At 43.3% G+C, this 72,089-nt stretch overlaps 1 protein-coding gene across 2 annotated transcripts; it reads right to left on the reverse strand.

Annotated features, from left to right (window-relative positions):
* Positions 1 to 5,210: 5,210 nt before the first annotated feature.
* Positions 5,211 to 58,849, reverse strand: LOC147462154 (uncharacterized). Of its 2 annotated transcripts, none has more exons than XM_086509570.1 (8): positions 58,676 to 58,849; positions 57,887 to 58,421; positions 57,693 to 57,769; positions 6,258 to 6,356; positions 6,078 to 6,176; positions 5,922 to 5,972; positions 5,686 to 5,784; positions 5,211 to 5,598 (listed from the first exon to the last, which is right to left on the reverse strand). In XM_086509570.1, the coding sequence occupies exons 1-8, from the start codon at positions 58,739 to 58,741 to the stop codon at positions 5,434 to 5,436; spliced, it is 1,191 nt and encodes a 396-aa protein (XP_086365696.1). In that variant the 5' UTR covers positions 58,742 to 58,849; the 3' UTR covers positions 5,211 to 5,433. The 2 variants fall into 2 exon arrangements, with proteins under 2 accessions (XP_086365696.1, XP_086365695.1); XM_086509569.1 differs by having other exon boundaries at positions 5,874 to 5,972; positions 58,676 to 58,847.
* Positions 58,850 to 72,089: the final 13,240 nt, after the last annotated feature.

Below are 72,089 nucleotides of genomic sequence, written 5' to 3' on the forward strand. Positions count from 1 at the left end.
ATGCATTTGCCCAAAAGAGAGCTCAATCACATGGCTCACAGTTAGAGCATACTACACATTGCTAGTCCAAGCATGATGATTAACACGTTCATAGTCTACTATTAGATTATAACATTGAAGAGATGTTTGGATCAGGTTAATGCATAATCTCTTTTGATCACATTATTTTTCATTTTGCACAAATTAGTAAATCTGATTTTGACAGATCGCCATGTGGCTATTTTTTATTCTAGATGGTACAAATGAGGAGATTGATCCACTAAACTTTGGATTATATTGCAGCATCAACTACATGTGATTGGAGTTGTGGAACAAGAGGTCATAGACCAGGTAAATTCCAACTTTGAATCCAAGTAACATAAGCATATTTCAATTCCTACAGATTTCATATGTCAATTGCATGCTACAAAAAACGAGTGCAATACAACAATTTTGGGCTCCTTGAAATCCACTAAAAAATGGATGCTAGTGCTCACATTGGGATGTGTGATTGGTGTGGGCATATTTTTCAGCTCATTGAACACTATCTCCACTACATTTGATAGTATGGAACTTTTTCTCTAGGGATCTAATAGAGTCGACTTTTACTTAAGCGACAAAGTATCTTCGACCACACAACACTTTGCATGAAGCATTTGGGCATGGTATAAGTAGATGCAGATCAATGTGGATTCAAGCTTTGTCACACACTATGCTTGGACTTACCATAATATTATAAATTGATGCGCAACGATGAACGTGAGCAGGTACTTTGATTTTATGTTTGTACTTTGAGTTTTTTTTTGTATGCTATATATGCATTTGTATAAGCAAAGAGTTCATTGATTATTGCAGTCCTTTCTCATCGTGGTCATGTTTACTCGAGTTGATAGCGATAGCTATGTGCGTCCTCACTATGATCGAGAAGCTTGCAACATTGATGTCAATGCCAAGGGATTTTAAGTAGAGGAGGACATGTTCAAGGATTCAAATCCTTTTGTTCAAACACAACCATACAATATAAACAGTGAGGGAAATTCGAACCTTCTTGTGGTCAAGTGTAGTGAGATTTTTACGATGTATTTTTGGCTAACACAACCACTCACTTTGAGGACACAAAAAAATGTTATATTTCCTATTATGGCATGTATTATGTAGATAAATATGATGGTGGATTCTTGGAACTTTCACCCGAGAGAGAGAGAGAGAGAGAGAGAGAGAGAGAGAGAGAGAGAGAGAGAGAGAGAGAGATGTAGCACTTGATTGTTTCGTTGGGACAAGTACTATGGGGATGGCATGTAAAACTCTCAACCGGTATTGCATTAGCATAGAGATGTAATAGAGATTCTTCCAAAAATGCATTGCTCCTATCATGCATTGCCCTAATTTTTAGGAGAAATCTCATATTGGCGAGGTTTCACACTCCACATCACGTCATCCACAATTGGATTCTACACCTCCTTCATGTTTCCTATACTAGCAATCCTATTATGATTCCCATACACTCCACATCCACAATGCCATGTGATGTTCCATTGGAGTCTGCACTTGCATCTTAGCACCATATGGATGGATGTTTCCTCTACCTCCATCCATGGGTGTTCCCTCCCATTTTCGCATGGATACAAAGGTTTTTTCCCATACGAACTACCATAGGGCACTCCATTGTAGATGTTGCCACTAGTGCTTTACCCCCGTCCACCTCACCACTGAGGCCATTGTACAAATCCTTTGAATGTAATTAAAATTTTCTTGTACTCATCATTTCTCTTCATGGTCAATAGCGGATGTCTTTGTGGGGAGAGAGAGAGAGAGAGAGAGAGAGAGAGAGAGAGAGAGAGAGAGAGAGAGAGAGAGAGTATTGTTATCTTGTATTTTTTGTCAACCAAAATCCTTGATATTGTAATGGTAGACCACATGAAACTGTATCATTAAATCTCCATGATAGTTAATCTCTTCAATATTGTAGCATGAAATATTCATGATAGTTAATCCTTTTCATTGGTTCATGATGATAATCAATGTACACAAGATATATTTTTTTAGAAGAGATAGTATTTCGCTTAAAAATTCTTGCTATTCCTTGTTATTGTTTGATACGCTGACATTAGCTATACAAAAGAATAAAATTGAAATATTAGTCCACGAAAAGGGTTCTATGTCCATGTTATTTATTAAGGTTTTGTTGGTAATGTAAGAAGGGAGGGGGATCCCAAAGATAGAGAGATAGAGAGAGATCCCAAAGAAAGCATCTTAATTTTTGATTCACTCACCATTAATGAAGGAATTGTGTGTGTGTGTGTGTGTGTGTGTGTGTGTGTGTGTGTGTGAGAGAGAGAGAGAGAGAGAGAGAGAGAGAGAGAGAGAGAGATTGCGAAGACTTAACAAATGACAGAGGGAACTGGCTTGCATTTTATTAAATACTCAGGAGAAAGAGAGGGAGGGAGAGAGATAACTTCCATAAGGGCCAATGACAAATGAGAGAGGAAAAGGAAGACAAAAAAAGAAGGACAAATTAATATCTTTCATACACAATCACGTTGCCACATGGAATTAGAGAGAAAGGAAGGAAGAGACATAGAGCAAGAGAGGGAGAGGAAAATGGCTTGCATGGGCAATGTTGGTGGTACATAACATGCAAAGGGAAGAGAGAGAGGGGGGGAAGGGAGAGAGAGATAAGAAACTTGTTAATGACATCAAAGAGAAAGCATCTATATTTTGTTAATACCTCAAAATCATTCTCACACACACACGCGTGCACGCGTGCGCGTGTGTGTGTGTATATATATATATATATATATATATATATATATATATATAGAGAGAGAGAGAGAGAGAGAGAGAGAGAGAGAGAGAGAGAGAGAGAGAGAGAGAGAGAGAGTGATGGTGCCAAGGGAATGAGGGAGGAAGAGAGCAAGAGATCAATCAAAGTTTGCATAAGCAATGTTGGTGCCACCCAACATGAGATAGGAGAAGAGAATCTTCTTTGGAGTCTGCTCGTGTGATTCCAAAAATCTCTCACTAAAAAATTATTGCCAAAAGAAATCCTCCTTTTGAGATTTACAAACTCACAGAAGCCTAGCTTTTGCAAATTCCTCAAGGTTTAAGAGATATGATGATATGATTGCAAGTTGCTTTAATTTCACTACATCTACCATGATCATTGTTGTCCGGTTTGGCATTGATAGCAACATGCTTTTTCACAAAGAATCAGACTCGACACAAGTGGATCAGACAACACTTATACATAAGCATACAAATATAGTCGCTCACGCAAAAGTGAAGTTTTTTGTGTACTAAGAGTGATTTGTAGCCATATGTGCTTTGGTTTATGTATGTCATTTGTGGGTTTAAATTTGATCACTACGACTTGTATCCATAGCCAGCTTGGCTTGTCAATTCTACAGAATTACAAGTGTTTGGATACAAGTTTCATTGATTACAAGCTCAATATATTACAATCAGTAGCATTCTGCCATGTCTTGAGTCATTTGTTTAACGTTTGAAGGGTTGTGGTGAGGTTTTATTGAGTTGGTGGATTCTCAAATGTTGAGATCTTTTGAGTGATACAAGTTGGTGGAGTACCTTTATATGAGGCTTCATCATAGGACATGCATAGAGAGGACTAGGTGCTATTGACGTCATGTTGGTAGTCGTTTATGATCAGGGATCGATCAATTATATGCGTTTCTGATCAATGATTCCCTTTATGCTTAGTTTTAGTGTTTTGATCACTTTTATGGTCATTTCCATTTGAGATTTTTCTTTTTAACTTAAAAAACCTCGCCAATCGTTTTCCAAGATTTTGCCATAGTTTTCATACTTGACAGTCATGGCTTCTAGTTGTGAGAAGTACATTTATAACATCCAAAAGTTTGATGGTACAAACTTCAATATTTGGAAGGAGCAGATTCAAGCTATCCCTATTTTAATAGGTCAATTGGAGCCATTGTTTGAACACCAAGAGGGTAATAGGTACATGGATGCCCAATGAAAATCCCTTTATGCTAAAGTTAGATCCACTTTTTGTTCACAGCTTATAGAGTTAGTGTGTTTCACTATTGTTGGTGATGCTACTTATCATACCTTATGGGAGACTTTATGTGACATATATTAGTGCAAGAGTGCAAGTAATAAAGCTTACTTGTTGTTGAAGAAGCTATTTGAGATTTGTATGAAAGAAGGTAGCACAATTTCTTGACACTTGAATGAATTCAATGTTAGCTTCAATCAATTGACATCATAGGGTCTCAATTTCGGCAAAGAGGTTCAATCTATCTTTGTTGTTTGCTTTTTACCTTCCTCATGGGATACTTTGTGCACAACCATAAGTAACTCTACGGGTAAAGGCAAGTTAGTTTACATTAATGTATTTGATAGTTTGTGCAATGAAGAGATTTGTAGTAAATCTATTGAACCTGCCAAACCTAGTGATGCTTGCATTGCACAATCATGTAGAGAGAGGTCACACTTAAGATCATGTGGAGTCCAAAGATCATAAGGACTGTCATAGTAAGTCATGATTCTATGCATAATGTTGAGTGCTACTATTGCCATAGGGTATATAAAGGACTGTCATGTTACAAAAAGAGACAAGAAGTCTCAAGAGACTAAGAAGTCTGGCGATGATGCAAAAAGCAAAGCTAAGGTTGAGGAAATCACTGTTGTAGAGTCTCTTAGGACTCACGATGTTTTAGAGACTACCAATACCTCAAACATCTTGATTCTCACATCATATTTCAATGAAAATGCCCTTGCCATGCAATTTGACAGTTCTGCACAGAAGCAGATGATGAATTCTAGTGCAAGCTTCCGTGTTACGATACACACAGATTGATTTAAAGGACTATCAGGGTAAGGTCAAATTTGGTAATTCTCATGCAATTGAAATCGTTAATATTAGAAACATAAAGCTAATATTCAGGTGGTATGAAATTTATGCTAAAGAATAGCTAAGAGTTAATCTTTGTTGATCTGTTGGACAACTAAATGACTTGAGATATACAACTATAATAAGAGATAGTTCATGAGACAATGGGAGCAAGTTATGCAATTACTTTAAGGCTCGATTGTTAATGATGAGCCAATGAATGCAGGAGAGCACATCACATTCAAAATTCAGCAGCGATGCAGTTTAATGGACAAGAGGCCACTACAGTTTCAGACTTGTGGGCTCTAGCCTGATGGACAAGGCATTGCTGACATGTACCTTAGAGCCAGACCTAACCTCATTTACTTCCAAAATGGCCCTTCTATATAACATGGCTCACATTACGATATGAAAAGTGATGTATATGTATGAGCTGATACAACTGCATTATCGTTTAATGCAACAGATAAACAAAATGCCGTTCGACTCTTGCTTCTGTCAATGCATGTCAAGATGTATCTCAAGACAAAACTTCTGTCAAATAAGGTTTTGTTGCTGCCAATAAATGCATCAAGCATTGTTTCTCAAATTGCACCATATTGCTCTTCTGATGTTGGCTCTTCTGGGAAATCCAGCTCCATATTGAAGGAGCTCCCTGTTTCGCGAAGCTTCCTCAGACTTTTTGCTACAGAAAAGGTTCTGTATCCTTTCCCTACTGCAAGACAAAGGTCAAAAGGAGTGCGCCCATCCTGCAACAAAATTTATAGCACAAACCATTACACACGACAAAAATTAAGAACGTGTCGTCCAGTTACATGGCAGTATACATTTCTAACCTTATCTTTCAGGTGTCTGTCTGCACCATTGAGCAGCAAATGTCGTGCTATGTCATCTCTAGCTGTTAAGACAGCAACATGGAGAGCGGTCCATCCATCCTGCAAATCCATACCGTCGATCAGATACAAAGCAGCCTCCACAGAAAAACTAGTTAATGAACTGCCAAAAAGTAAAATTAAAGCTAAACCTGGTCAGAATGATTAATGTCCACTCCATACTTGACAAAAAGCCTCACCAGATTCAACGACCCTGTCTGCGCACTGTAGTGTAAAAAGGTAGCACCATCCTAGAGCACAAAAATGACAATCATTTGTACTGATTTATGTCATTGCAGCCAATTCCAGCAAGTACTGATTCCTATGCGGGCTTTTCCAGCAACTAAGTTACTTACCTTATCAAGTACATGTGGATCTGCTCCAACTCTGAGAAGCTGACTGACAGCAGTCTCCTTCCTTCCTAGAATAGCTCTGTGTATTGGAGTATAGCCGTCCTATAGCTTACCATTTCCAAATTTAATAAATAACCCTCAAAAGCTACCTTTTGATCCTCAAACAACCAACCAAAACCTCACCTCATCTACAGCATTGAGATCTAGTTCTGACTTGAGATACTCCTCTAAGAAGAAAAACTGGCCCGCAGCAACGAGGACTTGCAAAGGTGGCCACTTTTTCTGCTCATCAGCAGGTCAACAGTTAGCACAAATGCTGTACAAATATTACGGTTAGCTTAAACCTAAACCTAACAAATGCTGGAAGGCTGTGTGGGCTGCCATGTATGAATTAAAAATCCTATTAAACAATCACGCAAATAAGCTAAAAAAGTTCTAATTAGAAACGAACACACCAATACCAAAAAAGCTCGACTTTTCAATTTTGATAAGCTTCGGATCAAACAACTAAACAAATGCCTACAGACACAGATCAAGAAACCTTGACTTCAACAATTCAGACTGTCAGTAATTGTATGCTAGTTCTCTTTAACAATTATCTTTGCGAATGAAGATGATGCATTTCACAGATGAGCAACAATAATTGGAGAAAGCTTACTATCTTTCATGCTTAGAACCTTAGGTAAGAACTAGAAATAGCCTATCTCGCAGGATATACAGAGCTGAGAAATACCAAGGGTGGATATGGAAGAATCCACCAAATGCAACTCCTCAAGGTGAGGTATGGGAGGAGTGCAAGACGAACCACCATCGTGGGGAGTAATGCCACTGCATAAGATCTCTGACGAAACTGAAAAACATGTGGGAGTCAAAACGAAACCTGCACTCCTCGGCTGCCCTTGAGGATGAATCCCATTGGCTACGTAGTGTGGATAATATCTACCCAAATGTCGACAATGCCACGTGGAAGCCTATACGGAATTTTAGGATTTACATTGCTAGTTGATGACGTGGCATGCTGTACGGATTTCCCTTATTTTGCGCTGGTTGCTTTTGGAAGGCCAGATGCTTTTGGAACTTGAATGCTTGTCATGTAAACTGCTTTTAGAGGCCAAGGGCCTTGACATATGACCCATGGGCTCTCACTTTGGTAGTCTACTCGCAAGGGATGCAGAGTAGAGCCATGGGAGTTGTACTCAACTGAAGCAATATAAAGAAATACGGAAAGGGGCGCCAAGGTTTGGGGCCAGTGCTCCCCGTCTCGTGTGTCGTGCATCTCTTTCAGTTCAATTGTTATTTGAAGTGCCTAAAGTTCTTCAGTCCGTTCTTTTCCGTTGGCAGGTGGTGCCCGTCCCCGTGACAGTTGCTATGGATTTCATCTTTGATCTTGCAAGAATGCTACAAAGAATGATGGTATATGGACCATCATTTGTAAGTTCAACAAGCATGCTCATTTTATCCCTGTCACAAAGAAGATTAAATTTGATCAGATAGCACAATTGTTTATGTACAATGTGTTCAAGCACCATGGTATACCATAGTCTATTGTCAATGATCGTGATCCTCATATGACGAGAATGGACACTACGATCAAGTTTTCCTCCTCATTTCATCCACAAACTAATGGACAGTCAAAAGAGGCTAATTCTATTGTCTTAGATTTGTTTAAATGCTATGTGTCAGATACTAAGGGCAAGTGGGACCAATATTTGCATATGCATACAACAATACAGTGCATTTGTCACAAGCAGATGGCGTGGCATGACCGCCCGCAAATAGACTGATGACGTGGCAACCTGTACGAACAGAATGCCACGTAGCAGCAATACGTAGTTCCGCAAAAAGCGCTAGCAAGTTGACGTGGCAAATTTTACGGATTTTCGCGTTTCAAGCTGGCTGCTTATGTGGCAGGGCAGTACGGAATTCGGTATTTTTTGTTGGCTGCTTTTTGGCAGTTTTTGGAGCTGGTTGCTTTTGGGATCCCTTCACTTTAACTGCTTTTGGGACTCTGCTTTTGGCATCCCTTTGTAAGAATAAAAGGAACCCAAGGGCCTCACTCTTCAGAGCATCTCGACACAGCCTGAGAGTCAAGGACCCACGGGAGTTGTACTTTGCAGTGATTAATGAAAAAGAAATACCAAAAGGGGCGCCAATCTTTGGGGCCAATCTCTCTGGGCACGAAACTACGCCGGGCCGTGTCGACTCTCTCCCTATTAAAGTTCAGCGATTATGAAGTTTTTGTTCGTGTGTTGCTATTGATTTCTCGCTTGGAGTGTCCAAGCCTGTTACAGTGGTATTAGAGCACATAAGATTCTTCTTCTAAGGAGGTCCGATCCTTTTTTCTAGCACACGCAATTTTTTTTTGAAAGAATCTTCGTGTCCTAACACCGGGCCTACTAGCCACTCCCACCCTTCGTACATCGCGCATCAGGCGCACTCCCGTCTTCATCGCTCTGTCTTACACGGCATAAGCCATAGAGAATTCCAAATTACTCATGGGTTCTCTCGGAGAATCTGTCAAAGATAACACCTTTAGGTGGGCAGGAAAAAGAAAAGTTGAAATCCGACACAAGAACTAAAGAAAAGAATGAAGATTTTGGTAGATTCTTGGTGAAAAATTTTGCCAAAGCGGAGTAAAAACATCAATTGCAGGTTGACACGTGTGAAAAGATTGATCGAGTACTCCAAAGACCCGAGACTTGCAAAACACCCAAAGAATTACCCGATTGATGACATTTACTCAACATGGAGTGAGGCCATTGCTTCTCCTCTCAGGTTGGGAGGAAACTTGAAAGGACAGACAAGTGCAGAAAAGCGGAACATGTGCTCACACAAAGAGCCGAGCAAAACTCTTGAATAGAAGGCGAACCACACCACCACCAGAAGATAAGCCAAAAAGTTACAGGGCAGCAATTGAACACAAAAAAGGAAAGACGAAAGCATGACTAGTACCACATTGCGTGGGGATCCACCCGAATCAGATGAACAAAAGCACAAAACTTTGCCGCGCATGGGACGAAGTGAAAGATCAAAAAGCCCTCATTTTCTTTGATGGAGGAGCCAAGGCCAACTTCATTGGCAGCTTGACTTGGAATTACGCTCGATAGGCTAACTTCTAAGGCCACATGCGGAGGCAGTTCTAGCGGCACCCGGACGGGATGTTGCCATTACACCTGTCATTGGCAAATTTCGTTTGCATTGTCAAGGGTATTTAGGGCATGAGGAATTTTATATCATGCCTTTGGAAGGGTGTGATGTCCTCCTAGGAATTCCTTGGTACCACAAGAACAACACCGTGGTTAACTATTGGGCTAAGAAAGCGACTTTGACGAATAAGAAGGGCAAAGAGATTGTACTTGATGGAAAAAAACTGAAAGGTCGAATATGTTTGACCTCAAAATAGAATGGCAAGATTTTCTGCAATAGAGTCTGACTGTTTCTCTAAGGGCGTACCAGGCAGGTTGCCTCCTTCACGTCCTGAAGATCACATAATTGATTCATGGTAGTACACCACTGAACCGGCCACCTTACAGAGTTAGCCAAGGACAAAATAAAAAAACAATGAACCAGAACAGATTTCCACATTACGAGGATCAATAATATACTCGACAGACTTCAGGGTTCTACGTGCCAAATTGATGTGAAGAGTGGTTTACATCAGATCTGAATTGCTCCTGTCTACAAGACAGCTTTCAAGACGACTTTTGGGATTTGCAGAGAGTTTTACAGGCACTGTGGAAGTATAAATTGGTTATGAGAGTAGGATTTTTTAACGTCCCGAAATGGTTGCACAGATTTATGAAAAAGAGTTATTGACAGTGATCTATACTCTTACTCAATGGCGACATTATTTACTCAAAGCTAATTATACAGTCTTTACAAATCATTAGAGTTTATGCTACTTCTTGTCACAGAAGCAGTTTTCGGAAAAGCGGATACGATGGGCTACCCTCCTGCCACAGTTTCACTTCCAGACTGTCCGTGTTCAAGGACAAAAGAATTTAGTGGCAGATGCATTGTCTCGAAAGCCGTAGTTCTGGCTATTTCCGCGATTCATAACAGAAGCTTCGAGGATATGGTTGATCAGCGACCATAGCATAGATACCACCTTCAAGGGTGTGAAGCATTACTTCTATTGCCCGAGACTTAAAAAGGATGTGGATGACTTTGTTCGCAGTTGTTTAGTATGCTAAAAGGTCAAGTTTTGACAGCATAAGACACAGGGACTCTTTCAACCTTTACTCATTCCCACCCGCCCCTAGGAAAGCATTGCGATGGATTCATCTTTGATCTCCCCAAGACTCAAAGTGGGCATGATGGCATTTGGACAATCATCGATAGATTCGCTAACCACTTCATTCCGGTAAAGAAGACACCAAGTTTTTATGTCCCTCAACATGGACAATCTGGAAGTGAAACTGTGACAAGATGTAAGCCCACAGCATCTTCTTTTCTGAAAGCTGCTTCTGTGACAAGATGTAGCATAAAATCTTGATGATCAATTAAGACCGTAAAATCGGCTCCGAGTAGGTAATGTCGCCACTGAGTAAGAGCATGCATCACTACCAAAAGCTCTTTCTTATAAATCTGTGTTGTCAATTCTGGCCTTGAAAACAATCGGCTTTCATAGGCAATCACATGGCCTTCTTGCATTAAGACCATTCCCAAACTACGACCACAAGCATCACAATAAACTTCAAATGACTTTTGCAAGTCCGGCAAAGTCAACATTGGTCCAGTAGTCAGTTTTTCTTTAAGTGTCTGAAAGGCAGCCACCTCTGTCAATCCCCACGAGAAAGCGACTCCTTTCTGAGTCAAAATGTGCAAAGGGGAAGCCACCTCTGAAAACTTTCGAATGAACCACCAGTAGTAAGAACACAAGCCCAAAAAGCTTCTAACTTCATGAACATTCTTCAAGTCAAGCCAATCGCGAACAGTGTCATTTTTTGCCAAATCTATCTGTACTCTTTCTGTTTAGACGATGTGTCCCAAGAAATGTGGTAATGGGTAAAGGCTGTAGTAATCCTTGTGCCTGATGCCGGTCGAACTTGACTTCTGGCATACTAAACAACTGCGAACAAATTTGTCCAATTTTTCTTGAGTCTCGGCCAAAAAAAGTAACGCTCCACACCTTTGAAGGTGGTGTCGATGCCACGGTGACCCGTAAAAGTTGGACGATGGCACTCAATCAAAACCTTTTCCCTCAACGGCTGTGTAACGCACAACATCGTTTTCTTTATCAAGTAGCAATCCCGTAAAATACATCGAAAAAATCTGAATCTGTGGCGTACTGATCGACCATGTCCTCGAAGCTTCTATGATGAACCGTGGAAATAGCCAAGACTAATTGCTTCCGAGATAAAGCATCTGCCACCAAGTTTTTATGTCCCTGAACATGGACAATCTGGAAGTGAAACTGTAACAAGATGTTAGCCCACCGCATCTTCTTGCATTAAGACCGTTCCCAAACTACAACCACAAGCATCACAATAAACTTCAAATAACTTTTGCAAGTCCGGCAAAGTCAACATTGGTCGAGTAGTCAATTTTTCTTTAAGTGTTTGAAAGGCAGCCACCTCTGTCGATCCCCATGAGAAAGCGACTCCTTTCTGCGTCAAAATGTGCAAAGGGGAAGCCACCTCTGCAAAATTTTGAATGAACCAAGGTAGTAAGAACACAAGCCCAAAAAGCTTCAAACTTCGTGAACATTCTTCAAGTCAAGCCAATCGCGGACAGTGTCATTTTTGGCCAAATCTATCTGTACTCTTTCTGTTTAGACGATGTGTCCCAAGAAATGTATCTCAGGCAAGAAAAACTCGCTCTTTTTCACATGTATAAGCAATCTATGCTTCCTCAGTGTCTGAAAAACCCACAAATGATCGGTATTCTCTGAAAATGCAAAAAGTCATCCTGAAAGCTATCTTGTAGACGTCTCCAAGGGCAATACAAATCTGATGATAATCACTTCTTCATATCAATTTGGCAAGTAGAATTTTGAAGTCCGTCGAGTATATCATCGATCCTTGTAATGTGGAAATCTGTTCTGGTTCATTGTTTCTTTACCTTGGCCCCGGCTAACGCTGTAAGGTGGCCAGTTCGGTGGTGTACTACCATGAATCAATCATGCGATCTTCACGACGTAAAGGAGGTAACTCGCTTTGTACGCCTTCTGAGAAACAATCAACCTCTATTGCAAAAAAATCTTGTTGTTTCTCTTCGAGGTCAAAGATATTCGACCTTCAATCATCATTCAGTTCTCTAAAGAAAAATTGAGTAAAGAAAGTGAATTTCATCAAGTACAATCTCTTTGCCCTTCATTTGTCAAAGTCGCTTTCTCAACTCGATACTAAACGACGGCGTTGTTCTTGTGGTACCAAGGGATTTTGAGAAGGACATCACAACCTTCCTAAAAGCATTACATAGAAGTCCTCATGCCCTAAATACCTCTGACATTGCAAACGAAGTTTGCCAATGATCGGTGTAATGGCAACATCCCATCCGGGTGCCGCTAGAACTGTCTCCGTCTGTGGCCTCAACCTGTCGGGCGTAATTTCAAGTTGAGCCACCAAATTCAAGAAGTGGACCTTGGCTCCTCCATCAAAGAAAAATGAGGGCTACCTGATCTTTCACTTTGCCCCAAGAGTGGAAAAACTTTGTACTTTCGTTGGTCTGATTCAGTTCGGGCCCCACTCAATGTGGTACCAGTTATGCTTTCATCTTCTTTTTCTTCCGTACTCGGTTGCTGCTCTATAACTCTCAAATTTATCTTTTGGTGGTCCTGTGAGTTCTGGTCTATCTCTTTCTGCGTGTACAGGTTCCACTTTTCTGCACTCGTCTGTCCTTGCGGCTTTCCTCCTTGCCTCAAAGGAGAAGCAATTTGCCTCATGCCATCTCGAGTAAATCTTATTAGTCGGGTAATTCTTCAGGTGTCTCGCCAATCTCGAGTCCCTGGAGTACTAAATCAATTTGTTCACACATATGTCAATTTGCAGTTGACGTTAGTACTCTGTTTTTGGCAAACTTGTTTGTTGAAAAAAAAAAATTGCCCAAATCTTCATTCTTTTCTTCAGTTCCCACGCTAGATTTTCAACTTTTCTTTGCCTTTCCACTAAGAGGTGTCATCTCTGTCAGATTCTTCACGAGAACCCATGTGTAATCTGGGATTCTTTATGGCTTTATGTCCTATAGGACACAACGATGAAGACGGGAGCGCGCCCGATGCGCGATGTAGGGTGGGAATGACTAATAAGTCCGGGGTCGGGACACGAAGATTCTTTCACAAAAGCTGTGTGCGCTGCAAAAAGGATCGGATCCTCCATAGAAGAAGAATCTTTTTGTGCTCTGGTACCACTGTAACAAACTTGATCTAGATTCTACCGTGACACAGCAGAGATTCACTTTAAAACAGTTTACAAAAGACGACACGGCTCGGCGTAGTTCCGTGCCCAAAAATATTGGCCCCAAAGACTTGCGTCCCTTTTGGTATTTCTTTTTATATTAACTTGTGTGCAAAGTACAAGGGAGTCTGCAGGGACTCACACTCAAACTCCGCGTCCAGATACTCCCAGTAATGAGGCCCAACAAGCTTCTCAAAAATTAAAGCATATTGCCCAAAAGCTGGCCAGCGTAATTTCCGAAAATCCGTACGGACTGTCAATGCAAAAAGCGGAGCGTTCGTACTGATGTTCGTACGGCTTTGCCATGTAAGCATGTCAACGTGTTCTGTGGTGGGATTTGCGGTGCATTTTCCGCAGCTGCCACGTCAGCAGGGTTGTGTATGTATCCGAGAGCACTACCACGTCACCTAGTTTGTGACATAGCTCCTCTCCCTTTTGTTCGCCCATCCTATTAGTGCAAAAGAAAGACGGCACATATCGTATGTGTATTGACTATAGAGCACTAATCCGGATCACTATCAAAAAAAAATATTCTCCGTACCACGGGTAGAAGATCTGTTTGATAAGCTACAAGGCTCTACATACTTCAGCAGGATTGACCTGAAAAGTGGCTATCATCAAATAAGGATATTGAGCTTTTCGCACAACTTTTGGTCTTTATGAATATCTTGTCATGCCTTTTGGCTTGACAAATACTGCAGCTACATTTAATCGCTTAATGGAGAAAAATTCTATGCCCTACCGCAAATTTTCAGTTCTCTCGAGGAGCATAAGCAACATCGCCAGGTAATCTTTCAAGCATTGAGGGAGAATAAACTTTTCCTTAACCAAAAGAAGAGTGAATTTTTCCTTCAAGAGACTACTTTAGGTTACATTATCTCTCAAGATGGTATCCGTATGGATCCCACAAAGTTAGAGATATTAAAAAGATGGCCTAATCCAAGGAATCTACATGAGCTACGAAACTTTATCGGTATGTGTGTATACTATAGACGCTTCATAGAAAAATTCTCACAAATAATAGGACCATTACATGACTTGATAAAGAAGAATGTTAAGTACATATGGACTGCCAAAGAGCAAAATGCTTTTGACAAGCTCAAAGAAAAACTTATGTCTCAACCTGTACTTACACTACCGAATCTCTCAAAACCATTTGAGGTCCAGTGTGATGCTTGTGGAGATTGTCTTGGAGCAGCCTTGCTCCAAGAGAGGCATGCAATAGCATATAGAACAAGTGTTGGGCATATATATGAGAAAGAGCTACTAGCTGTTCTACATGTCCTAGACGCATGGAAGCACTATCTTTTGGGAACTCCATTCATCTTACGAACGGACCACCAAAGCAATGTAACAGGGAACGGGGGGAACACAGCCTAAACGTTTCCAAATGGCGTTCCGCACGAGTCCCATTCCCGAAATGGAGATGGGAACGGAACGCCGTTCCAAAACGGGGTGTAACCGGAACGGTGTTCCGATATGGGGGAAACGAGGTGGAAAATGAGACGGAACGGCAAAATGCGGGGCGGAACGGAAAATAGTAGGCATTTGGGGGCCAAAAAGTGGGCTTTTGGGGGCAGATTTGGGGATGTTTGGGGATTATATTTGGTGCACTTCGAGGGCACGTTAGGGGGCAGTTTTGGGATTGTTTAGGAGTTTATTTGGGACTAAGCTGAATGGAGGTAAATCAAGCCTTACTTTAGTGGACCGTTCCCCCCCCCTCCCCGTTCCCCTCCCGTTCCGGGTAACCATGCACCAAAGTCTCAAGTACTTGATGACGCAAACCAAGCTTTCCGACAAACAAATGAGGTGGGCAAATTTTCTTTCACAATTCAATTTTCATATTGTTCATATTATTGGTAAGCATAATCAAGTGGCCGATGCATTATCACGACGACCAAGACTAAATGCAGTGTCTATAGTACCTCACAATGATCTATCTTCTATGATAGATGAGTAGTATGCTACTGACCTTGATTTTAAGGACATAATATCAACCCTTGCCTTAGGAAAGAAACAAGAACCATTCACCTTGCACGATGGTTATCTTCTTCATGGAAACAGGCCATGTGTTACTCACTCTCTTTGTAAGAAAGTGATGTATGAATCCCATGCTTCTTCCTATGTGGGGCATAGAGAGATTCAACCTACTCTTCGAGGAGTAGAGACGTATTTTTGGCCCACCATGAAAGTGGACATACAACAGTATTTTTCAAGATGTGTGGTATGCCAAAAGACAAAGTATGATAGAAGCAACTTGGATTACTCCAGCCATTGCCTATAGTCAACAGGTTTAGCAAACAAGCACACTTTATTCATGTCAAAAACACTATTAAGGCACACCAAATGGCAACCCTCTTCATATCCCAGATTTTCAAACACCATGGATTGCCAACATCCATTGTGTCAGATAGAGTTCCTAAAATGACCATTAATTTCTAGAAAGGTCTCTCTGAAAATCTAGGTACAAGGTTGAATTTCTCTTCGACCTATCACCCACAAACAGATGGCCAAAGTGAGATAGCTAACCTTACGATTCTCGATCTACTAAAGACTTATGCTACAGAAGTAGATCAATGCTCACAATGGGAGAAGTATCTATCACTTGTAGAGTATGTGTACATTAACACTATCCATACTACTACATGAAAGGCACCTTTTGAAATTGTTGAGGGAAGACCAAAAAGTCCCTTGCTACTTAAGGTACATGGGAAGATCTTCGCTGCCGATGAGTATAGCCGAGACCCTATGGTCCTTTTAAAACCTTAAAACCAATAAATGAGATGGCCTATCAACTCAAGTTGCCCAACCATCGGCTCATACACAATGCTTTTCATGAAGCTATCCTTCGACATGAGGACAAGGTACTACGGCATGGTAAGATTATCCGACAATATCTTATTAAAATCCAAAAATTATCCTTTTGAAGATGCTAGGTGGATGCAAGGAACACAGCTTAAGGATAGTATGAACCTTGTCAATGCTTACAATGCTACACTAGAGTAAGCAAATGTAAATATTTCTTTTAAATGAGCAATGTTTTTGCTTATAAGACTAGATCTCTCTTTTTATTGTGCACAAATTTGAGTAGTATGCATGCTTAGTATCATGTTTGTGATGACGACATCTCCCAAACACCAAATAGAATTTGACACTCTACTTTGGAAAGTACGATATGGACTAAAGAGCACACATACTTGCAACAGCTAAGTCTCCCAAGCACCAAACGGATTAGTCATCCATTTTGGAATGATGTCGTAGGATAAAAAGGGATCCTCTACTCGATAGGAAACATAGACTAATGACTAAGGCTTTATCTTCTCTACCTCATAGTCGAGGATGACTATGATTTCAAGAGAGAGGTAATGTCATAAAATCTAATATCTAACTAGCCCAAATGATTTTCTCATATTGAACTGAAGATTTAATGTGGAAAAATAAACAGGAACAAGAGTTAGAATATAGACATATGCTTTTAGATCTATCTCAGCACGAGACCAAAGGGAGAGAAGGCAACGGGTCCAAAAGGGAGATGGTCTATCAAAGAGCAATGACCACATGATGGAGCTTAAAAGACCTTAGGGTTAGCTTCATTAAAGACCTCCAAGGGTTAATGTTAAAAGTCCCTATACCTAGGACCTTAAGCAAGTTGGAGCTGACCTTGAGGTGGGAACCTTGCCCAAGCTTGAGGTGCTTGTCGCTTGAGGTGCTTGTCATGTTTGCCGACTAAGGTGCTTGTCATGCTTGATGATTAAGGTGCTTGAGGTGCTTGTCATGCTTGAGGGCTAAGGTGCTTGAGGTGCTTAAAAGTCAATGGGATCCCTACATAAGAGGGGGCGAGCCTTGAAGCTAGGGGATGAGAGAGAGCACACTCACACTCTCAAGGCAAGCCAAGACTTGAGAGGCAACAAGGACACATGTCAAGCCCCTACCCATGTTGCCCTCATGGTGTTCTTAGGTCCTATTGGATAGCCCTTCAAGAGGTTCAATGAAAATTTAGTTCAATTAAATAACTATCCAAGCAATATTCAAGTCCTCTCTCCTAAAGAGACAGGGAGGACACTTGTCCAAAGGCTACCCTTGTTGCTTGATATGACTAAAGGTTAGGTCCAATCATGTGAGAGCTTCAGCTTGGTAGGAGGGTCGACCAACGCAAGAGAGGGCTCTCCCTTTTTCTCACTCTCTCCCACACACTCACACACATTCTCTCCTTGTGTGAAGAGCAAGAGCTTCATCTCCTTCTCCAAGCTTGAGAAGTTGAGAGCCTGCACCAACAACTCTTGGCTATGGGATGCAAATCCAACCAAGAGCCATGCTTCAAAGCAAAAGCTTGTCATCCTCTTCATCTCCATTACTATGTTACTATGCTACACTAAGCTACAAGAGTAATGACAAGTGAGGAAACTATTTCTTCCTCATATGCTACTTCTTCTTCCTCTTCCCTACCCTCACTCCCTACTAGCTCTCTCCACCTTCGAAGGTGTTTGAGGTCTTGGGATTGAGACCGGGGACAAGTTAATGCTTTGGTAAGATAGTTAAGCGCATAATCTTGGTGCATGAAGCTTACCATCTTCATTGCACCAACAAGGTCTCAAGAAACACAAATCTTGTATTGTACCAAGTCTCTCTTCATGCGAGAATCTATAATCAAAAGCCTTTTGGAGGGGGGACTGGCTCCAAGTAAATCCGGTCCTCAACTGTTGTCAATTTCTATAATTCTCTCTCTCTCTTTTACAAGTACTGTTCATGCCAAGCTAATTAGGTGTAATGTTCATTTTGCTAACCTTTTATCAAGTTTTATTAGAATTCTCTTAAAGCAAATGCACACTATTGTTATTTCGATTCCGCCACAATCAATGCCATAGCCATATTCCATTACAAGCAGTTTTGTTGTGGTTTGCCAAAAGAGATTCGAGACTATTGTCTGAACCAAAAGTCTACTTCTATTCAGAGACTTATGCAACATGCTAAGCAACGATTTGGAACGCATGCCGGCTCATTGACTTATCTTATGGACAAGACAGTATCCACCTCAACAAGGCAAGAGTCTGCCAAATTGAAAAGAATAAATCAAGGGAACCAGATGCAAGTTCATCAAAGGATTCCGGAGAAATGGGATCAGATGATAATGCGTTTTAGGATTCCAATGATTGAGACTGACGTGCCAATGAACAAGGAACGTGAAAGACGCTACCCACAGGTCCCAAGGCACAAGGAAAGAAAGGAAAAAGCGAATCAGCTGGGAGATCAGTGAATTTTATGGATCCAGGATAAGATTTTTGGATACTTCTTTTGCCAAGGTGCACAAGGCTCTTGAGAAGTTTCAAGCACAGCATAAGAGGGCAGCCGACAAGATTCGGCGCGACTTGCAGCTGAAGGAAGATGATTGGGTGCTCTTACGGTTTGAGAAGGCACGCCTAAGGAAACGAAAAGATTCAAGAGAAGAATGTATCCTTCAAACTAAAAACTTGGAAAATTCACAATGCTTTTCATGTGAGTGTTGAAAAATTTCAAGGGTGAGGTGCCAGTCGACAAGGAGCCTGAGGAGCAACCTGAAGGGAAAGAGAGCGAGGAGATACTCGTTCTAGAATAGATACTTGCTCACCAGGAAAGGAAAGAGAAAAGTAGAGTGAACGGCAGTTCTTAGTCAAGAACTATCCAGCATCGAATGCGAAGTGGATGGAGGAGGAGGACCTAGCAGATATCCCTCAGATTTGGAACTTTACCTTGACGCTTTTGGTCTAGCTTTGGCTATTCCAAGAGTTTCCGGAGATAGCAGATTGAATCTACTGCAGGCGGGACTGCACAAGAGAGTAGTTACTCCGCTCCTTTGTCACAGATTACCTAAAAAGGATAAAGTCATTGTGGGCCGACAGTTTTCTGTTGGATGACTTTATGAAAGAAGTACTTCGACATGGGAATTCCCAGAACTGATTTTGATTGATGAACACTCTCAACATGTGGCAGTGTTTGAGTGCAAGACTAAGAGACGAAATGACTACAACATTTTGGTCTTGAAAATCTCTATAGACATGATCGCAATAAGGATTAGTGAGGTCCGAGATGGATCTAGATACGATTACTAAATACGTTGCTTGCAGTCATGATCTGAGATTTGGAATGAAATTTTATTTGATTGATTTGATATGTCATGTGCATTGTGCTGTCATGTAAAGTGATGTGACTGTCGTCTTTCTACAAGGGCTAGATGTGTCGTGTCTAGTGTATCGATACTTAGAGTCGGTGTCCAGTGAATTGGTTTATAGCCTCTGTCCATTTTGCAAGCATAATCGAGGGCGATTACAATTCTTTCAAGAGGGGGGTATGTCACAAACTCATGACGTGGCAACCTGTACGAACAGCTTACCACGCGGCAACAGTATGTAATCCCGCAAAACACACTGGCAAGCTGACGTGGTAAAGTGTACAGATTTTCGCGTGGCTATTTATGTGGCAGGGCTTCTTTCAAGAGGGGGGTATGTCACAAACTCATGACGTGGCAACTTGTACGAACACCTTACCACGCGTCAGCAGTATGTAATCCCGCAAAACGCACTGGCAAGCTGAGGTGGTAAAGTGTACAGATTTTCGCGTGGCTATTTATGTGGTAGGGCTGTATGGAATTTCGTATTTTGCGTTGGCTGGTTTTTGGCAGTTTTTGGAGCCAGTTGCTTTTGGGATCCCTTAATTTTGAGTTTAATTGCTTTTGGGGCTTTGCTTTTGGCATCCCTTTGTAAGAATAAAGGAACCCAAGGACCTCACTCTTCAGGGCATCTGGATGCAGAGCCTGAGAGCCGAGGGCCCGTAGATGTTGTACTTTGCAATGATTAATGAAAAAGAAATACCGAAAGGGACGCCAATCTTTGGGGCCAATCTCTCTCTCGGCACGGAACTACATCGGGCCGTGTCGACTCTCCCCCTATTAAAGTTCAATGATTATGAAGTTTTTGTTCGTGTGTTGCTATTGATTTCTCGCTTGGAGTGTCCAAGCCTGTTACAGCATTCATCAGCAGGCAAGGCACCTTTTGAAATTATTGAGGGTGGCAAAAAGGTTCCTCCCATTTCACACAAAGGATAAGATTTTCGAAGCACATCGATATGTAGAGAACATGGATGAAATGTATAAGTAAATCAAGCTTTCCCTAGAGAAGACTAGGGCAAAGCAAAAAAGGGCTGCTGACCGTCGTGAACTGTTGTTTTCACTTGGTGATTGGGTTCTTTTGCGGTTTGAGAAGGCCAAATTAAGGAAGATTAAGGGCAAGGAAAGGAGGTTTCCGAAGCTCAGTATGCGTTACTATGGGCCTTTTCAAGTACTTGATAAGATCAGCAATGTTGCTTATACGTTAAAATTGTCTGACACTTGGAAATTCATTCCACATGAGTCTTCTAAGACCCTTCGTGGGTGAAGTGCTAGAAGATATGCCCGATAAAGATCAACCTGAGGTCAAGGAACTCGATAAGATCTTGGTACCTGAGCAGATTTTGGTACATAAAGAAAGAAAAGTTAAGGGAAAAGTTACACAACGGTATTTGGTGAAGCTCAGGAACTATCCACCTATGGATGCAAAGTGGATAAAAGAGAACCAACTACGAGAGTCACCGAATGTACTGCAACTTTATCTTGAAGCCTTTGGGTTACAACCCACCTATGCCCCAACTAAACGTGCTCAAAAGAGGGGTAATGATGGAGCTAGCACATCATATGTTCGTATGGATTCAGTGCAATAGAAGTGTACATTGCTCAACAAATGTTAAAGGTATAATGCTCAGTTCTATCGTAGACAGAAATGACAAAAGTATGAGGTTTCATTTAGTCATTTGTATGTCCTTGCAAATACATGTAATGATTAAAGGGTGCTAATCACACTAAATCATCTATGGCATGTATATTTGACATGCAATCGCGGACGTTAGCGATTTCAAGAGGGGGTATGTCACGAGTTTCACTTTTCTTTCCAAGTGAGCCAGAATCTGTTTTGGAACGAGAATCTCCTCGGTCTCTTCCACTCCTGGACTCCCTGTCCACCGGCACCTCACCTAGATCTGGGAAATTCTCTAATCTACCAATCGATTACCTTTTCCTTTCTTTCCTTGTGCCCTGGGACCTGTGGGTGGCTTCACTAGTCTCCCCTGTCCATTGGCACGTCACTCTCAATCATCGGAACCTTGAGACATACTATCATCTAACCCCCTTTCCTCTCTCTGATGAACTTGCATATGGTTCCCTTCGTTCGTCAGAACCCTCGGATGTGCTACCATCTAATTCTCTTATTGCTCCAAAACCCTGTGATGAGCTGTCATCTGGTTTCCCTAATTCATTCTCTTCACTTGAAGACTCTTGCCCTGTTGAGGTGGATACTATCCTGTCCGTAGGATAAGTCAATGAGCCGGCATGTATTCCAAATCCTTGCTTAGCATGTCCCATAAGTCTCTGAACAGAGTCAAACTTCTGGTTTAGACAATACTCTCGAATCTCTTTTGGCAAACCGCAGCAAAACTGCTCAATCTCGTCTCTCAAAGTAACCTTCCGAGACAAAGGCATGGGCAAATAAGCATCCCAAAACCTCTGGTAGTAGTTGTCCAGTGTATCTTTCTTAGCCATTCTCAAGTGATGCCAAGTTGTGATGACATCTCTTCATATTTTTCTGATAGCCAAGTTGACGTGAAAATTTTCTTGAATTTTAACCGCGTCGCAGGTGCTTCTCTGAGTAACAACAGGGTAGATCACTATGTGTGCAGTTTCTTTCAAGATGCCGCCCTCCAGAGAAGGCGACGTCAAACTGTTGTGCAAACTCAAGGGCTCGATGGGTGTCCTCGTAGGTTGAAAACGTCTCAAACCTGATGGCCTAATCCCTTCCTTGAACTCCTTAGTCTTCTTGCTCATCTAGTTACTGTCAAAAGAAGACGAGCTCTCCTCCTCTGAACAACTAGATGGCCTTCCATGCCTTCTAGACTCTTTGCTTTTTCTCCCCTTCCGCCGTTTTTCATCCTCTCTGAAACTAGAGGACAACAAACTATCGGAACTATCTGAAGACATCCTCCAAAAGAGTACGCTTCTTAGATCTGCTTGCCACCTCGAAACTGGACTTCCGGCCCAAATAACCAGGGAAATCCACCGATTTTCTCTTCTTCCAAGGGTGCTTCAAGCCTTTTAATATTTGGTTTATCTTCTGCTCAAGAGCTTTGTCCTCTTTCTGCGAGTACAGCTTCCGCTTTTTTGCACTCGTCTGTCCTTTCAGCTTTCCTCCCGACCTGAGAGGTAAATCAATGGCCTCACGCCATGTCACGTGACACATCCAACCCTATGTGTCCGTGGACAAGATACAGCATGATCAGGGTTCAGTCAGTCTAGATTAGCAGTGATCTGGCACTTTTGTGAGTCTATTTGTAGACCGTGCATGCCCAATCACTTAGCATACATGCATATCCTCCGGTTGCACACAGCATGATCATCAGTATTCCCTTCAGGATCCATCAGATTCAGTCAGGGGAATTTTCCAGTGCATTTAGCCTATTTTCCCTATTTTTGGTATTTTCACTTATTTTTTTTAAGTGACTTTCCAACAATAGTAGGTAGGGCAATTTTGGTAAATTAATATACAAGCAAACCCAAGTTAGCACTTTCTGGCAGAAGAGGCAGCAGGAGCACATGCTCAACAGGCACCTTCTCAACAGGACCCAGCAAGAACCTTGGCATTTTCCATTGTCGTCACTGCCAACACCCTCAAGCACCTAGCATTTTCTATTCTAGCAGTTCCTGCGTCATCAGCAACTCCAGACCCCAACGATTTACATCCCTTGCATCATCGCCATCAGCAGGCAGCCCTAGCGTTTCCTAATCCCAGCCAAGCTTCCCCATCTGCCAACGTTTTTACTAACGCTCAGCCCACAGTCCAGCGTTTTTGGTTTTCAGAAGCAGATACACAGCGTTTCAGCAAGCCTTAGCAGCAGACAGTTCATCCCTAGTTGGTTGCAGAAGAACCCCCATTTTCAGCCATAAAAACGCAGCCAAAACAGTCAATTTCAGCCACCCAAAACAGCCCAAAGATTTGCAGAATTTCAGCAGTTAAAAGACCACAGATTTCAGCCCTAAAGTTGTCGTCGTCATCGGCATAGTCCAAGTTGCATCAGTCCATTGCATACGAATTGTACCACTTTGTGTAATCAAAAGTAGACCACTCTCGCCGACGAGAGTGGGGCCTTCGGAGGAGGGTTTTACAACATCTCTGGTGTCGTATCTCTCTTCTCTCTCTATCTCTCAGTCTCATTCACTTGCACGCACAGTGTCCATTCACTTTGTTCGTGATCATAGCACTTTCCACTAAGAACGGAAGGCTCTCCCTTCCATAAGAACTAAAAGGAACCTTGAGCACAGCTCGGAGCACTCATCTTGCGCAAAGCGCAAACAATCATTCTGCTGCACCTAACATTGGTATCAAAGCTTTGGCAGTGTTCAGTATCACTCAAGGAAAGAACCACAAGAATTTTTTTTGCTTGTTGAGGTCGCACGAACCCAAGTTTACTTGGGCGTGTCGATTGCTAATCGTGTTTTCTTGAAGAGTGACAGGAATCCCAAGAAAGAAGGGCTTGTCCAGCCTCCCCTTGTGTCTCTTTTCACTCATTGAGAGCGGACCGTACACTTAGCGGCCGGCCAATCGACGTGAGGTGGGGAAACGCAACCTTGGTGTGAGCGCAAGGCCACCAAGGGGTGCGCTCGCGGAAAAGAGTAGAACTCGGGTGAAGAAGACCTTTTTCAAACGCGGTTTGCAAGCGAAAGAAACCCTCAAGAACCTCAAGAACCAAGACCCCCAAGAACCCAAGTTCCTCGTTGACTTAAGAACCAAGACGCCCAAGAACCTAAGTTCCTCGAGAACTTAAGAACCCAAGACCACAAGAACCCACAAGACCCCACGACTACAGAATGGTCATCACTCAAAGAGGAATGGATACTTCGCTTGGAGGTGATGAGTATGAGAGAGGCGAAGAAGAATTTTCCCACCATGAGGTTTTTCTGACCCTCCCCTTTTTCCATCTACTACGACAAGGATTGCACTAACTTCTATGGAGGCTTTCGACAAGAGGATGACAGACAAAAATATGGAAGACAAAGCAAGAGATGCCGAACGAGAAGCAGAAAGAAAAGCCTACGAAGAAGACATGGCAGCCATAGAGCGCCAGTACCAAGAAAGAATTGCAACCATCGCGCGTGAGAGCGAGCAAGCACGCTTGGAAGCCAAAGCAAGACAAGCAGAATATGACCGCGAGACCACAGCAAGAATGCAAGCGATGTTAAGACCCTTTTCTCAAATGCAAGCACAGATTCAACAAGATCGGGAAAAGGAGACTCTCTCAATCTCTTCTTCTCCAAAGCATGACACACAGGATTTGCATGATTGTGTGAAGCATGATGATGATTTGATTGAGAATGATTTGCATGATGATAAGCATGATGATTTGAATGACAAGCATAATGATTTGGATGACAAAGATAAGCATGATGATTTGCATGATCAAGATGTGATTTCTCACTAGCATGATGATTTGCATAATCAAGATGTGATTTCTCACAAGCATAATGAGTTGCATGAAGATGATGTGATTGTTCACAAGGATGATGAGTTAGTTGATGCTTTATCTAGCTGTCACGTGACACATCCCAACCCTATGTGTCCGTCGACAAGCTACACCATAGCAGGGTTCAGTCAGTTTAGATTAGCAGTGATCTGACACTTTTGTGAGTCTATTCGTAGACCGTGCATGCCCAGTCACTTAGCATAGATGCATATCCTCCGGTTGCACACAGCATGATCATCGGAATTCCCATCAGAATCCATTAGCATTAGTTAGGGGAATTTTCCAGTGCATTTAGCCTATTTTCCTATTTATTGGGATTTTCACTTATTATTTTTAAGTGACTTTCCTACAAAAGTAGGTAGGGCAATTTTGCTAAGTTAATATATAAGCAAACTAAAGTTCACACTTTCTGGCAGAGGCAGCAGGAGCACCTTGCTCAACAGGCAACTTCTCAGCAAGACCAACCCCCACGACTACTTTGGCGTTTTCTCCACAGAAGACCTAGCGTTTTTGCATCAGATCAGCCTTGGCGATTTGTGCACAGCAGATCAGCCCCGGCGTCATCACGACACAGCAGATCAACCTAGCGTTTTTGCATTTGCAGAACCCCAACAACAGAAGGACCAGTTTCAGCCCCTGGCGTTTTTGGATTTCAGCAGCAAATTAAGACCGGCAATATTCACCTAAAGTATAGCAGATTCAGCCCGTAAAGACCATCAGTTCTCAGCCCAAAGAAACCTCATTTTTCAGCCAAGAAAACGCAGCCAAAACAGTCATTTTCGGCCACGGAAACAATCCAGAAATTCAGCGATTAGAAGATCTCAGATTTCAGCCATCGTCGTCGTCACCGTCCTCATCGTCATCGTCGTCGTCGTCGTCGTCGTCGTCGTCGGCATAGACCAAGTTGCATAGTCCATTGCATACGCATTGTACACCTTTGTGCAATCAAAGAATAGACCGAGAGTGGGGCCTTCGGAGGAGGGTTTTACAACCTCTCGGGTGTCGTATCTCTTCTCTCTCCTTCTCTCAGTCTCATTCACTTGCACGCACAATCCACTCACTTTGTTCGTGATCATAGCACTCTCCATAAGACGGAAAGCTCTCTCTTTCCCTAAGAACTAAAAGGAACCTTGAGCAATAAAGATCACTAATCTTGAGAAAATACAACATTCATTCCGCTGCACCTAACATTGGTATCAGAGCTTTGGAAGTGTTCTGCATTACTCAAGGAAAGGACCACAAGAACCACAAGAATTTTTTTTGCTTGTTGCGATCGCACGAACCCAAGTTCGACTGGGAGTGGCGATCCCTAATCGTGTTTTGTTGAAGAGTGACAAGAATCCCCAGAAAGAAGGGCTTGTCCAGCCTCCCCTTGTGTCTCTTTTCACTCATTGAGAGCGGACCGTGCACTTAGCGGTCGGCCAATCGACGTGAGGTGGAAAAAAGCAACCTTGGTGTGAGCGCAAGGCCGCCAAGGGGTGCACCCGCAGAAAGGAGTAGAACTCGGGTGAAGAGAAGATCCTTCTCAACGCGATTTGCAAGCGAAAGAAAACCTCAAGAACCCCAAGAACCCAAAACCCTCAAGACTCAAGAACCTCAAGAACCTCGAGAACCCAAGATTCTCACGAATCAAGGACCTCAAGAACCCAAGTTCCTCGTGAACTTAAGAACTCAAGACCCCCAAGAACCCAAGTTCCTTGTGAACTTAAGAACCCAAGACCCCCAAGAACCCACAAGAACCCACGATTGCAGAATGATCATCACTCGAAGCGGATTGGATACTTTGCTTGGAAGTGATGAGCATGAGAGAGGCGAAGAAGAATTTTCCCCACCAGGAGGTTTTTCCGACCCTTCCCCATCTACGACAAAGATTGCACTAACTCCTATGGAGGAGTTGGACCAATAGGAGTTGGACCAAGAAAGAGAAGCAGAAAGAAAAGCCTACGAAGAAGATATGGCAGCCATCGAGCATAAGTACCAAGAACGAAGGGCAGCCATAGAAGCAGAATTTTATCGCGAGAACAAAGCTCAAATGCAAGAGTTATTGCGACTCTTTTCTCAAGCTCAGGCACAGATGCAACAAAATCGAAAAAAGGAGACTCTCTCAGTCTCTTCTTCTCCACAGCATGACACACAGGAATTGCATGAGAAGCATGATGAATGGAATGATAATGATTTGCATGATGATTTGAAGCACAATGATAAGCATGATGATTTGGATGCCAATGATTTTCATAATGATTTGGATGAGAATGACAAGCATGATGATTTGCATGATCAAGATGTGATTTCTCACAAGCATGATGATTTGCATGATCAAGATGTGATTTCTCACAAGCATGATGAGTTGCATGAAGATGATGTGATTGTTCACAAGGATGATGTGTTAGTGGATGCTTTTCCTAGCGAAACTAACCTCGTAGATTCGATCAATCACGAAAATCCGATCTTGGCTTTCGAATCGAGGTCCAAAGAACCCCACAGGACGATTCGATCATTCAGGAAGCATCGATTTTGGGTCTCGAGCCTAGGTCCAAAGAACCCTCACAGGAAGTATTGTGTGGTCGCATGATTGATACGCACGCATTGTTCGAGTGTTTCATTCGTGACGGTTTCCTGTATTTTAGTCAGAATCGTTATGTGATCCCTTTTCCTAGGCATGACATACTGTATGTTGAGCACGTTTCTCTCATGGATGAGCACGAATGTATGCGGATTGTTCATGAAAAGCCGAAAGGTATGTAAGGAAGTCACATTCCATGTCTCTTCCTTGGCATGACATAGTTTCGCAAAGAGCACATGATAGTATGAGCACCAAGCATGGGCATTTCCATTGTGATTAGCCACAGTTGAATGATTTTGATCAAACAGAAAAGATTCGATCCCATTGTTTGCATGTGTTTGATGAACGGGTTGTCACTCCATCTCTATGTTCATCTACATTGCATACACAATCTTTAGAGAAGACACGATTTTTTTCCTTCACTTTACATGGAATGGGTATGTTCATGGTTTTGTGTTGGAGTTGGTTTCAGGAATTTTCAGCTATGGAGATTCTTGAAGACGAAAGAAGCAGGACTCTAGACGAAGTTGACACAAGAAAGGAGATTCAGAAGACTTTGTGTCACTTTTGGCGCGGCCCAAAGAAGCAAGCGTTGCAGACCCTTACGAAGTTCAAGTACCACTCGACCCACACAGCAGAGTGGGCCGGCGAAGAGTCCCTTCCAGGATTCCGGATGCTCTTGGCGATCTCCCTCGACGCCATACAGTTCGGTACCAATACCTCACTTTGAAAAGGAGGGGATGTCACGTGACACATCCCAACCCTATGTGTCCGTCGACAAGCTACACCATAGCAGGGTTCAGTCAGTTTAGATTAGCAGTGATCTGACACTTTTGTGAGTCTATTCGTAGACCGTGCATGCCCAGTCACTTAGCATAGATGCATACCCTCCGGTTGCACACAGCATGATCATAGGAATTCCCATCAGAATCCATTAGCATTAGTTAGGGGAATTTTTCAGTGCATTTAGCCTATTTTCCTATTTATTGGGATTTTCACTTATTATTTTTAAGTGACTTTCCTACAAAAGTAGGTAGGGCAATTTTGCTAAGTTAATATATAAGCAAACCAAAGTTCACACTTTCTGGCAGAGGCAGCAGGAGCACCTTGCTCAACAGGCAACTTCTCAGCAAGACCAACCCCCACGACTACTTTGGCGTTTTCTCCACAGAAGACCTAGCGTTTTTGCATCAGATCAGCCTTGGCGATTTGTGCACAGCAGATCAGCCCCGGCGTCATCACGACACAGCAGATCAACCTAGCGTTTTTGCATTTGCAGAACCCCAACAACAGAAGGACCAATTTCAGCCCCTAGCGTTTTTGGATTTCAGCAGCAAATTAAGACCGGCAATATTCACCTAAAGTATAGCAGATTCAGCCCGTAAAGACCATCAGTTCTCAGCCCAAAGAAACCTCATTTTTCAGCCAAGAAAACGCAGCCAAAACAGTCATTTTCGGCCACGGAAACAATCCAGAAATTCAGCGATTAGAAGATCTCAGATTTCAGCCATCGTCGTCGTCACCGTCCTCATCGTCATCGTCGTCGTCGTCGTCGTCGTCGTCGGCATAGACCAAGTTGCATAGTCCATTGCATACGCATTGTACACCTTTGTGCAATCAAAGAATAGACCGAGAGTGAGGCCTTCGGAGGAGGGTTTTACAACCTCTCGGGTGTCGTATCTCTTCTCTCTCCTTCTCTCAGTCTCATTCACTTGCACGCACAATCCACTCACTTTGTTCGTGATCATAGCACTCTCCATAAGACAGAAAGCTCTCTCTTTCCCTAAGAACTAAAAGGAACCTTGAGCAATAAAGATCACTAATCTTGAGAAAATACAACATTCATTCCGTTGCACCTAACACTAGCGAAGCTAACCTCGTTGTAGATTCGAACAATCACGAAGAACCGATCTTGGCTTTCTAGTCGAGGTCCAAAGAACCCCCACAGAACGATTCGATCATTCAGGAAGAACCGATCTTGGCTCTCGAGCCTAGGTCCAAAGAACCATCACAAAAAGTATTATGTGTTCGCATGATTGATACGCACGCATTGTTCGAATGTTTCATTCGTGATCGTTCCCTGTATTTTAGTCAGCATCATTATGCGATCCCTTTTCCTAGGCATGACATACTGTATGTTGAGAACGTTTCACTCATGGATGAGCACGAATGTATGCGGATTTTTCATGAAAAGCTGAAAAGTATGTATGTCAGGAAGTCATGTTCCATGTCTCTTCCTTGGTATGACACAATTTCCGAACGAGCACATGAAAGTGTGAGCACCAAGCGTGGGCATTTCCGTTGTAAATTGCCACAGTTGATTGCTCTAGATCATAAGAGAAAGATTCGATCTCATTGTTTGCATGTGTTGGATGAACGGGTTGTCACTCCGTCTCTTTGTTCATCTACATTGCATGCACAGTCTTTGAGGAAGACAAGATTTTTCCACTCACTTTACATGGAATAGGTATGTTCATGGTTTGTGTTGGAAGTGGTTTCAGGAATTTTCAGCCAGGGAGATTCTTGAAGAAGAAAGAAGCATGACTAAAGACAAAGTTGAAGCATCGAAGGAACCACAGAAGACTTTGTGTCGCTTTCGGCGCGGCCCAGAGAAGCAAGCGTTGCAGACCTTTATGAAGTTCAAGTACTGCACGACCCACACATCAGAGTGGGCCGACGAAGAGTCCCTTCCAAGATTCCGGATGCTATTGGCGATCTCCCTCGACGCCATACAATTCGGTACCAGTACCTCACTTTGAAAAGGAGGGGATGTCACGTGACACATCCAACCCTATGTGTCCGAAGACAAGATACAGCATGATCAGGGTTCAGTCAGTCTAGATTAGCAGTGATCTGGCACTTTTGTGAGTCTATTTGTAGACCGTGCATGCCCAATCACTTAGCATACATGCATATCCTCCGGTTGCACACAGCATGATCATCAGTATTCCCTTCAGGATCCATCAGATTCAGTCAGGGGAATTTTCCAGTGCATTTAGCCTATTTTCCCTATTTTTGGTATTTTCACTTATTTTTTTTAAGTGACTTTCCAACAATAGTAGGTAGGGCAATTTTGGTAAATTAATATACAAGCAAACCCAAGTTAGCACTTTCTGGCAGAAGAGGCAGCAGGAGCACATGCTCAACAGGCACCTTCTCAACAGGACCCAGCAAGAACCTTGGCATTTTCCATTGTCGTCACTGCCAACACCCTCAAGCACCTAGCATTTTCTATTCTAGCAGTTCCTGCGTCATCAGCAACTCCAGACCCCAACGATTTACATCCCTTGCATCATCGCCATCAGCAGGCAGCCCTAGCGTTTCCTAATCCCAGCCAAGCTTCCCCATCTGCCAACGTTTTTACTAACGCTCAGCCCACAGTCCAGCGTTTTTGGTTTTCAGAAGCAGATACACAGCGTTTCAGCAAGCCTTAGCAGCAGACAGTTCATCCCTAGTTGGTTGCAGAAGAACCCCCATTTTCAGCCATAAAAACGCAGCCAAAACAGTCAATTTCAGCCACCCAAAACAGCCCAAAGATTTGCAAAATTTCAGCAGTTAGAAGACCACAGATTTCAGCCCTAAAGTTGTCGTCATCATCGGCATAGTCCAAGTTGCATCAGTCCATTGAATACGCATTGTACCACTTTGTGCAATCAAAAGTAGACCACTCTCGCCGACGAGAGTGGGGCCTTCGGAGGAGGGTTTTACAACATCTCTGGTGTCGTATCTCTCTTCTCTCTCTATCTCTCAGTCTCATTCACTTGCACGCACAGTGTCCATTCACTTTGTTCGTGATCATAGCACTTTCCACTAAGAACAGAAGGCTCTCCCTTCCATAAGAACTAAAGGGAACCTTGAGCACAGTTCGGAGCACTCATCTTGAGCAAAGCGCAAACAATCATACTGTTGCACCTAACATTGGTATCAAAGCTTTGGCAGTGTTCAGTATCACTCAAGGAAAGAACCACAAGAATTTTTTTGCTTGTTGAGGTCGCACGAACCCAAGTTTACTTGGGCGCGTCGATTCCTAATTGTGTTTTGTTGAAGAGTGACAGGAATCCAAAGAAAGAAGGGCTTGTCCAGCCTCCCCTTGTGTCTCTTTTCACTCGTTGAGAGCGGACCGTGCACTTAGCGGCCGGCCAATCGACGTGAGGTGGGGAAAAGCAACATTGGTGTGAGTGCAAGGCTGCCAAGGGGTGCGCCCGCGGAAAAGAGTAGAACTCGGGTGAAGAGAGAAGACCCTTCTCAAACGCGGTTTGCAAGCGAAAGAAAACCTCAAGAACCTCAAGAACCAAGACCCCCAAGAACCCAAGTTCCTCGTGGACTTAAGAACCAAGACCCCCAAGAACCCCAAGTTCCTCGGGAACTTAAGAACCCAAGACCACAAGAACCCACAAGACCCCACGACTACAGAATGGTCACCACTCAAAGCGGAATGGATACTTCAATTGGAGGTGATGAGCATGAGAGAGGCGAAGAAGAATTTTCCCCACCAAGAGTTTTTTCTAACCCTCTATTTCTGCCTAGGAGGTTTTTCTCTCTCTATCTCTCAGTCTCATTCACTTGCACGCACAGTGTCCATTCACTTTGTTCGTGATCATAGCACTTTCCACTAAGAACGAAAGGCTCGCCCTTCCATAAGAACTAAAAGGAACCTTGAGCACAGTTCGGAGCGCTCATCTTGAGCAAAGAGCAAACAATCATTCCGTTGCACCTAACACGCCATCTCGAGTAAATCTCGTCAATGAGGTAATTCTTCAAGTGTTTTGCAAATCTCAGGTCTCTAGAGTACTTGATCAATCTTTTCACACACGTGTCAACCTGCAGATGACGTTTGTACTCTGCTCTGGCAAACTTCGCTACCGAATCTGCCTAATTCTTCATTCTTTTCTTCCATTCCCACACCGGAATTCAACTTTTCTTTGCCTTCCCACCGAGAGGTGTTACCTTTGTATTTTCTCCACCAGAACTCAAGTGTAATATGTGGTTCTTTATGGCTTATGTCCTTAAGGACAGTGGTGCAGACGGGAGCGCGTCCGATGCACGATGGACGAAGGGTGGCAATGGCTAATAAGTCCAAGGTCGGGACACGAAGATTCTTTCACAAAAACTTGCGTCTGCTGCAAAAGGGATAGGATTCTCCGTAGAAGAAGAATCTCTCTGAGCTTTGATACCACTGTTACAGGCTTGGACACTCCAAGAAATAAATCAATAGCAACACACGAACAGAAACTTCAAAATCATTGAACTTTAATGAAGAGAGAGAAAGAGAGACGACACGGCCCGGCATAGTTCCGTACCCAGAGAGATTGGCCCCAAAGTTTGGTGCCCCTTTCGATATTTCTTTGTCACGTGACACATCCCAACCCTATGTGTCCGTGGACAAGCTATACAACAGCAAGGTTCAGTCAGTCCAATCAGATTAGATTAGCAGTGATGTAAGGTGCAGCGGAATGAATGTTGTATTTTCTCAAGATTAGTGATCTTTATTGCTCAAGGTTCCTTTTAGTTCTTTAGGGAAAGAGAGAGCTTTCCGTCTTGTAGAGTGTTGTGGTCACGAACAAAGTGACTGGATACTGTGCGTGCAAGTTAATGAGACTGAGAGAAGGAGAGAGAAGAGATACGACACCGAGAGGTTGTAAAACCCTCCTCTGAAGGCCCCACTCTTGTCGGCGAGAGTGGTCTACTTTGATTGCACAAAGGTGTACAATGCGTATGCAATGGACTGATGCAATGGGACTATGCCGATGACGACGACAGTGATGACGACGACGACTCGATGGCTGAAATCTGTAGGCTTCTAATCGCTGAATTCGGGGACTGTTTCGGTGGCTGAAAATGACTGTTTTGGCTGCGTTTTCTTGGGCTAAACTTGGGGGGGCTTCTGCAACTGAATGGGGGCTGATCTGCTACAGTTCTATATGCTGAATTCTGCGTTTTATCCCTGTTGAAACTGCATGAAGGCTAGCGTTAGTGATGGGACTGAAAACGCTGGAGAAGCTGAGTTCCTGCTGGCGTTTTTGGGAAGAAAAACGCTGCTGAAGATGGGGCTTTTCTGCAAATGAAAAACGTTGGCTGAAATGGCACTGTAGGGCGATCATGCAAGGGGGAACAATGCGCCAGAAGGTGGAAGCTTCAAGGCGATGCTGATGCTGTGGAAAAACGCCAAGGCTAGGCAAGGATGGCGATGGATCTTGATGGTGGGAGTTACGGCTGAGAAGTTGTCTGTTGAGCGGGAAGCTCCTGCTGCCTCTTCTGCCAGAAAGTGCTAACTTGGGTTTGCTTATATATTAACTTAGCAAAATTGCCCTACCTACTTTTGTTGGAAAGTCGCTTAAAAATAATAAGTGAAAATCCCAATAAATAGGAAAATAGGCTAAATGCACTGGAAAATTCCCCTAATTGATGCTAATGGATTCTGATGGGAATTCCGATGATCATGTTGTGTGCGACCGGAGGATATGCATCTATGCTAAGTGACTGGGCATGCACGGTCTAAGGATAGACTCACAAAAGTGCCAGATCACTGCTAATCTAGACTTGACTAAACTGATTGATCCCTGCTGTGGTGTAGCTTGTCCATGGACACATAGGGTTGGGATGTGTCACGTGACATCCCCTCCATTTCAAAGTGAGGTACTGGTACCAAACTGTATGGCGTCGAGGGAGATCGCCAATAGCATCCGAAATCCTGGAAGGGACTCTTCGTCGGCCCACCCTGATGTGTGGGTCGTGCGGTACTTGAACTTCATAAAGGTGTGCAACGCTTGCTTCTTTGGGCCACGCCGAAAGCGACACAAAGTCTTCAGAATTTTCTTTCTTGCTTCAACTTCGTCTAGAGTCCTGTTTCCTTTGTCTTCAAGAATCTCCATGGCTGAAATTCCTGAAACCATCTCCAACACAAAACCATGAACATACCCATTCCATGTAAAGTGAAGGAAAAAAATCTTGTCTTCTCTAAAGACTGCATGCAATGTAGATGAACAAATAGATGGAGTGACAACCCGTTCATCAAACACATGCAACCAATGTGATCGAATCTTTTCTGTTTGATCGAAATCAATCAACTGTGGCAAATCACTATGGAAATGCCCATGCTTGGTGCTCATACTATCATGTGCTCTTTCGGAAACTCTGTCATGCCAAGGAAGAGACATGGAATGTGACTTCCTATCCATACAAGCTTTTCACCTTTTCATGAACAACCCGCATACATTCGTGCTCATCCATGATAGAAACGTGCTCAACATACAATATGTCATGCCTAGGAAAAGGGATCACATAACGATGCTGACTAAAATACAAGAAACCTTCACGAATGAAACACTCGAACAATGCGTGCGTATCAATCATGTGAACACATAGTACTTCCTGTGAGGGTTCTTTGGACCAAAGCTCGAGAGCCAAGATCGCTTCTTCGGGATCTATCGAATCTTCTTGTGGGGGATCTGTGGACCTCGACTTGAAAGCCAAGATCGATTCTTGGTGATTGATCGATTCTACAACGAGGTTAGCTTCGCTAGAAAAAGCATCAACCAACACATCATCCTTGTGAACAATCACATCTTGTTCATGCAATTCATCATGCTTGTCTTTAGCATCCAAATCATCATGCAAATCATGGTCAATCAAATCATCATCATGCCATGCAAATCCTATGTGTCATGCTGTGGAGAAAGAGAAACTAAGAGAATCTCCTTATCCCAAACCCTTTCAATCTTGTCCTGCATATTAGCAATGAAAGATGGAGAATGAGCAATGTCCTCTCCATGAATGACAATAGGAGAATCACTTTTGGCATTGAGATTTATAGTGTTAGTCAAAAAATCCATGAGAGCGTCATTATCACGAAACCATCGAATGCCCAAAATCATATCACATCCTGAGAGAGGAGAAACAACAAATCTTCTAACGAAGACAGTCTGTTTAATTGCAAATAACACATCAAGGCATTCCTCGGTGATGAGAGCGTCCATACCAGGACGAAAGCCAGAGACCTCGATAGGAGATCTCGGACTAACTTCGAGGCGGGCTCTCTCAACAAGAGAGGAATTGATCACATCATGCATACTACCTGGGTCAAACAATATGACAAAACGGTGCCCCGTCGTACGATCATAACATTTAATGAGAGAATCGTCAATGGGAGGGTCCTGAGAAACTGTGGGCACAATCGTGTTATCATTCATTGCATTGACAGATGTAGTGGGTGTTGTGGGTTCTTTAGATTCATTCGATTCAAGCTTAGGACATGTTCTTTTTATGTGACCCTTAATGTGACAATGAAAACAACGACCTTCTTTAGAATACGTGCTTTGTTTTTCCGAAGTGATGTAACCTCCTACAATTCCTTGTGCTACCTTTTCATATGGAGTAAGCTTAGGTTTACCAGTTGTGTTAGACCTTACCCTTAGATTCATTGGAAGAATTCTTTGATGAAATACTGTTGGAAGATTGGTGAGAAGAGTTATCATTCTTACCATTCTTACCGTTCTGGAAAAGTCTCCGAGGTACTTGTGGAAGTCTTGTTCTCCTTAGGCTTTCCTTTGTTGTGCTTCATCTCCTGTGTGAGAGCAATCGCTACCGCCTTGTTGAGATCGATTGGATCGAGTACCTCAACATCGTACTTGATATACACGTCCAATCCAAAGAGAAAAACCTCTTTGCGCTCTTCATCCGGCATGCGTAGTTGGGTACCTAGCTGCAAAACACGATTAGAAAAAGACATAACCGGCATACCATTTTGCTTGAGAGCGCACCAATAGTCCTTCAATCGTGCGAGGTACTAAGGTGGCATAAACCGCGCCTTGAGCTTGTCTTGGAAATCAGCCCCAACTAAAAGAGAGGGGCGTAAAATCGTCGGCTGCCTCTAGGTGCGCGGCTAGTTGTGCCTCTTGCCATGCGTGGTACCAATAGATGGCATCACACGCAAGGTACATAGCTGCCGTCAAAACTTTGCTATTTCTTGTCTTCTTAGTTGTCGCAAAATAAACATTAAATTGATGCAACCAAGAATGAATAAATGTAGCATCCATCTTACCGTCATACTTACTGAAAATCAACTTCTCTGTGACTGGGTTGTGTGAATCCGCATCGTGGCTTGCGCCACTTGACGAACTCCCACGATCTTTGGGTGGTTCGGTCTTCGAGGTTAGGACTTTGGCAATAAATTCTTGATTGCGAAGCTCCCTTTGAGCTTCACGCTCGGCGTCCCTTTTTGCTTTGCGTTCTTTTTGTTCAGCGCACTCGCGTTCGAGAGCAAGTCGATTTTCTTCTTGTTGTGCGGCCAATCTTGCGTTTCTTTCGTCGCTCTCGCGTTCTAAACCAAGGCGCTTGTCTTCCTGTCTATCCATCATGGCCATCATCTGCTTCATCATAGGGTCTGGCGTAGATGGCGAAGGGGGAGGGTTGAAGAACTCATCTCCGGGTGGAGACGAGTCTCCGTCGCCTCTCTTATGCTCATCACCTCTATGCGAAGTATCCATTCCGCTTCGGGTGACGACCATGCACTATGATCTTGGGATCTTAAGCTCGCGAGGAACTTGGGTTCTTGAGGATCTTGAGGTTCTTGAGGTCCTTGATTCGTGAGAATCTTGGGTTCTTGAGGTTCTTGAGTCTTGAGGGACTTGGGTTCTTGGGGTTCTTGAGGTTTTCTTTCGCTTGCAAATCGCGTTGGAGAAGGATCTTCTCTTCACTCGAGTTCTACCCTTTTCTGCGGGCGCACCTGTCACAAAGTGATGACGTGGCAGACAGCAAAAACCCTAATTTCTGCTAGAAACCCTAAAATTCCTGCAAACCCTAATTTTTGCCAAAAACCCTAAATTCCGGAAATCGCGGAGACGGATTATTTGAACAAAAAAAAAAAAAAAAAAATTTTGGAAAATGATGAGCGACGCGAATTTTGCTTTTGCTTTTTTTTTATAAAAAAAAAAGAGAAAAGACTCTCTAAGAGAGAGAGAGAACTGATGCTTTTGATTTTAAAAGCTTTTGGGGCTCTGCTTTTGGGCATCCCTTGTAACCTTTAAATTAGTGGTGAGGGCCTCACTTCTCAGAGCATCTGGACGCAGAGTCTGAGAGTGAAACCCTAACCGCTCTCTTGTACTTTGATGATTGATTAATACAAAAAGAAATACCGAAAGGGACGCCAGTCTTTGGGGCCAATATCTCTAGGCACGGAACTCCGCCGGGCCAGTGCAAATCTATTGTGATCTGTGAATTGTTTTGAAGTGGTTATTTGGTGCTGTCGCGGTTGATTCTTGACTTGGAGTGTCCAAGTTTGTTACAGCACCCCTTGGCGGCCTTGCGCTCACACCAAGGTTGCTTTTTCCCACCTCACGTCGATTGGCCGGCCGCTAAGTGCACAGTCCACCCTCAATGAGTGGAAAGAGACACAAGGGGAGCCTGGACAAGCCCTTCTTTCTTGGGATTCCTGTCACTCTTCAACAAAACACGATTAGGAATCGCCACGCCCAAGTAAACTTGGGTTCGTGCAATCGCAACAAGCAAAAAAATTCTTGTGGTTCTTGTGGTTCTTGTGGTTCTTTCCTTGAGTAATGCAAAACACTTCCAAAGCTCTGATACCAATGTAAGGTGCAGCGGAATGAATGTTGTATTTTCTCAAGATTAGTGATCTTTATTGCTCAAGGTTCCTTTTAGTTCTTTAGGGAAAGAGAGAGCTTTCCGTCTTGTAGAGTGTTGAGGTCACGAACAAAGTGACTGGATACTGTGCGTGCAAGTGAATGAGACTGAGAGAAGGAAAGAGAAGAGATACGACACCGAGAGGTTGTAAAACCCTCCTCCGAAGGCCCCACGCTCGTCGGCGAGAGTGGTCTACTTTGATTGCACAAAGGTGTACAATGCGTATGCAATGGACTGATGCAATGGGACTATGCCGATGACGACGACGGTGATGACGACGACGACTCGATGGCTGAAATCTGTAGGCTTCTAGTCACTGAATTCGGGGACTGTTTCGGTGGCTGAAAATGACTATTTTGGCTACGTTTTCTTGGGCTAAACTTGGGGGGGCTTCTGCAACTGAATGGGGGCTGATCTGCTACAGTTCTATATGCTGAATTCTGCGTTTTATCCCTGTTGAAACTGCATGAAGGCTAGCGTTAGTGATGGGACTGAAAACGCTGGAGAAGTTGAGTTCCTGCCGGCGTTTTTGGGAAGAAAAACGCTGCTGAAGATGGGGCTTTTCTGCAAATGAAAAACGCTGGCTGAAATGGCACTGTAGGGCGATCATGCAAGGGGGAACAATGCGCCAGAAGGTGGAAGCTTCAAGGCGATGCTGATGCTGTGGAAAAACGCCAAGGCTAGGCAAGGATGGCGATGGATCTTGATGGTGGGGGTTACTGTTGAGAAGTTGCCTGTTGAGCGGGAAGCTCTTGCTGCCTCTTCTGCCAGAAAGTGCTAACTTGGGTTTGCTTATATATTAACTTAGCAAAATTGCCCTACCTACTTTTGTTGGAAAGTCGCTTAAAAATAATAAGTGAAAATCCCAATAAATCGGAAACTAGGCTAAATGCAATGGAAAATTCCCCTAACTGATGCTAATGGATTCTGATGGGAATTCCGATGATCATGCTGTGTGCAACCGGAGGATATGCATCTATGCTAAGTGACTGGGCATGCACGGTCTACGAATAGACTCACAAAAGTGCCAGATCACTGCTAATCTAGACTTGACTGAACTGACTAAACCCTGCTGTGGTGTAGCTTGTCCACGGACACATAGGGTTGGGATGTGTCACGTGACAAGTGATCTGGCACTTTTGTGAGTCTATTTGTAGACCGTGCATGCCCACTCAATTAGCATAGATGCATATCCTCTGGTTGCACACAGCTATTTTTGGTTATTTTCACTTATTATTATTAAGTGACTTTCCAACAAAAGTAGGTAGGGCAATTTTGCTAAGTTAATATAAAAGCAAACCCAAGTTAGCACTTTCTGGCAGAAGAGGTAGCAGGAGCTTCCCGCTCAACAGGCAACTTCTCAATAGTACCCCCCTTGGCATCCCCTAGCGTTTCCAAGCAGTAGATAGACCTCCCTTCAACCATTGGCGCTGCCTCATTTGCAGATATCGCCTTCATCACCTGGATCCCCCAGCATTGCAGTTTCCTCCCCGTGCTAGCAGTAGAGATCCTAGCGTTTTTGCTTGCAAAAACGCTACACAACCCGCCCAGTGTTTTCTTCACAAAAACGCCAGCCCAACTTGCAGATTCAGCGTTTTGGTTTCAGCCTAAGGTGGCGTTTTTCACAGCGGTATTCCAGCCCATAAAAACGCAGCCTTACCTGCTACCATACCAGCGTTTTTCAGCATAGAATAGGCAGATAAGACTACTGTTTTTCAGCCATCAAGACAACAGTGAAACAGCCAGTTTCAGCTCCGAAAACAGTACACAAATTCAGCCAAAGAAGATCACAGATTCAGCCATCGAGTCGTCGTCGTCATCGGCATAGTCCCATTGCATCAGTCCATTGCAGACGCATTGTACACTTTGTGCAATCAAAGTAGACCACTCTCGCCGACGAGAGTGGGGCCTTCAGAGGAGGGTTTTACAACCTCTCGGGTGTCGTATCTCTTCTCTCTCCTTCTCTCAGTCTCATTCACTTGCACACACAATATCCACTCACTTTGTTCGTGATCATAGCACTCTCCATAGACGGAAGGCTCTTTCCTTCCTTAAGAACTAAAAGGAACCTTGAGCAAATAAAGATCACTAATCTTGAGAAAATACAACATTCATTCCGCTGCACCTACCAATGTAGCAGCAAGAGCTTCCCGCTCAACAGGCAACTTCTCAGCAGTACCCCCGTCAGCACCATCAGCACTTAGCCTCGCCATCTCCATTCCCTTGGCGTTTTTCCCTCTTGCAGTCATCGCCCACAACCTCCGGTGCTTGGCGTTTTCAGCCCTTACTGGCAGCAGCATCAAGTCATCACTAACACTAGCCTCCCTTGGGGATCCTCAGCGTTTTCAGCCTCAAAGCACAGCCAGCCCCTGGCGTTTTCACTAACGCTAGACCACCAGCAACATCAGCGTTTTTGCTCAGCATTAGGACTCATTCCAGACCAGCGTTTTCAGTTTTAAAAGGACCTGCTGTGCCAGCGCTTTTCAGCCAAGGATACCTCTCCAAAAACGCAGCCTAAAGAGCAGGAAAACCAGCGTTTTCATCATCATTTCAGCCCCGACCAAGACAGTCATTTTCAGCCATGAACCCAGCAAGAAACAATCATTTTCAGCCACGAAGACAACCCCGCATTCAGCCCTAGAAGATCACAGATTTCAGCCTTAGCCGTCGTCATCACCGACGTCGGCGGCGGCATAGTCCCATTGCATCAGTCCATTGCATACGCATTGTACACCTTTGTGCAATCAAAGTAGACCACTCTCGTCGGCGAGAGTGGGGCCTTCGGAGGAGGGTTTTACAACCTCTCTCAGTCTCATTCACTTGCACGCACAATATCCACTCACTTTGTTCGTGACCACAGCACTCTACAAGACGGAAGGCTCTCTCCTTATGTCACAAAGTGATCGCGTGGCGGACAGCAGAAACCCTAAAATTCTTGCAAACCCTAATTTTTGCCAAAACCCCAATTTTTGAAAATTGCGGAGGGCAAAAAAAAACCAAAAAAAAAAAGGAAAAATGATGAGCGACGCGAATTTTGCTTTTTTTTATTTTAAAAAAAAGAGAAAAGACTCTCTAAGAGAGAGAGAGAACTAATGCTTTTTATTTTAAAAGCTTTTGGGGCTCTGCTTTGGGCATCCCTTGTAACCTTTAAATTAGTGGTGAGGGCCTCACTTCTCAGAGCATCTGGACGCAGAGTCTGAGAGTGAAACCCTAACCACTCTCTTGTACTTTGATGATTGATTAATACAAAAAGAAATACCGAAAGGGGCGCCAGTATCTCTAGGCACAGAACTCCGCCGGGCCAGTGCAAATCTATTGTGATCTGTGAATTGTTTTGAGGTGGTTATTTGGTGCTGTCGCGATTGATTTTTGACTTGGAGTGTCCAAGTCTGTTACACCTTCCCTAAGAACTAAAAGGAACCTTGAGCAATAAGGATCACTAATCTTGAGAAAATACAACATTCATTCCGCTGCACCTAACATTCTTTTTATATTAATCTTGGCAAAGTACAATGTGTAACAGACTTGGATACCCCAAGTCGTAAATCTAACACGACACACAAGAGAATCATTTAAAACATGACACAAACTTTATCGTAGTTAAGTAGAGTCAGCACGCCCGGCATAGTTCCGTGTGTCACCAGGAGGTGTATTTTTCCTGTTGCCTTTCGTAAATAAGTACTAGATATTTTTATTTTTATTTTATTTTTACTTGTTTTTCCCGGAACCCTTGAAAAGGTGCAAGTGGACATTGCATGGCCAGTGTGAAACGGCTACGGCCGAATAGGTTTCTCACAGCGGGAGTCTGGGTCGGTCAGTCTGGGACTGGTCGGGCCAGTTAGCACTGAATTCTGATGAGTATGGAAGCTTGTGTGCGCCAAATGAAGTCTGGGCCACTCGCAAAGTCACTTATAACTTTATAAATCAGTGGGAACTAGAAAATTAACTCAAAAGGGGCAAACTGGACACATGGCGGCTTCTGGGGAGTTTGCTACTTCCAACTGAAGAGGGGGCACCCAATTTGAGAGAGGAGGCTGATTTTTTATCATAAGTGAGCTACAGTGTGTGTGTGAGTAGTGGGTGCAGGTCTACAGCTTTAATGGAAAGCTTGCCTTCTCCTCTGTCTCATGTAGCGCGATGATTTGCTCTCGTGCATCTCTCTCTCCCTTTTGGCACATATGGTAATGCCCCACTAGTTGGGCTACTCAGATGAACATGTACAATTCTGGGGGTTTATGCACGTTTGCCAAGGCAAGAGCCTTCTGAACAGGAACCGGATTAGCTAATTGCTAATCCCCCATAGGTACGCACAATTCCATCGCGAAAGATTGCGAGTTCGGAGAGTTTTCTCGCATGAAAACTCGTCCAATTCACGGGGGAACTGTCCCATTGCGTGCGGGAGCCCTTGGAACACGCGGAACCAGGGTCAAGCCCCAACAACGTGGGTCCAGTTCAAACAGCTTTTTGCGCCTCCATGGCTGACAAACACTTTCGAAGTGGATGTGATGACAGAATGGCACGAGTTGAATGCTAAACAGTGTGCAAATCTGGAAGAGTACAATAAACAGTTTTGGGCCGCACTGTTGCCAGTCACCTCTTACAGGTTTGTGCCATTGTCAAAACAGATTGAGAAGTACTGTTGCGGATTGCCCAAGAAAATCAAGGACTACTGCACAAAGACTATTGTCACGAATATGTTTCAGTTGATAGAGAATGCAAGAGTGGCCAGCAATCTGTCGAAGGGAGATTCCGATGGATTTAATAGCCACAAGAAAGGGTCCCAAGGCAAACAGTTTTCAGCCAAGGGCAATGTTGCAGCAAAGCCTTCTGAGCCTCCCACAAAGAAGCCCTCCACTGAAGAAGGTGATACGTCCAAGAAGCAATTTAAGTCTTCTTCGGGACGAGGACAAGGACAAAAGAGGCATTTTTCTGGCAAACTTTTGAAGAACGGAAAGCTCTTAGGGAGGCCAAGAAATGCTACATTTGTGAACAGGAAGGACATTTTGCAAATGAATGCCCACAGAAGAAGTCACAAGATAAGGATGACAAGTCAGACCATAAAGGGAAGAAGCCAAAGCCAAGTGCAAGACTTGTCCCAGATTTGGTTGGAGACCAGCCAAACACAAATGCCACGGAGCTGTGCAGAGCTTGGGGCAAAGTTAGAGACCAGACAGTGCTGGTTTTCTTTGATCCAGGAGCCCGTGCAAATTTCATATCACCGGAATTGGCATCAAAGTTGGGCATTCGTGCAAAGGAGATGGGTATGACAGGGAAAGCAGGTTTGGCATGCCCAGGTCATTCAAAGCCCGTTACTCCCATTTTGGGGAAGCTTCATCTGCACATTCAGAGTTATGTCGATGCGGAAGAGTTTCATATTATGCCACTTGAGGGCTGTGATGTGTTACTGGGTATCCCATGGTGTTACAGGTTGCATGCTATGGTGGATACTTACAACAAAAAGATTACCCTTGTACATAGAGGAAAGACTCATGTCCTTGATGTAAAGCTTAAAGGCGAGTCTGTTCCAGTTGTTTCTGCTTCTACTATTTCATCTGTAATAAAGAATCATCTTTCTGCATACTTGATCTTTGCAAAAGAAGTACCTCAAGTTGTATCTAATTTGTCTACCTTAGATAAAGACAGGTCAACTTTTTTGAGTGGTTTCAGTGATTGTTTTTCGGACTCTTTGCCAGGGGAGTTACCTCCTGAGAGACCTGAGGATCATACTATAGATCTAGTGCCAGGTTCTAGTCCACCGAATAGACCACCATACAGGGTTAGTGCAGCCCAGCAGAAAGAGATTATGAGTCAGGTCAACGAGCTTTTAGAGAAGGGGCTGATTCAGCCCAGTTCATCCCCTTTTTGTTCGCCTATACTCTTAGTGCAGAAGAAGGATGGTTCATGGCGTATGTGCATTGACTATCGCGCCTTGAATAAGAATACCATCAAGAACAGGTTCCCCATACCGAGGATAGATGACATTCTTGATCGGCTTGAGGGAGCGTCGTTGTTTACAAGAATAGACCTAAAGCGTGGGTATCATCAGATACGCATTAGGCCAGAAGATGTCCATAAGACTGCGTTCAGGACAACATGTGGTCTCTATGAGTTTCTTGTTATGCCATTCGGTCTCACAAATGCTCTTGCCACATTTAATAGAATGATGGACAGAATTTTTAGACCACATAGAAACTTCATGGGTACCTTCTTTGATGACATGATTGTATATTCGAAGTCTGAAGAGGAGCATAGGGATCACTTGACTGCAGTTTTCAATGAGTTACGTACAAACAGGCTACTCATTAATGCGAAGAAGAGTGAATCCTTTTTGCAAGAAATTAACTTCCTTGGGCACATTGTTTCAAAGGATGGGGTACGCATGGATCCCGCTAAAGTGGAAGCAATTAGGTCATGGCCAGACTTGAAGTCCGTACATGACATACGAAGCTTTCTAGGCTTATGTTCCTACTACAGGAGGTTCATCCGAAATTTTGCTGAGATTGCTTCTCCACTCCATGCACTACAAGGAAAAGGAGTTACTTTCAAGTGGACAGCCAAGGAAATTTTAGCGTTCAAACACTTGAAAGAGAAGCTGACTTCAGATTCGGTAATCATTTTGCCAGATCTTTCGAAACCTTTTGTGGTTCAGTGTGATGCGTGTGGCCATAGTCTTGGTGCAGTTCTAATGCAGAATGGCCGAGTAGTCGCATATGAGAGCAAAATTCTTTTGAAGACTGAAAGGAACTTGCAAGTCTATGAGAAAGAATTGCTGGCAGTAATTCATGCTCTCACTAGTTGGAAACACTATCTGCTAGGGGCTGATTTTGTTGTCCAAACGGATCATCAAACCTTGCGATATTTTCTCACACAGACGAAGTTGTCTGAGAAGCACATGCGATGGGCAAACATCTTGTCAATGTTCCATTTTCAGATTGTGCATGTGCAAGGGAAAAAGAATGTGGTGGCTGATGCGTTGTCACGAAAGCCCCAAATTTCAGCAGTGTCAATTCCGTACCATTGTGAACTAGACGAAATGAAGACACGATATGTTGAAGACTCAGATTTTGCAAGGATCTATGACCAGCTTGTTGATGGGCAACATCATGAGCACTATATGCTTAACAATGATTTTCTCATGATGCATGGAAAGTTATGCGTTACTAAACAGTTACGGCCAAAGATTTTGATGGAAAGTCATGCTCCACCTTATGCTGGGCATCGTGGAATTGATGCGACAGTGAAAGGGGTTGAGGCATTCTTCTATTGGCCAGCTTTGCGTCAAGATGTTGACACATTTGTAAGATCATGCTTAGTATGCCAAAAAGTCAAATTTGACAGACAAAAGCAACCGGGATTGTTGCAGCCATTGCCAATCCCAGATAGGCCATGGGAAAGCAGAGCAATGGACTTTATCTTTGATCTTCCAAGGACACAAACAGGCAATGATGGGATTTGGACTATCATTTGTAGGTTCAGTAAGCAGGCCCATTTCATTCCTGTGAGGAAGAAGATAAAGCCAGAACACATGGTCAAGATATTCATGAGCAATATCTTTAAATATCACGGGATGCCTCAATCAATTGTCAATGACAGGGATCCACGTATGACGAGTCTTTTCTGGAAGGCATTGTTTGAGAACATGGGCACTACGCTAAAGTTCTCTTCTTCGTTTCATCCGCAAACTGATGGACAGTCAGAAGAGGCAAATTCTATTGTTCTGGACCTGCTCAAATGTTATGTGTCAGAGCACAAGGCAACTTGGGAACACCATCTTCCATTGGTTGAATATGCTTACAATAACACTGTGCATACGTCAACAGGTAAGGCACCATTTGAGATAGTGGAAGGAGGGAAGAAAGTCCCGCCCATTTTGCAGACTAAGGACAAGATTTTTGAGGCAGACAAGTATGTGCAAGATATGGATGAAACATACAGGAAGATAAAGATTGCTCTTGAGAAGACTCGGGCTAAGCAAAAGAAAGCTGCTGATCGTCACCGTCGTGAACTTGTATTTTCACTTGGTGATTGGGTGCTTTTGCGCTTTGAAAAGGCCAGGTTAAGGAAAAGGAAAGGCAAGGAACGCTTGTTTCCTAAGCTCAGTATGCGATATTATGGTCCTTTTCAAATTTCAGAAAAGAGATCAGCGATGTAGCTTACAGATTAAAGCTACCAGAAGGCTGGAAAATACATAATGCTTTTCATGTCAGCCTTCTAAGACCCTTTGTTGGTAATGTGCCAGAGAATATGCTTGATGAGGAACAACCCGAAGTGGAAGAATTGGATGAAATCCTTGTTCCTGAACAGATATTGGCACATAAAGAAAGAAAGGTTAGAGGAAAGGTTGCAAGACGCTATTTGGTGAAGTTCAAGAACTATCCATCATTGCATGCCAAATGGATGGAAGAGTCTGAATTGGTTGATTCACCTCAGCTATTGCAATTGTATCTTGAAGCCTTTCAGAAGCAACCCACAGTGACTTGATGTAGCCTTTTCTGGAGCAAGGCAAGAGCATGGTTCATGATGCTCAAGAGAGTAGTTAAGCAATTGTATCTACTCTTTCCATACAGAATTTAGCTAGAGAAGTTTGTGCTTGAGAGTACACTAGACGACTTCTATGCTTGATATATATGTTGTAGCCAGGTTGGTGGGATTGTTTAATCGTCCAACGCTACATTTCCGGAAGCATGTATATCTTGGATTCCCATCATAGAATATATGTGATATCAAGAGATACCGCATGTATTATTCGCATGCAAGCGAGGTCGCCTGCAGTATTTCAAGGGTGGGGTGTGTCACCAGGAGGTGTATTTTTCCTGTTGCCTTCCGTAAATAAGTACTAGATATTTTTATTTTTATTTTATTTTTACTTGTTTTTCCCGGAACCCTTGAAAAGGTGCAAGTGGACATTGCATGGCCAATGTGAAACGGCTGCGGCCAAATAGGTTTCTCACAGTGGGAGTCTGGGTCGGTCAGTCTGGGATTGGTCGGGCCAGTTAGCACTGAATTCTGATGAGTATGGAAGCCTGTGTGCGCCAAATGAAGTCTGGGCCACTCGAAAAGTCACTTATAACTTTATAAGTCAGTGGGAACTAGAAAATTAACTCAAAGGCAAATTGGACACATGGCGGCTTCTGGGGAGTTTGCTACTTCCAACTGAAGAGGGGGCGCCCAATTTGAGAGAGGAGGCTGATTATTTATCATAAGTGAGCTACAGTGTGTGTGAGTAGTGGGTGCAGGTCTACAGCTTTAATGGAAAGCTTGCCTTCTCCTCTGTCTCATGTAGCGCGATGATTTGCTCTCGTGCATCTCTCTCTCCCTTTTGGCACATATGGTAATGCCCCACTAGTTGGGCTACTCAGATGAACATGTACAGTTCTGGGGGTTTATGCACGTTTGCCAAGGCAAGAGCCTTCTGAACAAGAACCGGATTAGCTAATTGCTAATCCCCCACAGGTACGCACAATTCCATCGCGAAAGATTGCGAGTTCGGAGAGTTTTCTCGCATGAAAACTCGTCCAATTCACAGGGGAACTGTCCCATTGCGTGCGGGAGCCCTTGGAACACGCGTAGGCGTGTTCGCTCCGCTAAAAACGATCCGAAACAGCGAATTACAGCCTGCTGTGTTTTTCTGCAGGTTTAGGGTTTCGCACCTAAACTGCAAGGGAACACCGGGGGAGCCTCGTGAGAGCCTTGGGATGCGTGTACAGGCTTTTGCGCACCCGGCTGTGAAAAACAGGGAATTACAGCCCGCTGAATTTCTGTGACAGCTCATCAGAAAGCTTCCAAATAGCGAGTGAATCCATCCTAGACAAGTGCTTTTGACCTGCAAGGGTTCTTGCGCCGTTATGCTGCCAAAATCAAATCGAAAACCTGCGTTTTCAGCCCTCGCCAGGTTTGGACAGCTTTGTGAAAGCTTGTGCTAAGTGGTCGGATCGTCTATCTTAATTTGAATAAAGAAATACCGAAAGGGGCGCCAGTCTTTGGGGCCTACAGGGTGTCGGTCTCGTGTGCACAGTGACATTCTAGTTGCTGGACGCAACTGTGTTCTCTTCCCTTCTCAGTGCTCTGTGTAAAGTTAACAGGTAATTGAAATAATACCGCCCTCTATGTTGTACAAGCCGGTTACACCGTGCCCAAAGGTATTGGCCCCAGAGTCTAGTACCCCTTTCAGTATATATTTTTATATTAATGCTTGAACAAAATTACAAAGTCCGAGGGTCCTCTCTGCTCAACTACTCGTCACCAAACTCTGAAAGAAAGAGTACATACCCCTCTCTTGAAAGAATTGTAATCGCCCTCGATTACGCCTACAGGATCAGACATAAGCCATATACCAGTTCAATAGTGTAAGGTGCAACGGATGTGAATGTGGAACTTTGCTCAAGATGAGTGCTACGAACTGTGCTCAAGGTTCCTTTTACTTACGGAAGGGAGAGCCTTCCGTTCCTTTAGTGAGAGAGTGCAAATGATCACAAACAAAGTGAATGACACTGTGAATGAAGGCGCTAAGACTGAGAGATAAAGAGAAAAGAACACGACACCAGAATGTTGCCAAACCCTCCTCCGAAGGCCCCACTCTCTACGGCGAGTGGTCTACTATTGATTGCACAAATCTCTACAATGCTTGGACTTGCCGACGACAATGAGGACGACGACGAGACAGGGCTGAAATCTGAAAATGCTAAGAGCTGAAATCTGCAAATCTGTATCTGCTGAATTCTGACTCTGTCGGTGACGATGTGGATGACGACGATATGACGACGACGTGCTGAAAACGCAGATGCTGAAATCTACGTTTTCTGAGCTGAATCTGCAAACTACGCTGGATCTGACCGTGTGGCGAGGAACTGCTGCGGGAAGGTGAGACCGGTGAGGTTTGGGGGTGCTACTGCAGAGTCTGAATGCTGAAAATTGAAAACGTTGAGTCTACCGTTGATTCTGTCGCAAAGATCTGCAAAAACGCTAGATCTCTTGCAGATGCAAAAACGCTAGGCTGATTTGGGATCCTGCTGCAAAAACACTAAATCCCTTGTTGTGCAATCTGCTAACGCTAGGGCTGATCTGTCTTCTACTGGTTCTGCAATCGCCGGTTTGGATCTCCAAAAGCAAAACACTGGCTGATCTGCTTGCAAATGAAACCGTTGGTTGATCTTTGGTTCTTGGGTAAAAACGCTAGGTTTACCGCCAATGGGGGGTCTTGTTGAGAACGTGCCTGTTTAACAAGTTGTTCCTGCTGCCTCTTCTGCCAAAAAGGGCTAGCGCTAGGTTTCTATACATACTTGCTTAGTGAATTTGCCCTACCCAGTTTTCAACAAAAGTCACTTAAAAATAATAAGTGAAAAATGACTAAAATAGGGAAAATAGCTCTATGCACTGTAAAAATGCTCCTGATGGGTTCTGATAGAAATCTAATGATCATGCTCTGTGCAACCAGAGGATATGCATCTACTCTAAGTGCCTGGACATGCACGGTTTGCGAACGGACTCACAAAAGTGCCAGAACACTTCCTAAGCTAGGCTAACTGAACCCCTGTCATGAAGTAGCTTATCCTCGTACACATAGGGTTAGATGTGCATGCAATGCAGATGAACATAGAGACGGAGTGCCAAACCGTTCATCAAACACACACAAACAATGGGGACGAATCTTAACTTTCCAATTTAAATCTATTAATTGTGGCAAAACACAATGGAAATGTTGATGCTTAATGCCCAATCCTTCTTGTGCTCTTTTGGATATTGTGATGCCAAGGAAGAGACATGGAATGTGAATTCCTTGGGTGCAAACATTTCATTTTTTCATGAGTAATCCGCATATATCCGTGCTCATTTATGAGAGAATCGTGCTCATCGTACAATATGGCAGGCCTATGAAAAGGGATCACATAAGGAGGGTGACTAAAATACAGGAAATCATTACGAATAGAACACACGAACAATGCGTGCTGACTAATCATTTGTACACATAATACTTCCTGTGGGGGTTCTTTAAACCTAGGCTCAAGAGCCAAGATCGGTTCTTCCAGAGGGGGTTCTTTGGACCTAGGCTCAAGAGCCAAGATCGGTGCTTCGTGATTGATGGTCTCTGCAATGAGGTTAGCTTCACTAGAGAAAGTATCAACTAACACATCATCCTTGTGAACAATCACATCATCTTCATGCAAATCATCATGCTTATCAAAATCATGCAAATCATGTGTGTCATGCTTGGGAGAAGAAGAGACGGAGAGAGTCTTTTTTTCCCGAATCTCTTGCATTTGTGCCTGCACTTGAGAAAAGAGTCGCAACATCTCTTTCATGTGTCTGTCGTTCACTGCTTTTCTTGCTTTGTTCTCGCGATCAAATTCTGCTTCTCTTACTTCGGCTTCCAAGCATGCTTGCTCGCGCTCACGCGCTATGGCCGTCATTCTTTCTTCGCTTTTACATGCTATGGCTGCCATTTTTTCTTTGCACTCTAACTTCCTTTCCATAAACATCTGGTCCAAAGCCTCCATAGGAGTTAGTGCAATCCTTGGCGTAGATGAGAAAGGAGGAGGGTCATAAAAACCTCTTGGTGGGGAAAATACTTCTTTGCCACTGCCATGCTTATCACCTCCATGCGAAGTATCCATTCCGCTTCGAGTAATGACCATACATTGAAGTCGTGAGTTCTTAAGTTCACGAGGACCTTGGGTTCTTGTGGTTCTTGAGGGTCTTGAAGTTCTTGAGTTCTTGAGGTTCTTGAAGTTCTTCTTTAGCTTGCAATCTGTGTAGAGAAGGATCTTCTCTTCACCCGAGTTCTTCTCTTTATCGCGGCCGCACCCCTTGGTGGCCTTGCGCTCACACCAAGGTTGCTTTTTCCCACGGTTTCCTGTCACTCTTCAAAAACACGATTAGGAATTGACACGCCCAAGAGGTCTTGGGTTACGTGCGACCGTAATAAGCGAAAAAAAATTATATGGTTCTTGTGGTTCTTTCCTTGAGTGATACAAAACCCTGCCAAAGCTCTGATACCAATGTAAGGTGTAGCGGATGTGAATGTTGAACTTTGCTCAAGATGAGTGCTCCGAATTGTGTTCAAGGTTCCTTTTACTTACAGAAAGGAGAGCCTTCCGTTCCTTTAGTGAGAGAGTGCAAATGATCACAAACAAAGTGAATGACACTGTGAATAAAGGTGCTGAGACTGAGAGATAGAGAGAAGAATACAACACCAGAATGTTGTCAAACCCTCCTCCGAAGGCCCCACTCTCTATGGCAGGAGTGGTCTACTGATTGGACAAATCTCTATAATGATTGGACTTGCTGACGATGATGACGACGATGAGGACGACGACGAGACAGTTGAAATCTGAAAATGCTAAGGGCTATAATCTGCAAACCTGTATCTGCTAAATTCTGACTCTATGTCGATGACGATGTTGATGACGACAATACGACAACGACGCGCTGAAAACGCAGATGCTGAAATCTCCGTTTTCCGGGCTGAATCTGCAAACTACACTAGATCTGACCGTGCGGCGAGGAACTACTGCGGGAAGGTGAGATCTGCGAGGTTTGGGGGTGCTACTGTGGAGTCTGAATGCTGAAAACGGAAAACGTTGAGTCTACTGTTGATTATGTCGCAAAGATCTGCAAAAACGCTAAGTCTCTTGCAGATGCAAAAACGCTAGGCTGATTTGGGATCCTGCTGCAAAAACGCTAAGTCCCTTGCTGTGCAATCTGCTAACATTAGGGCTGATCTGTCTTCTGCTGGTTCTGCCACCACCGGTTTGGATCTACAAAAGCAATGATTTGCTTGCAAATGAAAACATTGGCTGATCTTTGGTCCTTGGCTGAAAACGCTAGGTTTACCACCAGTGAGGGGTCTTGTTGAGAAGGTGTCTGCTGAACAAGTTGTTCCTACTGCCTCTTCTGCCAGAAAGTGCTAGCGCTAGGTTTCTATATATACTTGCTTAGTGAATTTGCCCTACCTAGTTCCCAACAAAAGTCACTTAAAAATAATAAGTCAAAAATGGCTAAAATAGGAAAAATAGATCTATGCAATGTAAAAATGCTCCTAATGGGCTCTAATGGAAATCTGATGATCATGCTGTGTGCAACCAGAGGATATGCATGAGGATATGCATCTACTCTAAGTGCCTGGACATGCACGGTCTGCGACGAACAGACTCACAAAAGTGCCAGAACGGTTCCTAAGCTAGGCTAACTGAACCCCTGTCATGAAGTAGCTTGTCCACGGGGTTAGATGTACACGTGACAAATAGACATTGACTCAAAGTACCGACGCACTAGACGACACAAATCCAGCACTTGCACAAAGACGACAATCATTAAACATTTACATCACATTCAAATCATATCCATAAAATTCATCGAGATCTAGGACCGTGATTCCTAGCAACATGTTTAGCAATCGCATCTAGATTCACACCAAATTTCACTGATGTCGGATTAACCAATACTTATTGCGATCATGTCCATAGAATCTCAAGACCGAAATGTTGCAGTCTTCGTCTTCCAAACCTGCACTCAAAGTTCAAACACAATCACATGAGTGAGCACTCAAAATTCAGATTCATTTCTGGAAATCTAGTTTCAAAGTTCACAAATCAGACATTGAGTTCATACTGAACATAGTGTTTCAATCATTCAATCTAGTCTTCTCATCCCTCCAAAAGTCTTGATGCACCTAGATCCCTATGTAGCCATCTCATCCCTCGGGAACCCTTGATGTGCTCACCACAGTATCAAGTCATCTCATTCATATGGGAATCACCAGTCATTATCATCATTCAAAAATCATGATTCTTATCTTGAATTGTGATCCGGTTCATTCTTGAGCCGTCATTGCTCCCAATTGCACTTATATGCAAAATCCTCACTTGTTATCTGTACACAAATAACAAGATCTTCCATAAAAGAACATTAATTTCACACATTAATTTCCTCACATGTTATCTGTACACAAATAACAATATCTTTTATAAAACAACATTAATTTCGTACATAAATTAGAGTCATCTTCGAGAAATTCCCATTTCAAAGTTCTTCATTCATAAAGTCAAACGCAGCATATTGCCAGCGCATCATTATCCCTTTTAGCTTCCTTTCCAGAATCGTCATTCTCATTCTTGTGCCTTTTTGGCGCACCGCGCAGATATATGTCCTTGTTCCCCACAGTCAAAGCACTTCCCCGTTTTGAGGTACTCGGCTTTTGTTACTCTATCAATCAAGGACGCGTATCTTTCTTTCCTCTTCTTATGTCATCACTTGTCAAAAGTTGATATGTTGGATAAGTCAAGTTACTTAAATGCATAGGAAACCCTTGCTGAGCATGTCCCATCAATTGCTGTGTCAACTCAGATTTCTGTAATAAGCAGTAATCTCGTATCTCTTTGGGAAAGATAAGGGGGGTAGAAAAACATCCCAAAATCTCTCACAAAAAAGGTCCGAAGTATCTCCCTTGGTCATCCGAAGATGATTCCAAGCGGTAATCACATCAGGTTCGTACTCCTGAGTGAGCCATGAGGAAATAAAAAGTCGCTTGAACTTTAGTCACTTTTTCGGTGCTTCTTTTCGTACCAGAAAAGTGGACCACCATGTTTGTATATTTCCTTTCAAATAGGATGTTGCCCTCCTAATCTTGAAGTGCTCTGAGTAGCGACCTCCTGAAAAAGCTATGTCAAACTTTTGAATAAAAGCGAGGTCCTTGTGAGCATCTCGAAAGCCTGAAAAAGTATCGAATTTTAGTGCTTGTCGAACCTCCTTAAATTCTTTGGTCTTCTTGCTCTTATGCTCGAGAAAGTCGTATTGATTGGCTCTATGAAAGTGCTTCCTCTTAGAAAAAAACACTTGGGCATCAGAGTCCAAACTCTCAGAAGAAGATGAATCCTCCTCAAAACTGTCAGAAAATTTCCGAGATCTTTGGTGGGATCTACTATTCTTGTTATTTCCATGTCTCTGGTTCTTTCGTCGTTTCTTGCCCTTTTTGTCCTCATCATTGGAATCAGAAGAGGAAGAGTTGTCGAAACTATCAGAAGACGATGAAAACGAAATGGACACATCCTCAAAGCATACACGCTTCTTGGCTTTTTGTGCATTTGCAAAAGAAGACTGACGACCCAAATAACCAGGGTAGTCTACTCCTCGGCTGCGTTTCTTTGAATGCTTCGTGGTCCTCAATACTTGATTGACTCGTCATTCTATGACATTGTCAAGTTCATCTTCAGTGTACATCCGTGAGGCAGATGGTTACTTCAATGCCAACGTTAAAGGTGAGTTGATGGCTATACGCTACCGAGTATGCACTTCGTCGATCGGATGCTTGGTCTAAAAATTTGCATACTGGGGATCCTTCGAATACTGGAGCATCTGCTTAGCACAAGCATCAACTTGTCGTTGACGTTGCATCTCCATTTGTTCGTACTCCGTAGGCCGTGGTGGCCCGTACTCTTCTTCTGAATCGTTAGGATCCGGTCGTCGTCCATTAGGATTTTCCGTACTTTGTCTCAATCCGAAGTTGTCGGGTGGGTTTATCTGATTCTTGCAAGATTCGTCACTTGAATCCACGTGTATCACAGTAGAAAGGATCGGATTTCCCGACGGAAGAAAAATCGGTTGAGCTCTGATACCACTGTAACAAACTTGGACACCCCAAGTCGTAAATCTAGCACAACACACAAGAGAATCACTTAAAACACTTCACAAACTTTATCACAGTTAAGTAGAGTCGACACGGCCCGGCGTAGTTCCGTGCCCCAAAGTCTAGCGCCCCTTTCAATATTCATTTTTATATTAATGCTTGAGCAAAATTACAGAGTCCGAGGGTCCTCTATGCTCAGCTACTCGTCAGCAAACTCTGAGAGAAAGAGTACCCCTGAGTACATATTTATAGGCCCATGGCCTTCAAACTCAAAAGCAAGTACATGAAAGCTTTAAACTCAAAAGCTTCTTGCTCAAAAGCTGCCAGTAAAAAACACGAATATCCGTACAACCTGCCACGTCAGCATATCAACGCAATTTGCGGGATTCCCGTACTGCTCTGCCACATCAGCATAACAACATAAAATCCAGGTTTTCGTACAGCCACATCATCATTTTGTGACACAATGTCCGAGGGTCCTCTCTATACTCGGTGCTCCCCAGCTTTTCCAAGGGAAAGAGGCCCTGGCAATCCTTTGAAAGGCCTCATCCGGGTTTTCGTATTGCCACATCATCATTTTGTGACACAATGTCCAAGGGTCCTCTCTCTACTCAGTGTTCCCCAACTCTTCTAAGGGAAAAAGGCCCTTGCAATCCCTTTAAAGGCCTCTGGCCCAAAACCAGTACAAGAAAAGATTCAAGTTCCAAAAGCACTGGCCCCAAAAGCAGCCAATGTTGATGCCAAAAGCAGCCAGCCCGCCATCCGTACAGTACAGTCACGTCAGCAAGTCCACGTACTTTTAATTTTCCTAGTGTCCCATGGCCCCATCGGACGAGACCCTGTAAGTTGGAACAACTTATAAATTTAAGTCTCATCAATTTCTTCAGAGTTTGTCCAGCGCACATGCCATGTCCTCACTTTGTGACACAAACCTGTACCCACTTTCACACGCACTCCGTAAGTTGGAACAACTTATAAATTTATGTCTCATCAATTTCTTCAGAGTTTGTCTAGCACACATGCCACGTCCTCACTTTGAGACGCAAACCTGTACCCACTTTCACACGCACTCTGTAGTCACTTAATGAAGAAGAAGAAGCATGTCCAAATTCAGTTGAGACGGCCTGCAGGTTCCTCGCTTACTGCCAAGTGTCCCTTATGCTCTTTTGAGTTAAATTCCTAGTACCCACCAACTTATAAAGTGTCATGCGGGGCCTATATGACTGTGAACTGAGCCTAGACACCCTTTTACTACTCGACTAACTCATGGTGATCTAGCCTTACTGCTACGGGTGAAACTCTCGACTGTTGGCCACTTCATACTAGCCATAAAATGTCCGGGCATTTGTGACTTCAACAGGAGGGTCCCAAAAATTAAATAAAAATCAAAGGAAAGAAACCAACGACTAAGGTTAGTGGTTCCATAGCCTCATGTGACACACAACAGGCAAACGTGCAGGCACGCACACATGCTAGCAAATACCCAGTCAACACACGCACACCCATACTTGGTAGCAACAAGACAGACGACACTCGGGGCAGCAGAATGGCCCAAGGGCAGAGGAGTTAAGAGGAGGTTCACGCAAGGGCGGGATGCAACAGTAGGGGCAAGGGAGGCTGCGGTAGGACGGGAGCCACTTGGCGAGCGCAAGTTGCAAGGGCATCAGGTAGGTAGCATGTGAGGCGAGGTTGCTGAGACAAGGGGGCATGTGGCGAACGGAAGTAGCACACGCAAGCAAGATACAGGCAAGGCGTCGGTGCCGAGAAAACTCCTTGCTGCAGGGCGTGAAAGCACATAGGGTATGAGTCCTTTGTGGAGAGGGTACACGAGGGTTTGCAGGGACATCTCCACGCTGCTCTCTCTCTCTCTCTCTCTCTCTCTCTCTCTCTCTCTCTCTCTCTCTCTCTCTCTCTCTCTCTCTCTCTCTCTCTCTCTCTCTCTCTATCTATCTCTCTAGCGTTTCTCTCTCCTCTTTTCCTATCACTCTCTGGCGTGTTCCCTCGTCACCACACCTTCCACTTCACTTTGACATTGTAAGCTCCATTATCCAAAGTACTCACTAAATACTACAATTCCCATTGACTTCCTCAATGACCACTAGTGGGTGTAGAACTAGGCATTAATGTTTGCTACCACTTGGACATAATGACGCCCAACACCATAAAAGACTAAGGAAACAATAAATATACTACAGCTGATAGGGCATATACACCACGAAAGATAGAATTAATTAACACACCATATCAAGTGGTCACAACTCAAACAAGACTTCAGAATGTGAAGTCTCCATGTCCACTAACACAACTACGACATATACCTACATGAATCCAAGAAAAGCTCAAATTCACCTTGTAGAAAAATTAGAAAGAAACTTGTGGTAGTCATCCACAAAATAATATAACTATCAGCTCCATCATGTATAATATTGTCCAAATACTACAGCATTGTCAATGCCCAATAGTGGGTGTGAACTATGTACCAACATACACACGCCAACATGAGCATAAATTGATACAAAAGTCTGCAATCAACTGACATTCAACAACCAGATTGACAAACCCACAGGTCTAAAAGGCTTCCACACTAATTCAAAATCATCCTAAAACAAATCTGGATCCACAAGAGCCGAAATAGGCTTACATTCCTTAATGTCAAAAGGCCCTCAAGGAGTTCCTAGACAAAGCTTTAAAATTGCAATCATGAATTCAAAACTGCAAAGGATTTAAAATTACAATCATAAATTCAAAATTGCAAAGGCTACCTCACTCTCTTTCAAAAAATAACACTCTACAACACATGAATAGACGTCACTGGAAAAACTTACACTATCAATTTTGGTTAAGTCTGGCGCACCCCTTTTCAACCAGGCTATTTCATCTTCACTAAAGAAGCGATCGAGCTCTGAATTTTTCTATGCACCAAACGCAAACATCAGAGTAATGACTGGAGGCACAAGAGGAGCCAAATTGGTCAGAACTTTATTTTATTTTTTATAAAAAGGGGATTCAAAGACCTTACCAAACTTTTTCTGTATTGGGCCTTTGAGGGCTTGCCCCGATCCATCAGGTGCAAGGGGGTTAAAGGTGGGGCTTGAACTTGCAACATCTTCTTTCTTGAGAGGAAGGTCCATGCTTATCCTCCCTTGACTCCTTTGTCGAATCCTCTCCTTCAATGCTCTTCCTGCATCTTCCAGTTGTTCTCTCTTCAACAGCAATTCTTCAGCTCTCCGCAGCTGATTTTTTCTTGCTTGCAATCGCTCGTCGAGCTTTTTCTCAGATTTTGATTTGTTAAAATCCCCTTGTAAGAGCCGCCATTGCCGGGGTACTAAACTAACATCATCTTCATCATCTTCGATCTCGTTCGTGCCACATTCTCCTTTTCCTACACCAGAATTATCTTCAAACATGTCTTTATCAATTCTTATGCCACCGAAAAATTTTCTTCTTGTTGAAGCCAAAGCACAAAGTGGTGGGGTTGAGTGTCTTTCACAAAAAATACAAGGAAGGAGAAAATGCACTGCCCTCGATACTTCAACTGGCTCAGACGTGAAGCCCTGTGAACGGCTTCAAAAATGAGAATCTCTCTCTCTCTCTCTCTCTCTCTCTCTCTCTCTCTCTCTCTCTCTCTCTCTCTCTCTGCCCTCGATACTTCAACTGCCTCAGACGTGAAACCCTGTGAACGGCTTCAAAAATGAGAAACACTCTCTCTCTCTCTCTCTCTCTCTCTCTCTCTCTCTCTCTCGGGGTGCGCGTCTGTGTGTGTGTCTATATACAACTCCCAACAGAAGAGGGAAGAGCTGAGCATTACCAACTTGACGCCGAGACGAGGCTGAGAAGAAGACCGACAGAGTACAATGCTCCCATTTCCCAGCATAGCGGCACCACAAGCCTACAGCATGGCACTGATAATAATACCAACACTTCGAAATTTATCCTGTTTTCTTTTGGGCCTGCCCCTTAAGGGATGAGACACTTCCAACTTTTTGGTCTGCCCCCAAAGGGTTGATGCCTCAGACATGCCTTTCCTTTTTGCTAATGAAAAAGGGAACATTATTTTTTAAAAATTGCACAATTTTACTATTGGATGGAAGAAATAAAAGATCCTCATTATGAAGACTCTCGAACTGGGTGTTACTCTCAATAAATAAACCACTTATTGGGATTTGTCGAAGATTTTTTCAAGATTCTTGACTCAAAGAATGAGTGGTGGGTGTGGTAGCCTCGATTTTTGGCCTGCCCCAAAGGGCAAAGGCTATAAAGTTCACTTCCCTATTTTTGGTATGTCCCAAAGGGATGAGGCCTTAGTGATGCCTCCCTTTTTAAAGGACAGAGGCCTTAGAGGTGACTCTTGTTTTTGGCTAGCGAAAATTATGATTTTTTTATTTTCGGAGGAAAAAATTTGATTGGTAGATAGGTTAGTGGGGTAGGAACGTTGTAAAGAAAACGTGGTCAAGGAGCATTCTGATCTGGGAAAGTTTGAGGCTCGAGAGACATGGAGGAATCAGTTTGAAAGCGGCAATGCGCATGTGGGAAAGGCATGAGGGAAGGCTTGTGACCATGGTTGGATGAGTTGTGAAACGCATGTCATCCCAGACGCTCTCGTACTCATGAATTCATACACATGGTAGCAACCTGATCTTCATCAATTCTTCCAAATTTTCCCATATGCCTGAGAAGGTGCCTCAAACTGTCCACGTTACTCTAACTATCTTACATTGCTAGGCCCAAGGTAGTCCTGATGGCACTCTTTCTTCCTTGTTCTTCTAATAAGCAACTGGGGCCTCCTAGAAAATGGGCATGATGGTGCCCTTTCTACTTCAGATTCCATGGTCCCCCCTACTATATGGCTCATGCCTTGGTCTTCATCGACTCCATAGTCCTCCCTACTACATGGCTCATGCCTTGGTCCTCATCGAAAAAGACAAAGAAGATCCTAAGGCTGCCAAATCTGCATCTCAAGATTGAGAAGCAAAATATCGACCTTCTCTCTTGCCAATAGCATACACCGGATTGTTCGCATTTGCAAATGTCGGTGGTTCTCTAGAGCTTGGTGGCTAGACTAGAGGTGCACATCATATCTCTTGGTATGTGAGCTCATTCTGATGTTTTCGCTCAATGTTTGTATCGATTAAAGTCCAGAAGATTGTGTGAGTGTGAGTGTGATAATGCCTTGAAAAAATCAGCCCCCTCTCTCTCTTGGTCGACCCCTCTTACTATTTGCTCATGCTACAGTCTCATTGGACCTCCCTAGAGCTAGCCAATGATAATTAAGCAGTATAAGTGATAGCCTTCTGACATGTGTCCCCCTTTCCCCTTTTGTGAGAGCTTTATGTAATTATTAAATGCAACTAAACTCTCATTGCACCCCTTTGCCTCCTGGCCAATAGGAATCAGGCAAGCCATTGGGCTGATGAATGCTCATTGGACCCTTGGGAGACTGTCCAATAGTCTTGTAGAGAGCTTAATTCTCATTGGTTCTTTTATTAAGTGTTTTTAAATTAATTAAACTAGATTTACTCTAGCCTAATTCTCATTGGTTCACCTCCAAGGCCATCTAATAGGAATTTGGTACACCTTGTGGGCATCTGGGCTAGGGAGCTGACATGTGTCCCTCATTCCCTTTGTGTAAAGGGAGCTTGTGTGTGTGTGAGAGAGTTTCTCTCTCATTCCCTACTCCCAAGGCTCGCCCCCTCCTATGTAGGGATTGATAAAGACTTTTGGGACACACACAAAGCATCCAATTCCCCCCATGCTTGACCTTTGGACACAACCTTTGAATTTTGGAACCTTAGCATTTTGGAAGTCTTAATGGGCTGAACCTTAGGGTCTTTTAAGCCCATTGTTGCACATGGCTCGTTTGCAGATGGCCTGCCCTTTGGATCCCTATTTTCCCTCCTTTGGATCCCTGCTGTGGCCGGTCTGCTAGCTTAACCAATATTCTAGCTTTCTCTCCCCTGGCACTTCCCCATATTAAATAATCAGTTTAACATGAGAAAATCATTTAGGAGAATTAGATATTGATTATTATGACATTACCTCTCTCTTGAAATCATAGTCGTCTTCGACTATGGGGTAGAGAAGATAAAGCATATTCATTAGTCCTTTTCTTAGCGGGTAGAGGATCCCTGTGTTACCCTACGACATCATTCCACAATGGATGACTAGTCCATTTGGCGCTTGAGAGCCTGAGGCTGCCGCAAGCATGTCTACACATTAGTCCTATCAATCTTCCATAGTAGAGTGACAAGCTCTACTTGGTGTTTGGGAGACGTCGTCTCCGCAAACTTGATCTAAGCATGCATACTACTTCATTTTTGTGCACAATAAAGAAAAAGAGAGTCTTATAAGACAAAAACTTTGTTCATTTTTAACATTTTGTACATTTGCTTACTCTTGGGAAGCATTGTAAGCATTGACAAGGTTTAGGTTATCCTTTAATTGTATGCCTTGCATCCATCTAACAACTTCAAAAGGATAATTCTTAAACTTAATAAGATATTGTTGGATAGTCTTACCGTCTCTTAGTACCTTGTCTTCATGTCGGAGAATGGACTCGGGCTACAGCACCTCTTCTTGGTCCTCGATCTCCGGTGGGTCTTCAGTAGTTGGTTCTTGAGGTGGCTCTCCTTTGTAAGGCTTTAATAGGCTCTCATGGAAAGCGTTGTGTATGAGCTAATGATTGGGCAACTTGAGTTGATACGCCATCTCATTGATTGGCCTAAGAATTTGAAAGGGACCATAGTACCTTTTTGCTAGTTTAGCATAGTACTTTTGGTGTCCCCGTAGGATTTTTGCCCATTGTGTGCCTTAACCGAGCCTTGGGAAATTTTAATAAGACCCAATCATTTTCTTTAAAGGCTTGGGCTCTTCTGTGCTTGTCAGAGCAGGAGCCTTTTGCCTTTGTTGTGAGATAGAGATAGCATCCTTAATCTTTTGAAAAGATTCTTGTAGGTCTCGGCTATACTCATCTGCAGCGAAGATCTTCCCATGTACCTTAAGTAGCAAGGGACTTTTTGATCTTCCCTCAATTACCTCGAAAGGTGCTTTTCCTGTGGAAGTATGTACAATGTTATTGTAAGCATACTCCACTAAGGGTAAGTACTTCTCCCATTGGGATCTTTGATCTACTTCCGTTACATAGGCTTTTAGTAGATCGAGAATTGTTAGGTTAGCTATTTCACTTTGGCCATCTGTTTGTGGATGATAGGCCGAAGAGAAGTTTAGCCTTGTCCCTAAATTCTCAAAGAGACCCTTCCAGAAATTACTGTTCATTCTAGGATCTCTATCCGACACTATGGATATTGGCAAGCCATGGTACTTGAAAATTTGTGAAATGAAGAGGGTTGCCATTTGATGGGCTTTGATAGTCTTTCTGACAGGTATAAAATGAGCTTGTTTATTGAACCTGTCTACTATCGTCCATATTCCTGTATTCCCATGGATCAACTTAGGCAATCCAAAGATAAAATCCATGGATATGCTCTCCCATGGTGAATGAGGGATTGGCAAGGGTTGAAGCAATCCAGGTTGCTTCCCTCTATCAAATTTTGTCTTTTGGCATACCATAGAAACATACTCCTGTATGTTCACTTTCATGGTAGGCCAATAGAAATATGTTTCAATTCCCTTTAGGATAGACTGAATCCCTCTATGCCTCGCGTAAGGAGGAGCATGAGATTCATACATTACTTTCTCACGTAGTGAGTTAGTAACGCATAGTCTATTGCCATAGAGAAGATAACCATCTTGTAAAGTAAATGGTTCTTCTTTCTTCCCTAATGCAAGGGCTGAAATCACATCTCTAAAATCGGGATCAATAGCATACTCATCTATCATTGAAGATAGATCATTGTGAGTTGCTATGGAAACCGTATTCACTCTCGGACGTCTTGAGAGTGCATCTGCTACTTGATTATGCTTGCCAGCAATGTGAGCAATATGAAAATGAAATTGCGAAAGGAAATTTGCCCACCTCATTTGTTTGTCGGAGAGCTTGGTCTGCGTCATGAAGTACTTAAGACTTTGGTGATCCGTTCGCAAAATGAAAGGAGTCCCCAATAAATAGTGCTTCCATGAGTCTAAGGCATGTAGAACTGCAAGGAGGTCCTTTTCATATATGCTTAGAGCTTGCTCAACAGGGTCGAGCCTTCGACTTTCATAGCCTATGGCGTGCCCTTCTTGAAGCAAAACAGCTCCAAGGCAATCACCACAAGCATCATATTGGACCTCAAATGGTTTTGAGAGATCTGGTAGTGTAAGCACAGGTTGAGAGATAAGCTTTTCTTTAAGCTTTTCGAAAGTATTGTTCTCCTTAGAGCAGACCATGTATACCTAACGCTTTTCTTTGTTAGGTCATGTAATGGTCCCGCAATTTGTGAGAACTTTTCTATGAAGTGTCTATAGTATGCACACATACCTATAAAGCTTCTTAGTTCATGAAGATTCTTTGGTTTAGGCCATCCTTTTATTACCTCTAACTTTGATGGATCCATTTGGATGCCATCTTGAGAGATAATGTGACCTAAATACTGAATCTCTTGCAAGAAAAATTCACTTTTCTTTCGATTAAATAAACTTTATTCTCTCTTAAAACTTTAAATATTACCTGGAGGTGTTGCTTGTGTTCGTCTAATGAATTAGAGTAGATGATAATATCATCAAAGAACAGTCTGAACAGCTTCTCCATCAAGCGGTTGAATGTGGTTGGTGCATTGGTCAAGCCAAAAGGCATGACAATGTATTCATAAAGACCAAATGTGGTGCGAAATGCGGTCTTTACAATGTCTTGATCAACTATCCTTATTTGATGATAGCCACTTTTTAGGTCAATCCTACTGAAGTAGGTCGATCCTTGTAGCTTATCAAATAGGTCTTCTACCCGTGGAACGGGAAACCTATTCTTGATAGTGATCTTATTTAGTGCTCTATAGTTGACACACATACAATATGTGCCGTCTTTCTTTTGCACTAATAGCACAAGTGAGCAAAATGGAGATGAGCTAGGCCTAACCATGCCCTTCTCAACTAACTCATGCACTTGCCGCATAATCTCCTCTTGTTGAGCTTGAGAAACTCTATAAGGAGGTTTGTTAGGCGGTGAACTTCCTGGAAGAAGTTCGATTGCATGGTCATCATTACCTCGTTTAGGAGGTAGCTCACAAGGGATGTCGTCAATAAAAACATCTTGAAACCCCTTGAGAAAATTGGATAACTCTAATTCCTTTTGGTTGCTTTTATTTTCTTTTGCTAAAGCATTAGGTTCATTTTGAGAATGTTTAACAAAAATCATGTACACGGAAATAGAGCTCTTTATTGACTTGTTGAAAGCTGGTGTATGTACAATGGGGATAGTGTTACCCATTTCCTTAGCATCTATATACATGTCTTTTTCCCTGAACTTAAAGGAGATTCTCCTTTCATGGAATTTAACATTGGCAGTCAGGCGCTCAAACCATGGTGCCCCTAGGATTACATCCTCATGCTTGAGAGGAGAAATAAAGAAGTCCTCTTTGTCCACATATCTTTGGACATGGAGCCTCAATTTACCGATTAAGGGAGTGACTGAAGCTTCTTGCCCCTTGAAAGCACTATCTGCGGGTAGAACATCTCCCATCTCATAGGCTTCTATGCCTAGCTTGGTGGCCAACTCTATAGATATAAAATGGTGAGTAGAACCAGGGTCAAAGAGAATAAAAGCATCATGTTCTCTTACCTTTCCCCAAGCAGGCATAAAGGAGATCCTTTGTGGTGAGTTTGGTGAGTCTCCTCCTCTTGGATTTCAACCAAGGTAGCTCTAGCAGGATCATGGCGGGTGTTCTTTTGGGGACAAGCACGATACGCATGCCCTTGTTCGCCGCACTTAAAACACCGGTTATCCTTGCGATAACGCTCAAGCTCTTCAGGAGAGAGTTTGTTTTTACCTTTGTAAACTCCCTTCTCTTTAGCTTTGTTGGAGTTGCCCTTAGGAGACTTTTGGACATTGTCCTTCCCCTTAGGCTCGTTGGAACCCTTGTTTTCCGTGGGTTTATTATTTCTTTTAGCCCCCGTTTGGAAATTGATTCGAGAGGCCACCATAGTATGGTGTATTACCGCCGATATGGTACGTGGCCTTTGGGAGTTGACATACTCTGCCATTTCTTCGGTTAAGCCCGCACAAAAATGTTGCTTTTGCTCTCCAAAATCCAACTTTTTGAAGATAGTGGCTTTGATTTGTAGGTCCCAAAACTTGTCTACATATTTGTGGATGGATTCATACGGAGAGAGCTTTGAGCTTCGCCATTCAGTGAGTACTTTGTCTTTGGTATCGATGGCCAAAAACTGCTTCATAATGGAAGCTCTTAAAGCTTTCCAGGTTTGTGGAGCTTCAACGTTGGCTCGTAGGCTAGACCACCATTGCCTGGCAGACTTTTGAAAGTGCATAGCTACATGGCGTAGCTTAGAGGACTCCGTGAAGCCCTCATCTCCGAACGCCGCATCAAATTGTTGGATAAAGGCCAAGACTTTGTCCGTAGCACCAAAGGTGCCATCATAGGTAAGGAAAGAGATGCTCTTCCCTCCCTCTTTGAACTTCTTCAGCTTGGACGACCTCTTCCATGCGGCATAGGATTTCCTATGGCCTCTTCTTTTTGATGGTTCAAAGGTTGCACCATCACTTTCTTCAGAATGTGAAGAATTTGAGGAAGGTGGAGAAGAGGGTGACCTCTTTCTTGCCTTTTTCTTGTCTTGATCTTCATCGTCTTCGCCATCACTTTCATAAGAGGAAGAGGATGAAGAAGATGGAGGAGCCTTTTTCTTCTCTTGCTTTTTGTCATCCCTCTTTGAATTATGGTGTGGAGAAGGGTGCGATGGTCTTCTCTGTTTTGGAGGTGATGGAGAGCGTTTAGCCCACCGTCTTCGTGGAGCCATCTCCACCGAGGTGGCGGGAGACTCACTTCTTTCTCGTTCCTTCGGTGGAGGCTCTTGAGTTCTCCTTTGAGAAGGAGATGCATCATCAAGAAGTAAATTCTTGAGCCCTTCGTATGGATTCTCTTCTTCTTCCCGAATTGGAGAGAGACCTCTTTTGGAAGTCTCACAAGGAGGCTTCCTAGGTGTTCTCTCGTCATGGTGGGGAGCGGGGAGCCTAGTAACTTGTGTGTAGCGGAAATTAATATGAACGTAGCGGGCATTTCATTAGAATAGATTCCTAATGAGAATTACAAGAGTGCTTGGGTGGAGAGAGCAACAAAAAGCATAACACCTAGTTAGATGGCATGAACAATACTTTCAAAAGAGAGAGAAATTAAGCTATTGACAACAGTTGAGGACCGGATTTACATGGAGCCGGTCCCCCCTCCAAAAGGCTTTGTATTATGGTTTCTCCCATCAAGAGAGACATTGTACAATACAATTATTTGTGTTCCTTCAAGACTAGCTAGTGCAATGAAGATGAAAGCTTCATACACTAAGCAAAACACTTATCAAACACAGCATCAATTCTCTCCGGTCTCAGACCCAAGACCTCACACACCTTCGAAGATGGTGAGAGCTAGCGGGGTATGAGAGTAGATTGAGAGGAAGAAGGAGTACTCTTACGAGAAAGATGTACATATCCTCACATAATCACTCATATTAGCATAGCTTAGCTTAGTAATTAGCATGGTAGAGGAGATGAGCATGCATTGAAGCTTGGCTCTTGGTTGGATTTGCATCACAAAGCCAAGAGTTGTTGGTGTAGGCCTCCCTTCTCACAAGCTTGGAGTAGGTGGTAAGCTTTCCATTAAAGCTTGAGAAGGAGAGAGAGTCTTCTTTTCTTCACACATGAGATTGTGTGAGTGTGAGTGTGATAATGCCTTGAAAAAATCAGCCCCCTCTCTCTCTTGGTCGACCCCTCTTGCTATTTGCTCATGCTACAATCTCATTGGACCTCCCTAGAGCTAGCCAATGATAATTAAGCAGTATAAGTGATAGCCTTCTGACATGTGTCCCCCTTTCCCCTTTTGTGAGAGATTTATGTAATTATAAATGCAACTAAACTCTCATTGGACCCCTTTGCCTCCTGGCCAATAGGAATCAGGCAAGCCATTGGGCTGCTGAATGCTCATTGGACCCCTTGGGAGATTGTCCAATAGTCTTGTAGAGAGCTTAATTCTCATTGGTTCTTTTATTAAGTGTTTTTAAATTAATTAAACTAGATTTACTCTAGCCTAATTCTCATTGGTCCACCTCGAAGGCCATCCAATAGGAATTGGGTACACCTTGTGGGCATCTGGGCTAGGGAGCTGACATGTGTCCCTCATTCCCTTTGTGTAAAGGGAGCTTGTGTGTGTGTGTGTGTGTGTGTGTGTGTGTGTGTGTGTGTGAGTTTCACTCTCATCCCCTACTCCCAAGGCTCGCCCCCTCCTATGTAGGGATTGATAAAGACTTTTGGGACACACACAAAGCATCCAATTCCCCCCATGCTTGACCTTTGGACACAACCTTTGAATTTTGGAACCTTAGCATTTTGGAAGTCTTAATGGGCTGAACCTTAGGGTCTTTTAAGACCATTGTTGCACATGGCTCTTTTGCAGATGCCCCCCCCCCTTTGGATCCTTAATGTGACCGGTCTGCTAGCTTAACCAATATTCTAGCTTTTTCTCCCCTGGCACTTCCCCATATTAAATGATCAGTTTAACATGAGAAAATCATTTAGGAGAATTAGATATTGATTATTATGACACCAAAGCAGTCCACTTGTTGATGATGACAGCTCTTCTAGGCAAGCTAATCATCACTGTGGATCAGCTTGTATTTTGTAGCTCTGCCAGGTGAGCTAATCATAAATACGATGATCTTCTTTGGTGCAATTGCTAGCAGGTCCCAGGAGCTATCGACTAGGTTGAGAGCTGCGAGAGGGGACTCTAGAAGAATGTGTATTGTGGTAGGTGCAATTTTTGGTATTTGTGCTTGCTGAATGAAGTTGTTGAGTTGCTAAGGTTATTTGAGGCGAGGAGCAGCGCACCATGGATGGGTTGCTGCAATCGCAGGACAACCCTTGACACTAAGAGGGACCAAAGCAACATGCTTCAACTTTATTGAGCTTACCAACAGCCATGCAATGCAATTGGTGACTCTATGGTAGGGTGTAGCTTGAGCCACCGTAGGGCTGTATCAAAGTTTGCTTACGGTTTTTGCTTGTTGTGCAGATCTTCGAGGGAGACAGCCTACATTCCACAACTTCACCATTGTATGTAGCCCACACTCTATTCATCACTATTTCATATCAGGTACAAATGCACCATTGTACCTCCACAAGGACCCCAACATCTTATAGCGTCCTCATCAATGTCACACATGGCACCATCCAATGCTTCTCCAGGTTCTATAAGGCAGCAATAGGTCCTGCTTTTCTGAGCTCAACCATCCTCAATGGTCTCTCTGTGTAAAAAGGCAGTCTAGTTGAGTAGTGTATGCCTATCAACCACCAGCTTTCACCCAATGGTGTTGTCATGCATCTCTACCCAGTTTCTCAAAAGCCTTCTTTGCTAAAGATCCTTATATCATGGTTAAATATTGTTGAGAACAAATGAGTTTCCAGTTCCACTTTCAACTTTGATCACTATTGCATGATATGGAGAAAGAATAATGATCCTACAACACACTCAGAATCTCTCATAGGCTTCCGTATTGAGCACATGAGTTGAGTGTTGCTTAGAGTATCTCACAAGCATTCGAAATGCTCCTCTTATACCATTGTAATCTTCAACTTTTCTTTTCTTTTAATCTGCGTATGCCTATGCTTGGTACCTTCTTCTTTCTGCAAAGCAAGTGAAAGCAGTTAGTCTAACCGTACTTGTTCCTTCATGTGAAACCATCTGTTTTAGGTCATTGTGATTGAGTGAGGAAATCATTTGTTTGGTCGTAGGGTTATAGGCCTGAGGCCATCATGATTGTGGATCGACTCATGGCTTCCCTCCATCACCTTCATTTCTCCATTGCTGCGTCGAATCTAAATGGCACTCCTTGCTACCCAATGTGGAGTTATTTGTTGGCGCCCCCACAGGCCACATCACCTTGATCTATGGTGAAAGCTTTGACTGGTGTTTCTAAACACCAACTTGATCTGTGGTTCCTTCAATCAAAAATATCTAGGTGTTTCAATTTTTGCTTACAATCTCCCTGATTGTAAGTGTTGCATATCTTTACTCACTTGATGGGGGAGGTCTATCTCTGAAAAGGTGGATCTGGTCCTTTGAAATAATGCTCTGGTTGGCAGGGAAGAGGACAACGTGTGGGAGGCTGAAGATGTCGGCCAAGTGCTAAGTGGTGGTGGTCACATAAATTCGTCAGAGACGAGGTAAGTTATGGGGTTATTGGAGTGGTTGAGATGTTGCAAGAGCTGTCACAAGTGGGGAGTCATGGTCTTTTGCGCTTCAAAGAGGCCTCCCAAGAGAGAGCGAAGCTCTGCCTAAGATCGGGGCCCTCGATGGGCACGTGGGCTCACCGTATGTCTAGCTTCATCTGGCCAGCCACAATATCGTGACCCTACTGCTGATGCTGAAGTTCTTTAATGCAGTAGTGGATAGGGTCAATATTGACACATTGACAGTGATGCTCTGCTTGGCCAGCATCCTATAGAAGACATCATGGGGTTGATTAGCCATGGGCTGGCAATAGCATCGCCGACACATGATGCTTCCTTTCCATTTTAGATTCTTTACTTATCTCACTCAAGAAGAAGAGCTACATATAATTTTGCTTCTAGGAGTAAGCTATTGAGTTCGTATGTGGAAGCATTGTATATCATACAATAAGTATCAAATGTTTGTCGGCTTGTACACAAGTTGTCCTCAGAATTCCCACCATTCTTTTGTTGCGTATTGTTGTTCAAAGTTCAAACTCTAAACGTATTACAAGAATCAAAGACTATTTTGTCCCAAGGGTAAGTTTCAGACACAAGACATGGAAGTTATATGCTAGCCTAGAGTGAAGTCGTGCATTCGCCAAGATTTTTCATTTACAATGGGTTTATGTTCCCATTGGCCCTGCGTAAATACCCAAAATAGATATCCATTGGCATTTTGCAAATTTCAATTGTTAATATTTCTCCATCATCAAGTAGAATCATGAGACCTGCCTACTAATGGTGGTTCAAGGAAGAGAGTGGGCTACCAAAGACGCAAGGCATTGATGGTGTATGAGTACATGGCCAATGGGAGCCTAGACATCTATGTTTTCAGGAAGAAGAGAATGGATGAAGAGGAGTTGGATGTGGGGGTGATGAGGATGAGGATTCTGGTCAGGGTGGTGCACTCGAAGGTGGTATCATAGAGCCCTCCTTTGTGCCTAGCACCACATGATGCTTATATAATGCATAATTTTGAGCTAGTGGCATGTTTTCTAATAGATTAGGTGCTACAATTTTGTGGGTGGGCCCAATGTTAGTATGCAGTGCAATGCTACCATTGGCCTACAACCCTAAGGTGGAAGGCAGGGGGAAATTTGTTTGCAAAGTTCAATTACATCCCTATATGTGTGCGCGTATGTGCAACATGGGCACATCACTAAGTGGAGTCCAAATTGTTCATAATTTTTCTTTGACTAAGCACGAGGCATTCTGTAATTTCTGTTTAGTCTATTACATAATCACTAGGTTGTTTGATGTATATAATGCAATTAATTTTTTCTAGGTTGAGCCAGAATGTTGCCCTTGTTCAGCGTTTCTTGTCCAAAACAAGATTCCCACCTGCGAAGTTTGGCCACAGACTCTTCCACAATCCTAATGTTGTCTCCTACCTCAAGCTTAGCACCCACCAACAAGGTCTTCATAGAGGCAGCATGCTTTATGGTCTCATCCACTAGAAGGATTTTCTCAAAAATTCCTTCGATCTTGACAACAACTTAGTCAATCTATGGTGCCGTCACTAAAGCAAAAGAATTCTTTGATGAGCTTTCACTTCTGGATGTTGTCATCTTGAATGCGCTCATCATAGGGCATGCCTATCATGGTGAGTAAGTGCTCAAAATTTTCAAATCCATGCATCATAATGGCCTTTCTCCCTCCCAATGTAGCCACTTGTGCATACATTCTCAAAGTCTACAGCAACATGCAAGTCACTAGAAAGAGACATGAAATACATGGCCGTTGGACAAAAATGAAATGTTTTCCACAACAATAGTGGATACGTATGCTAAATGCGATGCCCTTGCAAGTGATCAACATTGTCAACATCCTGTGTTGTGGACTGCACTTAACATGAGATACACTCAGCATGGCTATTGTGAGAATTCGGTTAAATACTCCAAGCAGTCCCCATTGTTATTACCTTTGCTTGTAGGTTGCAGGCCTAAGGTGCTTACATCATGTGTTGTGGATTGCACTTATCACTAGATATACTTAGCATGCACTACAAGAGGCTATTCATATTAGCGACGCTCACATAACGACGCTAAAAAAAAATATATTCCCAGCGTCGCTATGAGCATCGCAAATTTACAAGTAAATTTGCGACGCTCATAGCGACGCAGGCTGGGCTAAAAAAAATAACAGAGAGCGCCCAAAAACTCAGATCTTAGATCTGAGTTTTTCGGCGCCCTCAAGCAAGGAGCAGGTAACGCTCTCCCTCTCTCTCTCTCTCTCTCTCTCTCTCTTTATTCTCCACACACACACACACACACACACACACACACACACACACACACACACGAGGAGAGGAAGGAGAGCCAGGTATGCTCCTTCCCTCTCCTCACTCTCATGTTCCCTTCCCCTCTTTCTCTCTCCCTCTCTCTCTCTCTCTCACACACACACACACATAGTGTTTTTGAGAGAGAGAGAGAGAGAGAGAGTACAAACATAAACAAAAACGCACACACACATACATAAACAAAGAATGCACACACACATTGAGAGAGAAAAAGAGAGAGAGAGCATGCATAAACAAAAAACGCACACATTGAGAGAGGAAAAGAGAGAGAGAACATGCATAAACAAAAAACGCACACATTGAGAGAGGAAAAGAGAGAGAAAACATGCATAAACAAAAAAACGCACACACATTGAGAGAGAAAGAGAGAGAAACTAATTTAACGTCGTAGGAAACTAATTAAAATTAAAAGACCTAAAGATCTAGCCGACGAGGAGTTGAACTCAAGACCTATTATTCAAGAGGGAAATGGCATAACCAATCTATCATACTTGGCATGGGTGATAGAAAGGTTATACCATTTATCTCTTTTTATTGGCACACACATCCACACACGCGCAC

Source organism: Adiantum capillus-veneris, chromosome 3 (assembly GCF_014529385.1).
Source record: "Adiantum capillus-veneris isolate H3 chromosome 3, ASM1452938v2, whole genome shotgun sequence".
Classification (NCBI taxonomy): Eukaryota; Viridiplantae; Streptophyta; class Polypodiopsida; order Polypodiales; family Pteridaceae; genus Adiantum; species Adiantum capillus-veneris.

Bases quoted from the DNA above. Each gene is read 5' to 3' on its own strand.
- LOC147462154 (XM_086509569.1), bottom strand. From the start codon at position 58,741: ATGCTGGGAAATGGGAGCATTGTACTCTGTCGGTCTTCTTCTCAGCCT. The intron at 57,770-57,886 runs GTAAGGTCTTTG...AGAAAAATTCAG, and splicing joins CCCAATACAGAAAAAGTTTG to AGCTCGATCGCTTCTTTAGT. The intron at 6,357-57,692 runs GTAAGTTTTTCC...GCTGATGAGCAG, and splicing joins ACTTAACCAAAATTGATAGT to AAAAAGTGGCCACCTTTGCA.